This window comes from Chrysemys picta, chromosome 5, assembly GCF_011386835.1.
Source record: "Chrysemys picta bellii isolate R12L10 chromosome 5, ASM1138683v2, whole genome shotgun sequence".
NCBI classification, from domain to species: domain Eukaryota; kingdom Metazoa; phylum Chordata; order Testudines; family Emydidae; genus Chrysemys; species Chrysemys picta.
The window spans coordinates 142,616,076-142,686,522 of record NC_088795.1 but is presented as its reverse complement, the minus strand read 5'-3'; the positions used below and the strand labels follow the sequence as shown (position 1 = coordinate 142,686,522).

General features: G+C 50.0%; 3 protein-coding genes across 3 annotated transcripts in view; 2 read left to right on the top strand and 1 right to left on the bottom strand.

Moving 5' to 3' along the window:
- LOC135984038 (C-type lectin domain family 4 member F-like) overlaps positions 1-2,658 on the bottom strand; it is a 23,330-nt gene extending 20,672 nt beyond the window's left edge. The window contains exon 1 of the mRNA XM_065598413.1: positions 1,181-2,658. Coding sequence (XP_065454485.1) covers positions 1,181-1,241 — 61 coding nt within the window. The 5' untranslated portion in view covers positions 1,242-2,658. The remainder of the gene's footprint in view (positions 1-1,180) is intronic.
- An 8,424-nt stretch (positions 2,659-11,082) lies between these two features.
- On the top strand, positions 11,083-22,304 carry LOC135984040 (C-type lectin domain family 4 member F-like). Its single transcript, XM_065598414.1, has 6 exons — positions 11,083-11,485; positions 15,901-16,008; positions 17,143-17,280; positions 18,067-18,218; positions 19,950-20,068; positions 20,966-22,304. The coding sequence occupies exons 1-6, from the start codon at positions 11,341-11,343 to the stop codon at positions 21,126-21,128; spliced, it is 825 nt and encodes a 274-aa protein (XP_065454486.1). The 5' UTR covers positions 11,083-11,340; the 3' UTR covers positions 21,129-22,304.
- Positions 22,305-40,993: 18,689 nt separating this feature from the next.
- Positions 40,994-50,137, top strand: LOC135984041 (C-type lectin domain family 4 member F-like). Its single transcript, XM_065598420.1, has 6 exons — positions 40,994-41,233; positions 41,946-42,050; positions 43,354-43,488; positions 44,282-44,433; positions 46,759-46,877; positions 49,686-50,137. The coding sequence occupies exons 1-6, from the start codon at positions 41,230-41,232 to the stop codon at positions 49,846-49,848; spliced, it is 678 nt and encodes a 225-aa protein (XP_065454492.1). The 5' UTR covers positions 40,994-41,229; the 3' UTR covers positions 49,849-50,137.
- Positions 50,138-70,447: the final 20,310 nt, after the last annotated feature.

Here is a 70,447-nt window from a genome sequence, read left to right as displayed (position 1 = left end):
CTGAAACAGATTCTGGGAGGAGCTTCTCTGTCACCCAGCGCAGGCTACATTTTCCCTTGTGTTTTCCTTTCTCACTGCAGAGAGCCTAGCTGAGCTCGGTGCATAGCTGCAGCTGCCTACGACCGCACCCTCCACTACCGTCAGCCCCGTCTCCCTGCCTGTCTCCTGAACCTTCCTGGACATCTTTCATGTGCTTGAAACCAGAACAGCTGGCACACGGCATCTGGATTGCACTGAAACCAAAGGGGATAAACAACCCCCGGAGAAGGCCCTTGTTCAGCTGACAACTGCGCAACCAAACATAAGAACATAAGAACGGCCAGACTGGGTCAGACCAAAGGTCCATCCAGCCCAGTGTCCTGTCTGCCGAGAGTGGCCAGTGCCAGGTGCCCCAGAGGGAATGAACAGAACAGGGAATCATCCAGTGATCCAGCCCCTGTCGCCCATTCCCAGCTTCTGGCAAAGAAGCTAGGGACACCATACCTGTCCATCCTGGCTAACAGCCAATGATGGACCTATTGGCCATGAACTTATCTAGGTCTTTTTTGAACCTGTTATAGTCTTGGCCTTCACAACATCCTTTGACAAGGAGTTCCACAGGTTGACTGTGCATTGTTTGTTTTAAACTGGCTGTCTATTTATTTCCAATTCCAATATATCTTTTTTGGGATGGGGGGACCACATCTGCATGCAGTATTCAAGGTGTGGGTGTACCATGGATTTATATAGAGGCAATATGATATTTTCTGTCTTATTATCGGTCCCTTTCCTAACGATTCACAACATTCTTTTTTGACTGTCACTTCACATTGAGTGGATGTTTTCAGAGAACTCTCCACAATGACTCCAAGATCTCTCTCTTGAGTGGAAACAGCTAATTCAGATCCCATCATGTTATAGGTATAGTTGGGATTATGTTTTCCAAGGTGCATCACTTTGCCTTTATCAACATTGAATTTCATCTGCCATTTTGTTGCCCGGTCACCCAGGCAAAGCACTGACAGGGGCCCCTTGTGCTGGGAGCTTTAGGAAAACAGCCTGGTCCTTATCTCAGCATTTCCAGCTCCATTTGCTCCTTGTCTTTGGAGGAACAGGTTCCCTTCCCCCCACCCCGAGACCTGGGGAAAGCCAAGGAAAGGACAGCAGGAGTCCAGGGACCGGTGCAGCCTCTTGTGCTTACCTTTGGGCTGGGGAGCAGCTTCCGTCCTTGGCATGTTCTCATAGATATCCTCATCCGCCATTCTCCTGCCTTCGCGCTGAGCCGAGCCCCTGATCACTGGCCTGTGGGTCCTTTCAGCAGCCTGCTGGGTTACAGCCTCCCTCTGACAGCAGCCCTGGTGGAGGGGCAGGGAGGTGAGGGAGGAAGGATGGGGGTGGGGTGTAGGGGAGAGGCGGTCGGAGGGGGAAGGATGGGGCGGGGAAGGGAGGCAAGAGGCGGTTAGATGGGGGAAGTTGGGGGTGGGGGAGGAGCAGAGGGGAGATGTGGTTGGATGGGGGAAGGAGAGGGAGGGGATTGGGTAGGTGGGTAGATGGGGAAGAAGGGGGAGAGGGAGGGAGGGGAGTGGGGAGGCGGTCGGATGGGGAAAGAAGGGGAGGGAGTGGAGGTGAGAGATGGTTGGATGGGGGAAGGAGGCGTGAGGAAGAGGAAGACAGCGCTCTGTCGGCAGCGCCTGGCCATAGGTGCTGGATCTAGGGGTGCTGAGGCACCCCCTGGCTGGAAGCGGTTTCCATCACATGCAGGGTTACAGTTCGGTTCAGTGGCTCTCAGCACCCCACTATTCAGATTGTTCCAGCCCCCTATGCCCAGCCTTTTATGGTCCCCTCTCATGGGTGGGGCTCTGGCGAGAGCGTAAAGGCACATCCCCATGCACCGCGCGTGCGGTTGGCTGCTGGAGGTCATGCAGCGGAGGGGATGGGTCTGGGGAAGCCTGTGTCCTCTCCCCTCCTGGGCTGCCCCCAGCTCCGCCCCAGCCATGGCAGTCCTGCTCTGTGTCTTGGGCCCACTTGTGTTGTGGGGCCTCCAGCGTCATCCCGCTAAAGCACGGTGAGGGGCACGCTGGGGGCAGTATGGATCCAGGCCTGCGTCCTGCCCCTTGCCTCTTGACCACGCCCCCCAACTGTGGCACCGTGGGCAGTCACCCACATTGCTGGCCCAGAAGGCCGGCCCTATCCTATGGGCATCCACGACTGTCCAAATCTGCATCTTTTCCTGTGTGTGACCAGCCACAGGTGGGAGATCTGCTGTCCAAAGAGACAGAACCTGCTCACTGCTCCGGCGGTAACATGGGTCGAGAGGGGGCACGTGTGGAATCAAAGGTTAGTGTGTTACACAAGCACTCCTGGTGAGTATGAGCAGCACTGGTACAAGCAGCCAAGTGGGCACATGCCCAGCCATACACAAACTGGGGTGGCTGAACGCCGACATAACGTTGTAGCATAGACACGGCCTTGGTAGCCATCTCTGGGGCTGTACAGGAAGTTTCCAGGCAGGAATTGGCAGAGCAGGGAATTAAACCCAGCAGTCTGAGCCCCCAGACAAGCGCCCGAACCACTGGGCCGTCCGGTAATTCTGGTAGATGTGCAGGTGAATGAGCCCCTCATGGTGTGGCTGATCTGGTTAGGTCCTGTGATGGTGTCGCTGGTGTAGATATGTGGGCAGAGTTGGCATCGAGGTTTGTTGCATTGATTGGTTCCTGAGTAAGAGTTGAATATGCTTAAGGAGCGAAGGGAGCAACAGGGAAAGGACAGAAGAAGTTGACCACTAGGCATCCTGCTTAGGAGCGTGGGACAGATGCAGCCAGCCAAGTAAATTTGTTGGTCTCTAAGGTGCCACAAGTACTCCTGTTATTTTTACCATGTTATGTTTGATTTGTCTCCTGCTTAATATAATTACTGTGTTGAATACATTGTATGTGTTTGTGTTATTTCTTGGGAGTCTCCAAGGATCTGGCAAGTAAGTGGGGGTTACCCTGTGGTTAGAATTTTCCTCCCAAGCTGCCCTGGTGACCCTGCCAGGAAGGAGCGAGGGGGGTGGAGGCACCGCTAAATACATTCATAGGGAAACTAAGAAGATACACCCAGCTGAGTGGGTGGCAGGATCCAGAAGAACCCAGGCCTGTCTATCAAAACCTGTAAGCCAACTGGCCATGAAGAAGATAACCGGGTGGAGAGGGGGCGCTACATGGGAAGTGCTGCTGGCCAGATGGATCTTTGGACTGGTGTTTGCTGAGGAGATTCTGAGGTGCTGGGCAGGGATGGAGACGCCGCCATTCTCCTCAGGCCATGGAGAGTCCAGAGGTCACACACATATACTCTGCCTCCACCTCCCCCAGCCCATTGCATCTCTGTGCCCTGCTACAGCATCGCCACTGGTCCAGCATGGCCTGACTCCTGGCAGCGGCTTCCCCCTCACCTGCCAGGTGGGTGGTGTCAGGGGCGGGCTGGCCCTTTTAGGGGATTTGGGCTCAGCCCCATCAGTGTACAGTTATCACCCCCCCCCAAAGGTGGTGGGTTTGGGACACTGGCTGGATCAGACACACGTGATGGTAGGGGCAGGGCTGTTTGTAAAATGGAGCCTGCTGTATCACAGAGGGGAGACAGGATTCTCAGAATGACATAGGGGGCTGGTGGGTGAGGCCCAGAGCCTTGCAAGCGGCTGGTAGAGCTCCCTCGCTCAGGGAGAGCTGGTGCCTGGTGCCCTGATAGAAGGGTAAAGGGCAGAAAGAGACCTGTGGAGGATCCAGAGGGGATCCAGGGAGCACCTTCCCCCACCCCAGCTAGAGGGAAAGGCCTGGCTGGAGCTACCTGAGTGAGGGCCAGGAGCCAACCCTTAAGGCCTGGTCGTCAGTGCAGAAGAGGGATGTTAACTCATAGAATCATAGAAAAATTGAGTCAGAAGAGGCCACAAGGGTCATCTAGTCTAATCCCTGCCAAGATGCCAGGTTTTCTGTGTCTAAACCATCCCAGACAGTCGGCTAGCCTTTGAAAACCTCCAGTGAAGGAGCTTCCACGACCCCCCTAGGCATCTGTTGCATTGTCCTACTGTTCTTACACTGAGGAAGTTTGTCCTGAGATTTAATCTCAATCTGCTGTGCTGTAGTTTGACCCCATCGCCTCTCGTCCTGCCGTCTGTGGCAAAAGAGAACAACTTTTCTCCATCTTTTTTATGCCAATCTTTCAAGTGTTTGAAGACCGCTGTCATGTCCCCCCTTAGTGTTGTACTTAAAGTACTGCACAGGATCTTTTCAGGGGGAATAAGGCAGAACGCCACATTTATTAGTAATACATGTATTCATTAACACTGTATTATATGCATATAATATATTACACTTCCACTCACACACACACACAAACACACTCCGTCTTGTTGTTACCAATTAGTTGCTCCCCTTAACTTCACTGGCCAGGTGAGTTAGATGGGGGAGGGGGTGGAGCCGGGCTTCTGCCGATCCGGATCGATGCTCCCATGTTGACAAGACGAGACCCGGGGTCCTCTGCAAGACACCTCACTTTTATAGCAGCTTTCCTCTTATGCAAATCTATACCAGATTCAAACTTTGTGTCTTTGTCCATTGGTCCTTTGTGCTGCTTTCTTTTGAGTGTTGTTTCAATGCTGCAAAGAGGGTGTTTCCAAAAGAAGGTGCTTGCTTCTAACCCCCCCCCGAGGCCAACGGTATGTCTGCTTGTCTTTAATGAGCCCACTTGACACGTTTTATTGTCCTTGGGTCTGGCTCCCAGCCCCTTTCCAACAGTAGAGGCTGTCTGGAGGTGCTGCCTTCCATGTCTTGCTCATTCACACCTCATTTATTCAATAGGGCAATTGATTAAGAGTGGGGGGGGAGAGCTCTTGTTCTACTGCTAGCAAAAAGAAATTTTTCTTCTATCTTATTCTATTCTTAGGGGCTATAATATTATACCAAGGGCAATGCAAAGTTTCTAAATGAGGCTTTGATACAAAGTTCCATGAAAACAGAGGTCACACGTGGGTAGACCCACCACAAAGTTATATGAAGAGGCACAATGTAAAGTCATATGAAAATTATCACAGATTTATCTACATTAGTCTCTTCTTTTCCAAACCAAACATACCCAGTTCCTTCAGTCTTTGCTCAGACGCCTTCCAAAGCATTCCATCCCTCTGCCCATCTGTGTCCACCTCTGGATACTTTCCCATTTCTCTACATGCTTTCTATACATTGGTGACCAAAATTGGACACAGTACTCCAGCTGAGGCCTACCCAGCGTCGAAGAGAGCAGTACTGTCATCTCCTGTGACTTGCAAGCTATGCCTCTGTTAATGCAACCTAAAATTGCTTTTGTTTTTTCTGAAAAAGCATCACATTGCTGACTCATGTTGAGGTTGGGATCCACCACAACTCCCAGATCCTTCTCAGCAGTGCTGCTGCCAAGCCAGTTATCCCCCCATTCTGTATTTGTGCGTTTGGTTGTTCTTCCCTATGTGTAGCACCTTACATTTGTCTTTGTTGAATTTCATGTTGTTGTCTATAGCCCAGTTCTCCAATTTAGCAAGATCGCTCTGAATTTTAGCTTTATCCTCCAAAGTGTTGCAACCCTCCCCTCCTAGCCTTGTGTCATCTGCAAACTTGATCAGTTTGCTCTCCACACCTGCACCCAGTGTATGGGGAGATTTTGGCAAACCAGTAAAGTGCCTGAAACCACTATGGCTTATTTCTAAAAAGAACCAAGTCAGCAGGGGAGGGGGTTTGGGGGCCACAGAAAGGGCAGCTTGACCCGGTGTCCTTCCTGATAAGAATAGTGTTCAAGTTGCTGATATATGCATTTTAGAGGAGCAGGAATGTGTCTGAGAGGGTCTCAAGGCTGCAAACTCTGGGGAAAACCCACACCTGGTTAATCAATAATCAGAAGGAGAGACCAGTCCCAAAGAGTCCCACTACCTCAAACTTTTCCCCTTATTTATAATACAATGACATGTCCCTTAAAGAAAACTTGTTAAGCAAGCAGTTTGAATGGTCCAGCAAGAGGCTTCCTTTACTCACTATGAGAAGTACCTTAAGTTGCAGCTGGTCCCTTTGAAATGAATGAGGCTGCCTGTGGAGGAAGGTATAACCCAGTGTGGATTAGCATGGCAGAACCCAGCCCTACTACATCGGGAGGTTTTTGTAAGCTAGCTTCCATCCTCAGCCAATGTGAGAAACAACATTTTCAGTGGAGGAAAGGGGGTTTTCCTGTTAAAACCAAGTTCTGCCCCAGCCTAGTGTTAACCTCAAGAGAACATGCATTCAGGCTCTCTTTGTACTTGTTAGAGGAAAGGGCAGAAAGAAATATATGTGGGATAAGGAAAGAGATTCCTATACTTCCTGTTTCCTTAGATTCAATCCTCCATATCCAGCATCTGTCATCTGGTACGGTTGATCTTCCCATAGAAAGTCCTTCCCACGTGAATAACGAGGAGTCAGTCCTGATAAATTGAAAGACAAATGAAGTGTATTGTGGGATTGGTGTACAATAAATGGGGCAAAGAAAAGGAGGGAATAAACAGTAAAATTATGTAAGCCAGTGATTTTCCCCAAATAAACCCTATAAACAGGTAAGTAAACCCCTTAATAGAAACCTCCTTCTATAGATCAAGCATCGATTGTTGCCTGGGACCTCAATCCTCCGGCTAGTTGAAAGCCATTGGAGAGGAGCTCCAGGGAGTCCCTTGATGTTCCTCTGGGTCTGTAGAAGAGCAGTTGGTCCATCGGGGGACAGCAGCTGAAGGTGGATGAGGGTAAGTGGGATGTGGCTGTCTGTCCTTCTCTTCTCCTTGCAGGTGATGACAAAGTAGAAGCAGAGCTGTGGAAGGAAAACCCGAGCCCCCTCTACCACTAGGATGGGGAGGTGAGTGCAAGTCAGACCCTCACTGTCACTCAGATGGACAGCAGCTGAGCAGTGGTCAGGGCAGATTTATATAGTCTGGCCGGGGAAACCCCGTAGAAGGAGCAGAAAACCCCCTCTGGGAAACCCTGTGGAAAAGGCGGTAAAAACTAGTTCTATCTAGAAGTTGTTTACCACTCCTGAGGAGAAATAAAAGGTGGGAAAACTGTGATCAGCTGGATGACATGGGCACAAAGACCATTTTGCAAATCAATATGGGATCCTGAAATTATACCAAACATACAAAATGGATATAACCTAACAGTCCCCTCCTTGTAGGAGTTATAGCGATAAGCATAACTACTACAAACATATAAAACAGATACTGAAACTAACAATCCCAAGGCATTAATATCAAATTGTACCCTGGGTGTCCTCTTACCGTTTCCTTTTTTATACATACAGAAACCAATAATTAACATAATCAGATAGAGTCATAATCAGTTGTAACAAGTATTTTATTCTATTTACTGATTGTAAAAGACAAAAGAAAACACTTTGTGACTGCATGACGCTCAGAGATAGCCTATCTGCAGAGCATCCCACCCCTTAACTTTTCCTCTTTTATCTGTCGGTTTGATGGTTTCATCTGAAATGCTATTTGGGTCCTCGGCCTCTGTCACTTTCTCCACCAATTCTGCCCCTAGAGGTAAATGTTCCTGGGTTAAACAGAGGCACTGCAGTGCGTATCCCAATGTGATGATGATATTTAACACACTCTCGAGACACAAACTACTGCTACTGTCTTTAATTTTACAGTTTACATCTAAAGACCAGTACACCCAGTTGTGATAGCTCAGACCGGGGGCATCTATGGTGCACCCAGGACAATCTTGATTTTGTTTCTCTCTCAGGCAGTGCTTGATGATTCCGTGCACAGCCGCTCGCACAATTGCATGCATCACGGTTTTACGGTTATGAACTCGCACCGGCTTAATACCGAATTTCCCCCTCAACTTTAGATAGTACAGGCCTATAGAATAAGCATCCGCCGCTGTTTCGGCATTCTGTTGAGCATCTGGTTCTGGGTCTCGGCCAAAACAGATCAGGCCCAATCCTCTGGACCCTTCGCAGCTCTCGGTGTCCAGAACCGCTAAGTCCTCTGAGGAACCATCGCTCAGCTGCTCAAAAATGTACAGGAAGAAATACGGGTAAGGCATTTTTGTACTTTTTCATAACATGCTTTAAAAGCTTTTACATGGTGTGTCAAGAGACCCCTTCCACATACGCTTTTAAACACAACAAACAACAACAAATGCAATACGTCTCTGTGCAGGCGTGATCCAAAAGGTTCTAGCCAACCGAGCACCGGTGACTGGGTCCCTGCCAAACCATCCCTTGAACATTCTTACATACAACGTACCTGTGCCTCGTCTCCGGACAGCCCTTTGTTTGATTCGTTTGGGTTCTCCTGGCTGGGGTCCAGAGTCTCAAAGAAATCTTGGCCCAGCAGTCTGGCCTCGTGTTTCTCCACCGCGTCGTTCTTGTAGGTACAGGCATTGTTCACTACCCCTCTTTCCATGCTCCAATGACCCATCTCAAATACTTTTCAGATCCCATAGCAGCGACTGTATAATGTCTCTTCATGAGAGGATTCAGTGCCGGTGTTGGCCAGGGCCTTCTAGGTGCAGCCCTTTAATCATCAGACACGTTTAAATAAAATCTTTATCTTATCTTATCTCTGATCCACTAGCTCACAAAGGCTGTTTTCGCTAACGGGCTTTGCTGAAGAAGCACGCTGCTTCAAATTGTCCTTACTTAAAGATGACCAACATTAGTGTAAAACATAGGGGGAAACTTTTTTATCACTATGAATTACTTTCATGAACAAGTTCTCTGTGTTTTTAACCCTGGGATGTTTCTGCATGCAAAATTCTTATTGAAATGCATATGGAAAAGTGCTAAATGAAAGAATGTGTCTTCAGATAGCCTTGTCTTTTAAAGTGTTTATTCCTTTACAAAACTTAATATAACTTGCACTTGTATTTGTTAAAAATTGGGGGAAGAAGCAGCTTTCTTATCTCTGATCCACTGACTCTCAGATGCTGTTTTTGCTAACAGTGGCTTTGCTGAAAAAGCACGTGTCATGGACTGTGGGGGAGACAGGGCCTTGCACCCCTCCACTTCCTGTGATTCAACGTGACTCTCAGCCAGCCAGTAAAGCAGAAGGTTTGTTAGATGACAGGAACACAGTCCAAAACAGAGCTAGTAGGTACAGAAAACAGGACCCTTCAGTCAGCTCCATCTTGGGGGGCAGGGAGCCCAGACCCTGGTTCTGGACCTCCCTCCATTTCCCCAGCCAGCTCCAAACTGAAACCCCCTCCAGCCGTCTCACCCAGCCACCCCCTCGCCCCCCGGCTCCTCCTCCAGCTTTTGTCCAGTTTCCTGGACAGAAGGTGTCACCTGGTCCCAACCCCCTCCTGGGACTATAGGATTGGTTCAGGAAAATGCATTCTATGACCCAGCTGTAGAACAGCAACTGACTGGTCTAATCCAAAGGTGGAGATAACTAGCCTGAGGGACTGTGAACCTGGGAAGTTGCCTCTTTCCCCAGGAATAGTTGGAAGGGTAAGATCTCTCTCTCTCTGACTCAACCACATGCTGTCTATTTTTGCTTTCTTTTCCTTTTTCTTGCCCCGTTCTCTCTTTATTTTCTCTTTTATTTAACTACTTAACTCTTTATTTAAACCTTTTTAAATACTCTTTTCTTAACCTATCCTATTTCATACTTTAAATGCTTTTCTGTTAACCTCCCTTTATACTTTTTTACCATGTGCTTACTAAACGGTCTCTGCCTTAGTAAATACCCTTTTTTGCCATGTGTGTTCTTTTTAAACCTATTTTTCAATATTATTTAATGTTTTTAAATGCTCTTTTCTTAACCTACCCTTATATTTATCTAAGATTACATTTATCTAAGAATGATTATTCTTTAATAACATACCTGTCTGTAGAACTCCTTGTCAGAGTATGTTGTGAAGGCCAAAACTACAACAGAGTTCAAAAAAGACTTAGATAAGTTCAGGCCAATAGGTCCATCAGTGGCTATTAGCCAGGATGGACAGGGATGGTGTCCCTAGCTTCTTTGCCAGAAGCTGGGAATGGGTGACAGGGGCTGGATCACTTGATGATTCCCTGTTCTGTTCATTCCCTCTGGGGCACTCATTGGCCACTGTTGGCAGACAGGATAGTGGACTGGATGGACCATTGGTCTGACCCAAACTGGCCGTTCTTATGTTAGGTTGGGCAGGTGTCAGCTGAACAAGGGTCTTCTCCGGGGGTTTGTTTATCCCCTTTGGTTTCAGTGCAATCCAGATGCCGTGTGCCAGCTGTTCTGGTTTCAAGCACATGAAAGATGCCCAGGAAGGGTCAGGAGACAGGCAGGGAGACGGGGCTGATGGATGTGGAGGGTGCGGGTGAGGATGTGAGGTTCAGTAGGCAGCTGCAGCTACGCACCGAGCTCAGCTAGGTTCTCTGCAGCGACAAAGGAAAACACAAGGGAAATGTAGCCTGCGCTGGGTGACAGAGAAGCTCCTCCCAGAATCTGTTTCAGGAAAGGCTGAGAATTGTAAACTCAGTACATTAGTGAGAGGCAGCTTCACCCTTTGGTTAGCGTGAGAGAAGCCACTTCTGCAATATAAGGGGATTATCTGGGCATCTGAATGTTGTCTGCTGGTTCCAGGAACCACACGCCATGGGGGAGCGGTGCTAGCTAATGGCTGAGGCCCAGATCAGACAGGGACGGGGTGCGGCGGGCTGAGACTTTCAAGGAAAGAGAATCTGACAGTCTTGCGTCTCCAAGCAGCTGCCGTTCACCTTGAGGAGACCAAATCCAGACCACACAGAGCACACTTACTTCTGTCTACACATCGATCCTGGCTCAAATGCAGCTCTAGTCTTCTCCCTTTAACGTGCAGGGGAGACACAGTCTTCTGGCTTTGCCCTGTGAGTCGCCCCTTGGCTGCCTTGCAGTGAGGAGCCCAGCCTCCTGGGGATGGGTTATTAGACAGGGATGCTGGAGAAAGGCCCTTCTGGGCACACTGCTGCTGTCAGCCCCACTTTTCTCCTGCAAAGAATCATTTCCCCTCATTTCACTGCCTCGTTGTTTTCATATTTCATAAGTTGTTTCAGGTTCCTGTTCTCATTTAAAAATACTCCTTTGGGCACGAACTTCACAAGCCCTACACTTCCCCTCTCAAGAAATGCTTAGGCAGGGGGAAAATCCTGCTCCCAGATCTCTCTCACAGGACGCCTGCCTGGCACTAGAGTCACTCCTGATTTAGGGAGGGTCGCTTTCCACATTGGAGTTCAGGTCGGTTCTGACCTTATTTGGCCTGATTCCGCTGTTGCTGTTAACCACAGTCAGGGAATAGGAGGCTGAGCAGTTATTGGATTTGGGGGATGGAGTTTCCTCGGTCAGTGGCATTTGAGCTGTAACTTTCCATGGATACGTTTCTTCTTCTCCTTCAAGGAAATCCTCCCAAGACATCGGTTCCTTGGCGGCCCAGGGCGGGGGGCATCGTCACTGCTGTCCTTCTCCTCCTGAGTCTGGCCCTGGCCACGTCCCTCCTGTCTGTGACTCTTCTATGTAAGTTCAACTGCAGCTCCAAGCCCAACGTTTGCCAACTTCCATACAGGCCAGCTGGGTCGACTGGATGTGGGGGCTGTGGAATCCCCATCACGGGAGGTTTTTAAGGACAGGTTAGACACCCACCTGTCAGGGATGGTCTGGGTGAACTTCATCCTGCCTGAGCATCACCTCAGTGACTTCAGATCACACGTGGCAGCCCCACGTGCTCAACCTGCGCTCTGAGGGTCACGCTGGGTCCTTTCCTGACCACCTATCACCAGCGTGAGCCTCAGCCCCAGGTCTCCTCATGGCACAATGGAAATGCCCTACGGAGAGACCGGACGGCCCAGTGGTTCGGGCGCTTGTCTGGGGGCTCAGACTGCTGGGTTTAATTCCCTGCTCTGCCAAAGAGTCCCTGCCCTGGAGCCAGCAAACAGAGCTGAAAACAGGGAGTTGGAGTGGAGAGCTCTTGGAGGAGAGGGGAGACAAGCCCCTGTTCCTTAGGGGCAGTGAGTGGCACAGACGACTGGTGCCTCCCCATGCTGGGGGGCCACAATCTAAAGGGGAGGACACGTGACCGCCCCACGTGTCTCCTCTGCTCAACGACCCCCGTGCCCAGCGCAGCGCCACCATGCACTCCCAGGCCCACCAGAGTTACCTGCGGGGGGCTCTGTCCTTCTCCCGCTGCGCCTCCCCCCTCCCCCCCAGCACATTCGGCTGCTCTCCCTGGCAGCCGGGCCCGGGCGAGCAGCAGGAGGGAGCCGCGTCTTGTGTGTCTGAAGCCGGCCACTCCAGGTCACTGGTCTGTGCAGGGCAGCAGCTGCATGAGAGAGTCTGGCTGGGGGCGCGGCGCCGGGCCGCCCGCACCAGGGCCCCGCTGCTGGGGACAGGGGCCGAGTGAGTCAGAAATGTGCCGGGGGGAGAGAGGACTCCAGCTTACTCGTCCCCTGTCCCTGGTAGCCTGGCCTGGACGGGGTAGCCCCCGCCACCTCCCCAACCAGGCTCTCTCAGGCAGTCGCTGCGCTGCACAGAGCAGAGACCCTGAGCGGCCGATATGAGAAGTGGCTGGTCCTGCCCCTTCGACTCAGCGTCAGTGGGAGAAGAACAGAGCTCCTCTTTCTCCTCCCCCCCCCAGCATGCCAAGCAGAAATCGGGGGGAGGGGGCACTTCACCCTGCACACACCCACTATGCGTCACCTCTGGCGAGTGGGTTCTTGAGAGTTTGCTTGCTAGTTTGTTGTGTTCAGTTTGCAGAGGCTGGTACGGGCAGGGCGCTGAGACATGCAGAGCCTATGATCACATCAGATCGGGGAGGGGCTTCCCTGGTTAGGGGGCCTATAAAGGCAGCCAGCCAGTGGCAAAGAAGCCAGCAAACAACTGGAATAAGGGGACTTAGCGTGCGCGATTGTAAGGAGAGTTTGGGGGAGGGGCGGTGGCATTCTGTTTTTGTGTTGTGTGGGGTTTTCTTTCTCCTTAACAGGCGCTTAGGCGGGAAGGGTGTGACAGACCCAGAGGCAGCAGTGGTAGTGACCCAAGCAATGGAAGAGACAATGAAGATGACCAGATGTGGAAGCTGCAGGATGTACATGATCCTGGTGCAGGTACCTGAAAAGAGCTTGTTTGTATGAATTGCCGCCTGAGAGAGCTGATGGAAGAGAAGAGCCGAGGTTTGGAGATGCAGGTGGAAACTATGGTTGAGTTTTGAAGGGGATTTGAGCAGATGATGGAGGGAAGGCGAGAGGAGGCTGAAGGGAAAACTCAAGACTTGCAGATCCAAGCTGGACTGGAGGACTCAGAGGGGAGACTGCTGGATGAGTAAAGTGGCCACTGGAAATGTGATGATGGGAACCGGGCAGAGGAAAAGATCAGCTAGTGAAGGAGAACTAGAGCTCAGAAATTGGTTTGCTGAGTTGGAAAATGTAGAAGGCTTGCAGCAGGGAGTAGCAGAGGGTGGGAGGGCCAGGAAGAAGAGAAGAGCAGCTAGTCCTACAAGAAGAGGGGAAGAGTCAATGTACATACCCAGAGTTCGGAGCCCCAGGAGGACAGAGGATGACTTGCAGTAGATCGCAAGGGAGAACAAAAGACAAGAGGACTTGCATGCAGAAGGAACGGGAGGAAGGCCGGAGAATGGCACCAACGCCAGGAAGAAGCAGGTCTACGTGATTGGTGACTCCTTACTAAGAAGAATGGACAGGCCTGGCACCAGAGCTGATCCAGAGAACAGAAGGGTGAGCTGTCTGCCAGGAGCTAAGTTATGGGATGTGGACTTGAGGCTGAAGAGGATCCTAATATAACCAGATGTTACAGGGATAACAGAAACATGGTGGAATAGTAGCGAGGACTGGAGTACAGGGAATGAAGCATATGTGCTGTTCAGGAAAGACAGAAATGAATTTAAAGGTGGTGCAGTAGCATTGTATATTGATGTAAGCAGAGTCAGAACAGGCTCTACCCTGACATCTGGTGGTGAGCTGTGGAGAAGGACTTCAGGTGCTGATCTCCTTTGCATGGGGACACCCGCCCTACCTAGCATGATGGGACTGCTTGCCCAAATGGTCATTTTGGCTGCTGTGGGATCCCCAGTCTCTTTGTTATTGGAGCAGGAGTAATAAAGCATTGTTATCCTGCTTATGTGAATCAAGGACAGTAGAACTGTACTCAGCATTTTATGATGGAGGGACTCGCCCTCAACGAAGTACCACTCGCTAGGCAAGGGACATGGGTTCCAGCCCCTCCAGTGAATGGAAATAGGCTATAGGCAGGTACTTGTGGAGCTGCGTGACTAGCAGGACAGCTGGTGGAGAGGAGTGGACCGTGATGAAGATTGCAGTAGAACCCCACGGACAGGTGTGGCAATCAGCTGTCGACATGAGCAATGGCGCACGTAAGGTGCCCCCCCCCACCCCATGTTGACCTGAATTTAAGGGGTTAGTTTTTATGGCTCGCCACTGATCGCATCTGAACAGAAGATTTATAGGTTCTTATCCAATTCAGACTACGGAGTTCAAGAACTCAGAGAGTTCTATATCGGGAGAGGTCTCTTGGGGTGCTTGGCAAGAACGCATACACTGAGGACAATACCAAATTGATAAAATCTTTATTGCCATTAACAGAAAAATAAGGAATGCAATGAAATTTATAACTGCAAAACAATAAAATAATTCCAAAACTCCTGGTGGTAACATTTCTATTATAAGTACCTTTATCTAACATACTCACACCCTTCCTTGAGAACCCAGTAATAGGAGGTGAAGGACCAGCCTCACTCCTGGCATGCCTGATTACACAATGGTGCTGGCTTCCCCAATGGTTAGGAATGTTGAGTGGTTATACTACACTGCACAAGCTGAGCTGATAGTGTGACAGAAGATAGACTAGATACATAGAAGAAGACAAGAACTAACTCCAAAGCAGCTACAAGAAGAAAGTTTAAGAAAAGAACTAACTAAGAAGCTCCCCCAAGAACTCGCTTACAAGGTATTTTATAGGATCCTGACCTATATAATTCAGGTCCAACCTACTATACCCAAATCTTGTTTCCGTACCCTAAGAAATTTATGGGGACCCTTCTCCTATAGGTTAGTGGGTTATGACACTTACTTTCTAAATAGATTAATAAGGATTATCTCACTCCAAAACTGCAGGTGTCAATCGAAGTAGCTCCTCTGAAGTCAGATTGACACCATCTGAGCAGCTGGCCAGTAGTCCTGCAAGCCCAGATCCTCAGAGGCATTTGGGCTCCTGGTTTCCATTGGAATCACTGGGAGTTTGGGGCCTGAACACCTCTAAGGGTCTGGGGCTACAGTTAGCAGACAGGCCCCTGAGACACACCAGGAGCGGAGCTGTCAGGATTGTTAATAAGCACTTGGATGGCCACAGGGCCCAGAAGCTGCACCCAGGTCCTGCTTTGCATCGCGCTAGGGGCTGCACAAACACACAGGAAAATGAGGTCATAGAATCACAGAACCATCGGGTGAGAAGGGACCACAGGGGCATCTAGTCTAACCCCTGCCAAGATGCAGGATTTGTTGTGTCTGACCCATCCCAGACAGACGGCTCCAAACTCCTTTTGAAAACCCCCAGTGAAGGAGCTTCCACAACCCCCCGTGGCGTCTGTTCCATCGTCCTGCTGGTCTCACAGGCAGGAAGTTTGTCCTGAGATTTAATCTCAGTCTGCTCTGCTGGAGTTTGTAGCTCCCTGCTCCAAAGAGCTGACGCCCTACGTTAACACGGTGTAACATACACCAGGAGAGAACCCCGAACCGGGCCCTGGCTTTGCCTGTGTCCCTCCTCGGGAGGGAAGCTGTCCAAGATTAAAATAAAAGAAGTCATAGAGAACAGGCTCGCACTCGGAGCATATTCCTTCTCCGGGCCTGGCTGGTCTCCAGCCGCAGTTCAGTTCGGTCGCTGACCTGCAGACATGTGATTTCTAGATCTCCGGGCACAGAGCAAGCTGCAAGCGGTTGAAGAAGCGGTGCAGAAGCTCCAAGTCTCTCTGCAGCCTGACAACGCCTCGGACGCGTCAGCAAAGGGATCGGACAGTAAGTCGCAGGACGAGGGTCTTAGGCATCAGGGTCGGCTCCCCTCCCTTGGCCTGGAAGCTGAGCACTCTCCGGCCTATAGGGATGGTGGGTGCCTGGCATCCTCCTACTCCCCTCCATAGACGTCCCTGCCAGGTGGTCCCGGCACCCGTCTAATGAGCTGCTGCTCTGCCCATTCCTCTGCCAACGGAGGCTCTGCTCCCAGGACGGGCGGCTGCTCCAGGTTCCCTCCTAGCTCCCTTCCTGGCAGTGGCAGGCTGGCTGCATCCGCCCCACGCTCCTAAGCAGGGTGACTAGTGGTCACATCTTCTGTCCTTTCCCTGTTGCTCCCTTCGCTCCAGAGTTTTCACCTTGGCCCTATATTGTCAGGATTGCATTCGCGGGACAGACGGATGCAGCTCATGAGACACACAGGGGGGAGTTCAGACCCTGGTGTAAGCAGGACGTCAGTGGAGCTGCACTCGTGGGTCTCAATTCCCCCCCAGTCCCTGAGCCCCTCCTGTGCAGCTCCAATAATTCGGGTAACAGCCACAGTCCCATTGCTGGAGGCAGAGCGCCCCCTTGTGGCCACGTCTCACAACGCTCTGTCTGTCTGGCACTGGGCTGCACATACAAACCGGTCCATGGATCAGGTTATTCAGCGTCCAATCAGAGGATGGGCCTGAACTAAACCCCGGCACGGAACACGCCGGAAAGCTGGGCTGTTCAAAATCCCGGCCTGGAGCCCAGGGCCATGGCTCGGGTCCAGGGATGTTCTTGCAGCCCCAGCTCTGCCCCATGCTGCAGGTGACACACTCACAGCTCACAAGGTGGGAGTTATTGGGAAGAGGAGGCTGGGGAGATTGGGGGGACAGGGCTAGAATTCAGGAGAGCTGGGGTCACTTGCCAGCTCCACTGCAAACTTCCTGTGTGATCTTGGGCACGTCTCTCTGCACCTCAGTTCCCCAGAAGGAAAATCATCCTTTATTTCTCCCACCTAGAGTCGATTTTGACTGTGAGCTGATGAGAGCAGGGACTGTCCCCTCCTGTCCGTACAGCGCCTGGCACACAGGGGCCTGCAGGTGCTGCTCTACCACACGTGCTGATAATCAAGTGTTCTGCATCTCCACTGAAGTCGCTGTGACTTTCCTCTAGGTCTGCAGCTATTGGATGAAGCGCAGGCAGGAGTCTGGATGCTGAAAACCCAGCTGGGTAATGTCAGTGCAGCGTATGGAGAAATCCAGAACCGTCTGGACATCAGTGCAGCGCGAGGAGCAATGCAAGGTCGCTGCTGTAAGTACTAGCTGCAGTGCTGGCTGGTGCCGTTTCTCCTGGTGCTGAGGATAAACGGAGGATTTCAGGCTCCAAGGCTGACAGCGCAGCGCCTTTCACCAGCACCGAGTTCTCGTCCATTAAAAATCACCGGTGGCTGCACCTGGGCCCACACCGTGGTGATCAGTGTGGAGTTAAATTACACCCGAGGCCTCGTTAGCCTAATGGGATCACCCAGCTACCAGCTCTTCTTAGATGCTCCAAACCCATCAGGTCACAGGCAAAAAGTGATACTGGCATTTCAGCGTATGGGGCGTTACTGTCAGACTCATCACTGAGCCAGTGCCCCCTGCAGGGTGATGGGGGAGGTGCCAAAGTGCAAAAGACCCAAGACCTTCACCAATCAGGGAAAATTGTTGATACAGAACCAGGGGGATGTTCCACCTTGGGCAGCTACATTCCCCCTCCTGAATTCCCCCTGCCAGCTCAGCTGAACAGTGAGTCTCCCCTTTCCCATTACAGCCATGCTGCTCTGCACTGGGACCAGCGCCCATGCTCCAGCCCAGATGCAGCTGCATTTCAGTGAGGGGGAGTGACCCTGTGGTGTCTGCTTTCTGCAGCGCTCTTTGGGATCCATCATGTAGCCACAAAAGTGACTTACTGTGATGCTGAAGAATCAGGATTCAGAAGTTCCCTGAGCTTGGGGCAGCTGAAGGGCAGGGGAAATGCAGCACTAGAAACCCTGAGCTCCCTGTGTGTGTCCCTGTGACTTTAGCCCGGGCGTCTCACCTCAGTCTCTGCTCCTAGGTGACGTGCTGACAAAGCTCCCCGGGAGCTGGTGGTTTTACGGTGGGAACCTCTATTATTTTTCAAAAGGAAAACAGTCGTGGGACGAGGCCGAGAAATTCTGTGTGTCTTGGAACTTACACCTGATCTCTGTCTCCTCCCAGGCGGAACAGGTGAGTGCAGGAACCTCCTAGGGGTTTGGACAATGGGACAGTGCCTTGTGTCATACCAGAAGGAGGTGGAAGGGGGCAGCTGAGGTTCCAATTCTGCGATGTGCCTTGTGGCAAACTATCGGAGAGGTTGCCAAGCCTTGGAACGTGACTCAGGGGATTCACCCATAAGTTTAAAAGCAGAGATGGGCAGAGGAACAGTGCCAGGATCTGGGGTGCCGGGGGAGGGAGATTTGGGGTCAGGCTCATTTCTGATTTTCCCTACTTCCAACAGCATTTCCTGCAAACCCAATGACCTTTCCCAGGGAGGACCCGCTTTGATCCCTCTGTCACGAACGCACAGGCTGTGCCCACTCTTGGCCCCGTGCGGTCCGTGGGGGGTTCCCCTTTCAGTGACACAGCCCTTCTCAGGGGTCCTCTCTCTCTCGGGGTCAGGCCCCTCCACCTCCCGGAGCCGCACCTCTCTGAGCCTCAGCACGTCTGTCTCTGCTGTGGGACCCTTCAGGGAGTCCCCTCGCTCTGGACCCCCCAGACCTCCACCCCCGAAGGGGTTGATGCAACCCTGTTCTCTGGACCGGAGTGACTCTCAGGCAGCATGAAACAGGAGGGTTTATTGAGAGTTGAACACAGCACAGGAAACTCCCAGGGCCTCAGGCCTGGCCTCCCTCAGCCCAGCACATCCCAGTCTCTCTGCACCCAGGTGTGCTCTGCCTGCTCCCCCTCTCCAGCCCAGAGCCCCGCTGCCTCCCAGCTGCGCATCTGAGATCCCCGGCCCCAAGCCCCGCCTCTGTCCATTGTCTTCTCTCCAGGTAAACAGGGTCGTAAACCGGGGCCTCCTCTCCTCACTTCTGTCCTCTGGCTGGAACCGGCTGGTTAGGTCACTGGGTCCTCACTCTGCAGCCCATTGTCCGCCCACTGGCCAGAACTGGCTGCGTCTCCTCAGCTGGGTCTCTGGGTCGGGGCTCAGTCGCTGGGGTATCCATCCTCCAGGCCATTGGCAGGGGTCCCAAGTTCCCTCTCCGGTCCTCTGTAACAAAAAACTCCCTCTCTCCTCACCTCATTAAACCAGTAACACCTAGGGAAACTGAGTCCCATCCCCTCCGCATGCAAATCATTGGAACCCCACCGAAAACAAGAAAACAAACAAGAAAATCCCCCACTTTGTCACACCCTCTCCTCAGGCCTGAGCTCCTGATGGACAATCTAGAAGCCTGTATCTGGAGGCCTTGTGTACGAGGGGCCATGCACCTCTCAGAGAATCCTCTCTCCCACGTACCCACTTTAGCCCTCACCCCAGGCCTCTGGGGCACTTTCGGAGGAGGAAAATCCCACCCTCCGGCAGGGCTAGACTTTGCACCCAGTTCTCTGCTCCGAGCTGTGCCTCCTCCAAGGGCAGGGCGCTGGTGTGAACTCTGAGGTGCCCGTCAGTCACTGCCGCAGCCCAGCTCTGAGGGGCTGTGGGGGGAGTGTTCTGAGACAGGTCGCTGCTGGTAGCCCCAGGCAGATACAGATGCAGACACAGACACAGAGATGCTCCAGGACTCCCTCAGGGTCTCCCAGCTAGTCACTGTCAGTGTTGGGGGCAGGACACCGTGTCTCCCGCTGCCCAGTGCCCTGCTCACACCACCAGACGCCCTTTCCTCTCCCCCCAAATCTGTTCAGCCCAGGCAGCTGCGGCTGCATCCTGCAGCCTCTCTTGGGTGACCTGGACATGCTGCAAACTGTGTTGTGCAGGAGTTTCTCTCCAAGGAGACCAAGGGAGAAGCTCACTGGATTGGACTCACCGACCGGGGGACAGAAGGCAGCTGGCGCTGGGTGGATGGCACAGAATACAGAGCAGACACAAGCAGGAGGTGAGTAAAGCTTGAGAGAAATGATTATTTATTACACGTTTGGTCACAAGCTCCTTCGGGCAGCGTCTGTACAGCCCCCTGGTGTCTATGCAGCACCCGGCACAGCGGGCCCGATCCTGAGGGAGGCCCCCGGGCACTGCCACAACAGCAATGAATCCTCTCAGGAATTTCTGCTAATGCCCCTTTGCTCAGAGCAGGAGCCTAAACACGGAGTGTGTGTTCAGTGCCACTGAGACCCAGGGCCAGAGCCTCCCCTGGGGTAACTCAGCATTGACTTGAATGAACCACAGGGATTTACACCAGCTGAGGATCTGGCCCCAAGTCAACTCAGTACAGCCAGGTGAGTCTGGAGGGAGCGGCAGGTTCACGCTCTCCTTGGGATTGCACTGTGCTCTCCCCTCTGTCAGGCTGGGGAAGGGGAGGCTGTGGGGCCGGGGGCATGGCCGGAGCCAGCTGCAGTCGGTGCAGTGACCTCAGTGGGCTGTGGACGAGGCCCATAAGAAGGGCCATGAGAAGTTAATGACTGACCCCCGCTGCCCTCTCTTCCCGTTCCTGCGTTCCCATCTCGGGGGTGCCTGGGACGTGCCGTGCCACGTGCTTTGGTTCTGGGCACTGAGATCGGAGTTGCTGCTGTCAGCATTTGGAGCCACAGACTGACTTGGGCTCTTTGCTGGCCTGTCAGGCACAGGGCAGTTGCTACCCCCAGCCCTCAGAAGCCCTTCGTTACCATGGCCACAAGAGCTGTAGAGAACTCTGAGGGGTGGTCGGGGGGTGGATCGATTCACCGCGACAATGCTGGGTGTCTTGGTCTCCACTTAACAGAGTCCACAGAGCAGAACCAAGCTCAGGAATTGGCTGTGGTTCTCCACTGAGACAAAAAACCTCTTTGATCTGTAGGTTCTGGGCGCCGAATGAGCCAAACAATTACGATCCGAAGAAAGATGGTGGAGAGGACTGTGTTCATACCGATCCAAGAATTCAGAATTTGTGGAATGATGCCAACTGCACTCTGCCTTTCAGGTGGATTTGTAAGCAGGCCAAAGCACCGGCTGGGCTGTGACATGCAGGTCCCAGCACCTCAGAAAGTGCCTTAATTTCCAAGCTACAATATTTCCCGGCCACCTGCCAATGAGGAGCCCTGTGCACCGGAGGGGGCCTGTCAAGGCTGCTTCCCCACTCTGAACTTTAGGGTACAAATGTGGGGGTCTGCATGAAAACTTCTAAGCTTAACTACCAGCTTAGATCTGGTCCGCTGCCAACACTCTCGATGCTAATTCCCTTCCCTGGGTAGCCTTGAGAGACTCTTCACCAATTCCCTGGTGAATACAGATCCAAACCCCTTGGATCTTAAAACAAGGAGAAATTAACCATCCCCCCTCCTTCCTCCCACCAACTCCTGGTGGATCAAGATCCAACCCCCTTGGATCTAAAAACAAAGAAAAATCAATCAGGTTCTTAAAAAGAAAGCTTTTAATTAAAGAAAAAGGTCAAAATCATCTCTGTAAAATCAGGATGGAAAATAACTTTACAGGGTAATTAAACTTAAAGAGCCCAGAGGACCCCCCTCTAGCCTTAGGTTCAAAGTTACAGCAACAGAGGTAAGAACCCAGAGGACCCCCCCCCCCCTCTAGCCTTAGGTTCAAAGTTACAGCAACAGAGGTAAACACCCTAGTAAAAGGTACATTTACAAGTTGAGAAAACAAAGGTAAACTAACATGCCTTGCCTGGCTGTTTACTTACAAGTTGGAAATAGGAGAGACTTGTTCAGTAAGATGTGGAGAGCCTGGATTGATGTCTGGTCCCTCTCAGTCCCAAGAGCGAACAACCCCCACAACAAAGAGCACAAACAAAATCTTCCCCCCCACCCCCAAGATTTGAAAGTATCTTGTCCCCTTATTGGTCCTTTGGGTCAGGTGTCAGCCAGGTTACCTGAGCTTTTTAACCCTTTACAGGGAAAAGGATTTTGGAGTCTCTGGCCAGGAGGGATTTTATAGTAATGTACACAGGAGAGCTGTTACCCTTCCCTTTATAGTTATGACAGGGCCGCATGGGATGTGCATTGCAGGGACGCTTTGTCTTGGTGTGATATTTCTGGCTGTTAGCAGGGACAGCTGCCTTATGCCGCTCAGTGTGGCTGGCTCTGTAATTTGTATGTTTCCAGGTCTGTCACTGAATAAAGTCCTTGGCTCATGGAGTTATTGTTTCACAATCACCCAATAAATAATGATTTGCTTGACTTCTGGTAGTCAGACCAGTTCATGATGACAACAGCACCTCCTTTATCAGCCTCTTTGATTATAATGTCAGGGTTGTTTTTGAGGCTGTGGATGGCATTGCGTTCTGTACGACTGAGGTTACGAGGCAAGTGATGTTGTTTTTCCACAATTTCTGTCTGTGCATGTCGGCGGAAGCATTCTATGTATAGATCCAGACTGTCATTTTGACCCTCAGGAGTCTACCAGAAGGAGGCTGCCAGACAACTCTCCAATACCAAATTCTACAGGCCACTTTCTTCAGATCCCACTGAGGAATATACTAAGAAACTGCACCATCTACTCAGGACACTCCCTACACTAACACAGGAACAAATCAACATATCCTTAGAGCCCCGACCGGGGTTATTCTATCTACTACCCAAGATTCACAAACCTGGAAATCCTGGATGCCCCATCATCTCTGGAATTGGCACTCTCACTGAAGGAGTATCCAGATATGTGGACTCCCTACTCAGACCCTACGCCACCAGCACTCCCAGCTATCTCCGTGACACCACTGATTTCCTGAGAAAACTACAATGCATTGGTGACCTCCCAGAAAACACCATCCTAGCCACCATGGATGTAGAGGCTCTCTGCACAAACATCCCACACACAGATGGAATACAAGCTGTAAGGAACAGTATCCCTGACGATGACACAGCACAACTTGTTGCTGATCTCTGTGACTTTATCCTCACGCACAATTATTTCAAATTTGATGACAATATATACCTCCAGACCAGTGGCACCGCTATGGGTACCCGTATGGCTCCACAATATGCCAACATTTTTATGGCTGACCTGGAACAATGCTTCCTCAGCTCTCGTCCACTCATGCCCCTTCTCTACCTACGCTACATTGATGACATCATCATCTGGACCCATGAGAAGGAGACTCTGGAAGAATTCCACCACGATTTCAAGAGCTTCCACCCCACCATCAACCTCAGCCTGGACCAATCTACACGGGAGGTCAACTTCCTAGACACCACCGTACAAATAAGCGATGGCCACATTAACACCACCCAAACCGAAAACCCACCGACCGCTATGCCTACCTTCATGCCTCCAGCTTCCACCCCGGTCACACCACACGATCCATCGTCTACAGTGAAGCACTGAGGTACAATCGCATCTGCTCCAACCCCTCAGACAGAGACCAACACCTACAAGATCTTCACCAAGCATTCTCAAAACTATGACAGCCGCAGGAGGAAATAAGGAAACAAATCAACAGAGCTAGACGTGTACCCAGAAGCCTCCTGCTACAAGACAGGACCAAGAAAGAAACCAACAGAACTCCACTGGCCATCACCTACAGTCCTCAGCTTAAACCTCTCTAACGCATCATCAGTGATCTACAACCCATCCTGGACAATGATCCCTCGCTTTCACAGACCTTGGGAGGCAGGCCAGTCCTCGCCCACAGACAACCTGCCAACCTTAAGCATATTTTCACCATCAACCACACACCGCACCATAACAACTCTAACTCAGGAACCAATCCATGCAACAAACCTCGATGCCAACTCTGCCCACATATCTACACCAGCAACACCATCACTGGACCTAACCAGATCAGCTACAACATCGCCAGTTCATTCACCTGCACGTCCACCAATGTAATATATGCCATCATGTGCCAGCAATGCCCCTCTGCTATGTACATCGGCCAAACTGGACAATCCCTACATAAAAGGATAAATGGACACAAGTCAGATATTAGGAATGGCAATATACAAAAACCTGTAGGAGAACACTTCAACCTCCCTGGCCACACAATAGCAGATGTAAAGGTAACCATCTTAGGCTAGGTCTATACTACCCGCCTGAATCGGCGGGTAGAAATCGACCTCTCGGGGATCGATTTATCGGGTCCCGTCGGGACGCGACAATCGATCCCCGAATCGGCGCTCTTACTCCACCAGCGGAGGTGGTAGTAAGCGCCGCCGACAGAAAGCCGCAGAAGTCGATTTTGCCGCCGTCCTCACAACGGGGTAAGTCGGCTGCGATACGTCGAATTCAGCTACGCTATTCACGTAGCTGAATTTGCGTATCTTAAATCGACTCCCCCCTGTAGTGTAGATGTACCCTTACAGCAAAAAAACTTCAGGACCAGACTCCAAAGAGAAACTGCTGAGCTTCAGTTCATTTGCAAATTTGACACCATCAGATCAGGATTAAACAAAGACTGTGAATGGCTAGCCAACTACAAAAGCAGTTTCTCCTCCCTTGGTGTTCACACCTCAACTGCTAGAAGAGGACCTCACCCTCCCTGATTGAACTAACCTCGTTATCTCCAGACTGATTCTTGCCAGCATATTTATACCTGCCTCTGGAAATTTCAATTACATGCCTCTGACAAAGTGGATATTCACCCACGAAAGCTTATGCTCCAATATATCTGTTAGTCGTAAAGGTGCCACAGGACACTCTGTTGCTCTTTACAGATCCAGATTAACACAGCTACCCCTTCCCCCCCTTAGTTGTCTCTTTTCCAAACTGAAAAGTCCTGGTCTTATTAATCTCTCCACATATGGCAGCCATTCCATACCCCTAATCATTTTTGTTGCCCATTTCTGAACCTTTTCCAATTCCAGTAGATCTTTTTTGAGATGGGGTGACCACATCTGCACGCAGTATTCAAGGTGTGGGTGTACCATGGATTTATATAGAGGCAATATGATATTTTCTGTCTTATTATCGGTCCCTTTCTTAATTATTCCCAATATTCTGTTTGCTTTTTTGATGCCGCTACACACTGAGTGGATGTTTTCAGAGAACTCTCCACAATGACTCCAAGATCCCTCTTTTGAGTGGAAACAGCTAATTCAGATCCCATCATGTTATAGGTATAGTTGGGATTATGTTTTCCAATGTGCGTTACTTTGCCTTTATCAACATTGAATTTCATCTGCCATTTTGTTGCCCAGTCACCCAGGCAAAGCACTGAGAGGGGCCCCTTGTGCTGGGAGCTTTAGGAAAACAGCCTGGTCCTTATCTCAGCATTTCCAGCTCCATTTGCTCCTTGTCCTTGGAGGAACAGTTTCCCTCCCCCGCACCCCAAGCGCTGGGGAAAACCCTTCTCTGCTAACACAGCTAACATCTCCCTGCCCCTGCTCACGGTTAGAAGCATGTGCTCGGGCCGGGAAGGGGCAGAGGGTAAGGAAAGGAGGTGTCACTGTGAAATGGGGGGATGAGAGGGAGCTGGTCCCCAGAGATGGGGGCTGTGAGGATTCGACCCTGGTGATCTCCTGGGAGAGGCTGATGGTGGCAGTGAGCTGTGGTGGGGGAGTCTGGATGGCTTTTATGGCCAGCCCATGGCACTGCGCTGACCAGCAGGAGGCTGGGATGCTGGGCAGGGACTCCCATCTCTCCCCCCTGTGCCCTTCTCCCGTTGGGGACTGGCAGGGGAGAGAATGCACTGGGGAAGCACTGACTGAGCACCCTCGCCCACTGCCCGTGGTGCTGTCTAGCCAGCACACGGCTGAGCTCTGGGGATGTGGTCAGTGGAGCAAGCGATCGCTGCCCAGAACGCTCTGCAGAGACCGCAAAGCCAAGGAAAGGCCAGCGGGAGTCCAGGGACCGGTGCAGCCTCTTGTGCTTACCTTTGGGCTGGGGAGCAGCTTCCATCACCTCCATGTTCTCATAGATATCCTCATCCGCCATTCTCCTGCCTTCGCCCTGAGCTGAGTCCCTGATCACTGGCCTGTGGGTCCTTTCAGCAACCTGCTAGGTTACAGCCTCCCTCTGACAGCATCTCTGGGGGTGGGGCAGGGAGGTGATGGAGGAAGGAAGGGGGTGAGGTGCAGGGGGTTGGATGGGGAAGGAGGAGGGGGGGGGGAGGGGGGAGGGGAGAGACGGTTGGATGGGGGAAGGAGGGGACGGGGTGGGGGGAGAGGCGGTTTGATAGCTGTCAGCTCTGTGTTCTTGGGGAGGCAGGGCGCAGTATCCAGCCTGTCTGACTGATGATAGATACCCCCACACACACCAGCCTCTGCTTAAATCAAAACCCGTCAGAGAAAAGACTTGCAGAGAGCAGTGAAGGGCGGATGGGAGACACACCTAGACCCCTCCTGACAAGGGTGACAAGACTAACACATCTCCATTAGCATACAGAATGGAGAGCAGAGAACCACACTGAACTCTGGGACTAGAAAAGCAGGGAAGCACTGCATCATGGGGGATCTCTGCTCCAGATGCTAATGAACCTACGCCTGCCCACACCCAGCTCAGCAATTATCAGACCAATTCTAGTAATGAATCCTTGATTGATATTCAAAATATTGAAGCAGCCTAGTTGCATTGTGAGCTCCCTGGAAGAAAACACCCCCCATAGCCAAGAGTGATCAGCTCCTATTGTCTAGCCCAGAGGTAGGCAACCTATGGCATGTTTCAGGGTAGCAGCCGGGTTAGTCTGTATCCTCAAAAAGAACAGGAGTACTTGTGGCACCTTAGAGACTAACAAATTTATTAGAGCATAAGCTTTCGTGGGCTACAACCCACTTCTTCGGAGTGCCGAAGGCAGCACGCGAGCTGATTTTCAGTGGCACTCACACTGCTCGTGTCCTGGCCACCGGTCCGAGGGGCTCTGCATTTTAATTTAATTTTAAATGAAGGTTCTTAAACATTTTTAAAACCTTATTTACTGTATAATATATAACTAAACTATTGTTGCATGTAGACTTATAGAAAGAGACCTTCTAAAAACGTTCAAATGTATGACTGGCATATGAAACCTTAAATTAGAGTGAATGAATGACGACTCGGCACATCACTTCTGAAAGGATGCCAACCCCTGGGCTAGTCTAAAGAAAACCCTTGAATCATCAGTTTACCCATAAACAAATCCTGTGTTCTCCCTTGAACCATTGTATTTTCTCTATGTAACCCTTCTGCCCATCTAAGTTGGCAGGAACAAGGGCCGAGTTCTGTAGCTAGGGGTTCCGTTTCAATAACGCAATGCAAAACCGGCTCGAGCCCCCACCCAGTGACCTGGGACAATTACATACCACCCCCCCGGGCGCCTCTAGGAGGCAATACTTCCCCTCTCGCAAGCACAGAGTCTGAGTGTAGCAAAAGCCTTTTAATAAAGGAGGGAAACAATGCGGCATTATGTTGGGGAAACACCACAAACAGGATTCATAACACAAACCATAAGCAAAAGCTCCACCTCCAAGTAAGTTTGGCAGTGTCCTTTTCCCCTCAGGGTCTTAAATCCAATCACCCCAAAGTCCAACAACCCCAAAGTCTCTGTCCCTGGTCAGTGCCGCCCCACAGTTCAAAAGTTTATCTACAGAGTTTTAACACCCTCCCCCCCGCCTGGGCGGAAATGGGGGGGGCACAAAGGATGTTAAGGGGCACCTTACGTGGTCCGAGGCCGACTGCCCCACCTCTCTGTGGAGTTCTGCTGCAGCCTTTACCACGAATGGCTCCGCTCTACCAGCCGCGCCGCGCCGCTCCACTCCTCCAGCCATCCCCACAAACTGCTCCGCTCTGCCAGCTGCTCCACTCCACCAGCCGTCCCATGAACCACTCCAGCTGCCCCCGCAAATGGCTCAGCTCCGCTCCGCGCCGCGCCGCTCCGCTCACTGTTCCATGGGCCGCTCCAACCGTCCCACAAACTGCTCGGCTCTGCCAGCTGCTTAGCAATATATCTTCAGGCTCCCCCACTGGTTAACACAGCACTCAGTGATCTTACCTCAGCAATTTTAGGTGTTATAGTGATCTCAGCTTGTCATAGGGGAGTCCCAGTGCTGGTGCACCATTGGCCCAAAGTGAATTCAGTTCAGCAACTTCTAGCTAAAAGCAACAGAGGGTCCTGTGGCACCTTTGAGACTAACAGAAGTATTGGGAGCATAAGCTTTTGTGGGTAAGAACCTCACTTCTTACCCACAAAAGCTTATGCTCCCAATACTTCTGTTAGTCTCAAAGGTGCCACAGGACCCTCTGTTGCTTTTTACAGATTCAGACTAACACAGCTACCCCTCTGATACTTAACTTCTAGTTAGACTCCTAATGGAAGCAAACTTAGCTCTGCTATTCAACAGTGGAGAGAGGGGAGAATAGTGCAATTGGTGTTCCAGGCCCTCAAAATGGGCCCATACCATCAGGTACACATACCTGTCCCCAACCTCTCTCACTCTCTCACAAGCCTGGGAGCTAAATGTATTGGCTCCTCACTAGTCACCCCAGGTGCATCATAAGTTAACCGTTTTACTGGTCTTATTACCCTGTCTCGTCTATTGAGAATCTCTGCTGGCGTGGTAGGGGGGACATCTTCTCGAGCGACGGATGGAGAGGCTTCCTTTGAGGACCCCTCGGCTACTGGCATAGGCCCCTGCATTTCTAGTTCTAACAGTGGGGGATCCAAGGTGCCCAGGACATCCTCCACCTATATGTCTCCACTGTCCAATAACCTGTGTGTGTCATCACACAGGGGTCCCACCAGTGCCTCGGGGGTGTCAGGAATGGGCCTAAATACTTCTGCCATGGGGTTTAGGGTGGAAGAGGAGGAGTTCCCTTTTGATTCAGCTGATCTAGACTGAAATCTTGTCTCCATCCCAGGATACACCATGGTTGTGTCTTCCTCCTCAGACTCACTCTCGGATGTGCTGCATAGGGGTAGGTTAGCTGCAGGGGGTCGGCTGTCCACGTTGGAGAGCGGCTTTGGTCCAGCACCTTCGTTCTGCCCGGTTGCCCTGTTGTGGCCCATCTCATAAGGGGTGCCTACCAATTCCCCCATAGGGAGCAAAAGGTTTCTGTGCACTGTCTTTATCTGCCCTGGACCCTCTTCAGGTTTGATCTTGTAGACTGGCAGGTCTCCTAGCTTTTCCATCACCAAGTAAGGTATTGCCTTCCATCTGTCAGCTATCTTGTGTTTGCCAGCAATACCCAAATTTCGCAGCAGGACTCTGTCCCCTGGCTGGAGTTTTTGCAGACGTACCCTAGCATCATATTGATGTTTGTTGCGGTCTGCGTTCTTCTGAGCCGCAGATGTAGCTAAGTGATAAGCATCCCGCAGCTTTTCTCTTAGTTGGGATACATATTGCTGATGAGTTTCATAGCTATCTCCATCCTCTGATACACCAAAGCACAGGTCTATGGGTAATCTTGGTTCTCGCCCAAACATTAAGAGATATGGGGTGACTTCCGTAGCATCGTTCTTTGTGGCGTTGTAGGCGTGCACCAGAAATGTGACATGTTGGCTCCAGGTTGCCTTCTGCTCTGGTCGCAAAGTCCCCAACATATCTAATAGGGTTCGGTTGAACCTCTCTGGCTGAGGATCACCTTGTGGGTGATAAGGCGTTGTTCTAGACCTTTTAATTCCCGCTATCCTCAGCACCTCCTTCAGAAGATGACTCTCAAAGTCCCGCCCCTGATCCGAGTGTATCCGGGCTGGGAATCCATAAACTGAGAAATATTTTTCACACAGTACTCGAGCGACAGTGGTGGCCCTCTGATCACGTGTGGGATATGCCTGCGCATATCGCATATAATGGTCAGTCACTACTACAATGTTCCCAATATTCCTCCTGTCTACTTCTAAAGACAAGAAATCAATGCATACCAGCTCCAGAGGCTTGTTGCTGGTGATATTCTTCAGATATGCAGCCCTCGTGGGCAGAGTTTTTCTTTGCACACATCGAGCGCAGATCTCACATTTCCTGCGAACATCTTCAGCCATCCGGGGCCAATAGAACCTACTACGAATAAGTTCCAGGGTCCTCTCCATCCCTAAATGTCCAAAGTCATCATGCAGGGCCCTCATGGCCAGGGCTCTGTACTCTTTCGGCAGCACTAGTTGAGTCCATTGCTTTTGTAAAGGGTCTGTGGTCACTCGGTGTAGCACTCCCCAAATCAGTTTTAGTTTGGTCCATTCTCTCAATAATAGTTTACCCTCCGAGTTAGGTGGGACAACCACAGCTGGGCTTCGCTCCTCCCTTTTGGCAAGTAGTGTGTCACGAATGTCAATATCTTGCAGCTGGGCTTCCTGCCAGTCAGCCTGGCCCACACCAGCCAAAGTAACCACTATCAGTTGTTGTGGTCCCAGGCTAGGCGGGTGGGTGTGCCTATGCAAACAAGATCAGCCCCTGATGTTCTTTTCCACCCTCACCATAATTCACCACCAGATGTCAGGGTAGATCTTATCCTGACTCTGCTTACATCTACAAAGATCCCTACTCACCCTCCAGTCAGGGTTCTGATGCTTAGATCCAAGCGCTGCATCAGTTCCACCGGGACTCCATCTTCTCCTGACTGATCGTACTGGGGGCTCTGCCTGTTTCCAGCACGCAGGACCCTGAGCTAACACCATCACCTGGGACCCCCGACCAGTTCAAGCCTCATGGAGTGGGTGAGATCCCCTCTTTCTCTCTCTCTTTTCCTTTCTGCCTTAGGTATTAACCTTTAATAATGTGTGTTATGTTGGTTTAGCTCCTTGTGTAGTGATCACTGTTATTCACTAAATAACTTGTATGCTTCAGCTGGTTGCTTCTCTCTCTCTGGCAGAACTTTTCTCTTTTGTGTTTTTAGCTCCCCCCATTCACTCTACAGCAACGCTTCTTGTACCTAAGCTAAAGATCCCTGCAGCGCCCAAAATACTGTGGGGTTTGCTCATCAAGTAGGTTATTGCCAGTACAATTGTGATGGGAGAGTGGGGATAGAGACGTGCTGAATCTGGGACACATAAGGGTGGCAGCTTGAAAGTGCTATTTGACCCAGTCCGTTCAGCCCAGGGGCATATGGGGGGGGCAGATTGAAGGTGCTGCTCGATCCAGCCCATTGACCCGGTCCGCTCAGACTTGCTCTGTTAATATGTGTGTGTCTGTGTCTGTGTGAGTGCGCGCATCCGGTTCTGGGGCTGGGGGAACCCAGCCCTAGGAAACGTAAGTCCTGCAGGATAGCTCCATTGGGAGGGGACTTGCAGAAGGGAGAAGTAGAGCTCCATATGAAAACACACGAGACACAAGCAGTACATTGATAGAATTACAGAAACCCCTCCCCCCCAATAAGAATAACCCAAATAAATGAGCGTACCCCAAAGTAATGGGCAAATCTGGTAACACATTCAATGGGGGAAACAGGGGGAGGGGGAGATGCTTGGATGGGGTAGGACGGGGTGGAGGGGAGGGGAGACACGGGTGGATGGGGGAAGGAGGCGTGAGGGAAGGGAGTGGAGGGGAGAGGTGGTTGGATGGGTAGGAGGTGGAGATGTGAATGGGAGAGGCAGTTCGATGGGGGAAGGAGGCGTGAGGGAAGAGGAAGACAGCGATCTGTAGGCAGCGCCTGGCCATTCGAGCTGGATCTAGAGGGGCTGCCGCACCCCCTGGCTGGAAGCGGTTTCCATCACATGCAGGGTTACAGTTCGGTTCAGTGGCTCTCAGCACCCCACTATTCACGTTGTTCCAGCCCCCTATGCCCAGCCTTTTATGTCCCCCTCTTGCAGGTGGGGCTCTGGCGAGAGCGTAAAAGCATCATCCCCGTGCGCCACGCGTGTGGTTGGCTGCCGGAGGTCATGCAGCGGAGGGGCTGGGCCTGGGGAAGCCTGTGCCTTCTCCCCTTCTGGGCTGCCCCCAGCTCCGCCCCAGCCATGGCAGTCTGGCTCTGTGTCCGGGGCCTGCTTGTGTTGTGGGGCCTCCAGCATCATCCCGCTAAAGCACAGTGAGGGGCAGGCTGGGGGCAGTGTGGGGCCAGGCCTGTGTCCTGCTCCTTGCCTCTGGACCACGGCACCCCCCTCTCGACCGTGGCACCCTGGGCAGTCACCCACATCGCCCGCCCCGAAGGCCGGCCCTATCCTATGGGCATCCACGACTGTCCAGATCTGCATCTTTTCCTGTGTGTGACCAGCCACAGGTGGGAGATCTGCTGTCCAAAGAGACAGAACCTGCTCACTGCTCCGGCGGTAACATGGGTCGAGAGGGGGCACGTGTGGAATCAAAGGTTAGTGTGTTACACAAGCACTCCTGGTGAGTATGAGCAGCACTGGTACAAGCAGCCAAGTGGGCACATGCCCAGCGATACACAAACTGGGGTGGCTGAACGCCGACATAACGTTGTAGCGGAGACACGGCCTCGGTAGCCATCTCTGGGGCTGTACAGGAAGTTTCCAGGCAGGACAAGCAGCATTGCAGGTTCCGCACACTCACCGAGAGCCGAGCCGGTCAGAGCTCAGGGGGAAAGGTTACAAACATGGGAGCTAGAGACAGCCCTGGGGGCTTGGTGGCTGATCCATGGAGGACCAAGAGCTGTATCTGCTGTGACGGCTGCATCCCAGTTCCTGAACCCCCTTGGAAACAGGCTCCTGATTCCCCATCTCACTGAACAGCGAGGAGATGGGTGTCTGTTAGCCGTGGGATGGGAATTGCTGCTGGCCGGATGGATCTTTGGACTGGTGTTTGCTGAGGAGATTCTGAGGTGCTGGGCTGGGACAGAGACGCCGCCATTCTCCTCAGGCCCTGGAGAGTCCAGAGGGGGGACACATACATTTGGAGCACACACACAACCAGAGACTGGGAAATGATCTGTGTGAGATCAGAGGGAATGCTCTGAAGCTGGGCCCAAACTCCACAAGTGAGCATTGTGTTGTTACCTTGCACTGAAATACATGTAACAGCAACAGAACCGTGAGTCTCTGTACAGAACCCCACAGATTTACTGCCGAACCGCACTGCTGAAGGGACTGAAAAGTGTCCCGAATACTGTCTGCGAGGGGCCGTGTGTGTGTTAAACATTCGCTCACGAAGAAATTGTCTGGGACTCTCTGAGCTGACTGGCAGCTGCAGGCAGGGGCTGGTACAGTAGCTCTGAGCTTCAGTTCTGTGCAATACTTTTCCTTTTTGAAGTCCTCTGTTAATGCAACCTAAAATTGCATTTGTTTTTTCTGCAACAGCATCGCATTGCTGACTCATGTTGAGGTTGGGATCCACCACAACTCCCAGATCCTTCTCAGCAGTGCTGCTGCCAAACCAGTTTCCCCCCATTCTTTATTTGTGTATTTGGTTGTTCTTCCCTATGTGTAGCACCTTACATTTGTCTTTCTTGAATTTCATGTTGTTGTCTGTAGCCCAGTTCTCCAATTTAGCAAGATCCCTCTGAATTTTAGCTTTATCCTCCAAAGTGTTGCAAGCCTCCCCTCCGAGCCTTGTGTCATCTGCAAACTTGATCAGTTTGCTCTCCATACCTGCACCCAGGTCATTACTGAAAATGTTAAAGAACACTGGAGATGGAACTTGAGTTAACGAACTTGAGGTAAAATCCTAGTGAAGACAAGGCCGTGTGTAGTTCTCACATGAGTTGTTAGCAGGTCAAGATAAAGCTTGTGGAGGAGCCTAACAACTCGTGAAAAATATGACCTGCCTTGTCTCCATGAGGTTTTAGCTTGAGTTAAGGGCAAACCTTTCTCCCCATCCAGACGAGGCCATCCGGAGCTCAGGAGCGCTGCAGGGGACTGCTTAGCATGGAGAGAAAGACTTTTAATGAAAATTAGAATGTTTTGGTTAAACCCAAATAACAAAACATGCAACCGAGAGAGTAGGAGACAACTGGGGGATGATAAATCTGAAACTGATCTGCCTGAAATGTAGCCTGCTGATAAGAAAATCCAATTTTCTGATCCCACTATGCCCCTGAATAACTCAGAAATCTCCTAGTACACAGAGTACAAAGAGAGCCCGAATGCATGTTCTCTTGAGGTTAACTCTAGGCTGGGGCGGAACTTGTTTTTAACAGGAAACCCCCCTTACCTCCTCTGAAAATGTTGTTTCTCATGTCGGCTGAAGATGGAAGCTAGCTTACAAAAACCTCCCGATGCAGTAGGGCTTGAATACTATGTGCAGATGTAGTCACCCCATCTCAGAAAGTATCAGGGGGTAGCCGTGTTAGTCTGTATCTACAAAAACAACAAGGAGTCTGGTGGCACCTTAAGATCTTTTCCATCTCAGAAAAGATATATTGGAATTGCAAAAAGTTCTTATCTTCTTATGCTGAGTTCTGCCATGCTAATCCACACTGGGTTATACCTTCCTCCACAAGCAACCTCATTCATTTCAAGGAGACCAGCAGCAAATTAAAGTATTTCTCATATTGAGTAAAAGTGGCAGAATCTCACCCTCTGGCTTGGTCTACACTGCAGCGTTAGGTCGACGTGGTCCCATTGATGTAAGTGCCATACTACACTGAGATAATAACTCCATCTCCACGAGAGGCGTAGGGCTCATGTCGGTATAATCAGGGCAATGCAGTGTCTGTGTAGACACTGTGGGTTACTTACATCGGCTGCTGGCTGTCATTCATGTCAATTTCACAGACAAGAAAGCCGGGAGTGGTGGGGAGCTCTAGCTAGAGCCCGGCTGCACCCTGGGCTCCTGGATCCTGGCTCCCAGCTGGGCTGTGTCTGACCAGCTCCCCACTCCCTGCTCGGAGCGGGGCTGCCCCGTCGGTCCTGACTCCCTGCTCCCAGCCTGTTTGCTTCCCACGCTCTCCGCGAGCTGGGCTGTGCCCGCCTGGCTCCCCGCTTCCCACTGGGAGCCCGGATGTACCAAGGCTCCCAGCTCCCTGATCCCCACAGGGAGCCTGGCAGCCACCTGGACTCTGGGCATGGAGCTCCCTGTCAGGAGCTGGGTGGTTGCCGCACTCCTGGTGGGGAGCGGGGAGCTAAGAGCTCAGGGGTCAGCAAGGCTCCCAGTGGAGAGTAGAAGCCAGGAGCCCAAGGGCAGCTGCTTGGGGAGCTGAGCGCCCAGACTTTCAGCCCCCCACAAAAACTTTTCATTTTTGTCAAAAAGCCACTTCACTGGAAAAATGTTGCAATAGCAAAAATTTAACCAGCTCTTGCAGAGATTCTAACAAATGAATTTACTGAGAGAAGTGTAGATAGAGAGAAAAACATTTATACAAATGATAGAAGACATTGACCAAAATAGAATATCAAATGGATACACACAAATATTTGCCCCAGAGTTCTGATTCTAAGAGTTTCATTCATTCCGAGAACAGAAGGATACCATGTGACATATTTATCCACTCAAACCTGAGCGACTGTAATTGAACTTTAAAGATGGAACATTCACAACCATCTGCAAGTGAACAATCTGCAGACAAAGAAATTATTCAGCAAATCGTTTTGAATAAAGAGTATCGTTATTACTGGATCAGGGCCCCATTCTGGAGCCCAGTTCAGGAAAACATGCGCGACCAGGACAGCACTTAAGCATGAGCTTAACATTAAGTTTGCATGCTTAAGTGCTGTCCTGAACTGGGATTAATTTAAACTTGTGCTTAAGTGCTTTCCTAAATCAGGGCCTTTATTGGGTACTTGTGACGCAGGCAGCCCAGGTGCCAGCTCAAGCCAAAGTCCCCATGTCTGAGTGGAACACTGACAAATCCATGGCTGGGATCAATGTGGCTCACCCGAGTGGCAGTAGTGTTACCATAACTATTAGGTGAGTGCGAATGTGTTTAGTATTTAGACTTTACTGAATACTTGTGAGTTGCTGCCTGCGTTAATCTGACATAACATCTGTATCTCGTATTGTAAGGTGCTATTTGAGCAGTTGTCTTGTGAGCCTCTGTGTCCGTGTAAACCACCAGACAGGAGAGGGACATAAACCGGTGGGAAGTGTGGGTCTCCAGCAGAAGGTTTTGCATCATTCCCCACAGAAAAGGTCCAGCGACACCAGACAGACTATTGTCGGATGTGAAAGAGGACAAAAGACATTGCCCTTTCCCCCCGAAGACGAGTCGTGCAAGCGGATTCCTTCCATCAGCTGAGTTTGCAGCTCAGAGCACGAGGGAAGAGGTGGATAAAAACCCCTAACAAGAAGGAACTGGATCTCTGCACTGATTGGACTCTGGGGGACAAGGTTTCTAGGCATAAGCAGGAGATTCCCCAATGCTTAGCATGGGTTAGCCCTAAAGGTCATCTACCGCTTGCTTATTATAACAGCTTCTATTCTTTTTTGAAACTTCAGATTTTAACTTATTTCTGTTTATACGTGTTTACCTGCTTTATCCTTGTAAATCTCTCTCTTGTTTCCTTTCCCTAGTTAATACATCTCTATTTAGTTTATTACAGGATTGGCTACAAGTGTGGTCTTTGGTGTGAGATCTAAGGTGATTCTCCTGACCCTGGGGTAAGTGACTGGTCCTTTGGCACTGGGAGTACCCTGAATCTTGCTGTGATTCTTTGGGACCATCTATCACAGAGGCGGCTCACCTGGGTGGCAAGACAGGTCGGAGCACCCAAGGGACTGGCTGTGACTCCATGTTGAGGCTGTTATGGTGCCTGAGGAGTTTGCCCTTGATCATTGGTTGGTGAAATCTACGTCTAGACCTCACAGCCCGTTTGGGGTTTGTGCCCGGCTCTCTGACAGCCCGCCCTGAGATTGGTACCATGCTCCTGAGTCAGCGCAGGGAGCTTTGCAGAACCACCACCTGGAACGACCCCAGGCCCGGCCCAAAGAGCAACAAGATGTCATGGATTGCATTCCTTGAAAATGTATTCAATGATCTGTTGGTTATTAAATGTTGATTTATTTACTTGATTTAATTACTGATTTCATTCATTATCACACTGTATAATAGACTAGAAGAGGCCCCAAATCAGGAATCCGTTGTGCCTGACACACCAAGTGGACACAACAGATGGCAGAACGGATGGGGAATGGAAGGACCACGGCAATGAAGACAGGTTCTATGTCATAAGAACATAGGAACATAAGAACGGCCGTACCGGGTCAGACCAAAGGTCCATCTAGCCCAGTATCCTGTCTACCGACAGTGGCCAATGCCAGGTGCCCCAGAGGGAATGGACCAAGAGGCAATGATCAAGTGATCTCTCTCCTGACATCCATCTCCATCCTCTGACAAACAGAGGCTAGGGACACCATTCATTACCCATCCCGGCTAATAGCCATTAATGGACTTAACCATCTGAAAGATTAGCAGTAAAGAGAGAGAGAATAAACCCCACTCTTCTGACTGCACCACAGAGCACTTGAGAAAGCCACGAGCTGTTTGCAAACACCCCGTAAATAGAACGGAGACGAGATTTGTTAGATAAATTGTCTGGTGTCAATTATACTTTTGCCAAGAGTCACAACATATTTGCTCCTGTTACTGACACAAATGTGGTGTTTGCGGCGGGGACCAATGAAGCTGTGGGAGAGTACAGCGGATTCTCTACTGACTACAGGTGGTCAACATCTTCTGATCAACACTTTTTTTTCCCAATGAAAATAGGCTTTTCTGTCAAGACAGATTTCCGCAGGGATAGTTTGATTTTTTGACCAAATCAACTTGGGTTTTCATTGAAAAAAATCGGAAAACAAAACCAAACCAAAAATATTCAGTTGCCATCCCCTAAAAATATTTCAGTTTTTAGGGATTTTGTAAAAAAAAATGAGGAAAAATGTAGACAAAGATATTTCTCTCAGGAAAAATTTTAATGGGAACAAAAAAAACATTTCACAACTTGGTTTACTACTGACTAATGCAGTGTTAGCAGAATTGCCAGCTAAATTCTGATTGCAGAACCGGTATTGCTGGTCATGGAGACACAGTGATAAAGAATTCAGCTGATTTTCGGATTCCCAAGTGCAGTTTGTAGCACTGCCACTTAGAAAAGGAATCAGCTTTTTACTTGCAAAAGGGACCAGCTCATATTGTGAGTGTGTTGCAGGAGCATCTAGAGGTCACCAATCAAGACTCAGAGCCCCATTGTGCTAGGCGCTGTACGAACAGAACAATGATCCTTTCCCCAAATAGCTGACAATGTAAGTGTAGGACAGGAGGCAACAAACACGTGGATAAAACTAATACCACAAAGTCACAGGGAGACAGTTATGAGCAATGTCACAAGCACCAGCAACAGGACACCAACTGCCTAACCACTGTAAAGTTCTGAAACACATACGAGAGAGAACGAATATGACACCCACTGAGCACCATCGCATTTGTACAGTCAGTGCTTTTATTGCACAGCCCGACTGCAAGCTCTCTCAGATTCGGATGAGAAATACAGCACCAAAGTTTTAACAAGGGAAAGTGCCCATTAGAACATCTTACCTAGAGACGTGGTGGGTTCTCCAGCACTTGGAGTCTTAAATCCAGAGCGAATGGCTCCTTCTCACAGATCTGCTGTAGTTGAACTAGATGTCCTGGGCTGGATGGAGGAATCGCGTGGGGAAGATCTCTGGCCTGCGCTGTGCAGGAAATCAGACAGGGTGATCAGAACAGTTCTTTCCGGCCTTAAAAATCTATGAAACCTGGGAAGAAAACAACAGGCTGAAGTTCTTTTGTGGAAAATTAAATTAGTCCATTTGGGGAATAATAATCCACGCTACAGTCCACGGGCTGCAGGAACCCGCTAGGCAGTGAATCCAAAGAGCCAAGGAAGGTAGCAAGTTAGACATGAGTTAGCAATGTGCCATGGTGTCAAGAAAAAAAGAGCCAGTGGAAATTTGGGCTGCAAACACAAAGGTGTCCCATTATAGAGCAGAGAGACACAGACAACAACCCTACTCCCTGCCAATGTTCCCAACCAACCTATAGGGCAAAGAGACAGTAACGGCCAGTGGAGAGCGTTGACTTTCCATGGGAACTGCCAACAAGGTGACAAATAATATTAATTGTAGTGATAGTTTCATTGTGATGTGGACACCTGTCCCCTAGAAATGGGACTGAGAGCCACCAACTCTATATACGTAGGACACTACGGAGCTCTCACATGGGAACAATGTTTGGTCATTGTTGACATGGGACGGATCCGTGATCTAGAAGGGAAATGTCCCGTTTTGATAAGTTTATTAATATTAAAGTGAATATGGGCTCATGGTATTTGCCTAGCACTCAGCATGGCTTATCTCTCTTGTATTTAATTCAAAAGCTGTATGTAAGCCCAGCCTTAAACTCTGTGGCCTGAGGCTTTCCACCCTCCCAATTACAGACCTTGCAGTCCATTTCCATTTCTGGGCATATTCTAACGTGTTAACCAGCCATTGTGATAAGGCTGCTTAAAGGAAACCATTTCGCAAGCGTTCAGCTCACAGGGAAGGACAGAGAATGGAGGATGAAAATATTTATATGAATGAGAATATTGGAAAACCACCTCTCCAGCCTCCAGGTAAGGACAACACATGCTGAATCCATTATGCCAACTTGCTTTGTTTTCTTGGACTCCCCATTCTTGGCACTGGCTGGCCTGGGAGAACAGACCCACAGCTCAGCCCGGCTCTTGGAAAACTTAAGCCCTGGATGCAGCAGCAGCACGTGCAGTGGACAGGAGGGGTTTGGTCTGGTCTTGATCTTTCCTTCCTCCCAGGAGGAGTGTGGAAGCTGTGCTCCCATCTCGCACTGAAACCCGAACCCCACCAGCTTCTCCAAACAAACCAAGGGAACTTTTCAAGAGCTGAGTCAGTTTGGGGGAGACTTGGGGTCAGTTCTCAGTTCATTGGAAGTGATTCTGTCCAATATCTTCATCAATGATTTAGATAATGGCATAGAGAGGACACTTATAAAGTTTGCTGACGATACCAAGCTGGGAGGGGTTACAAGTGCTTTGGAGGATAGGATTAAAATTCAAAATGATCTGGACGAACTGGAGAAATGGTCTGAAGTAAATAGGATGAAATTCAATAAGGACGAATGCAAAGTACTCCAAATGCAAAATGACTGCCTAGGAAGGAGTACTGCAGAAAGGGATCTGAGGGTCATAGTGGATCACAAGCTAAATCCGAGTCAACAGTGTAACGCTGTTGCAAAAAAAGCAAACATCATTCTGGGATGTATTAGCAGAAGTTTTGTAAGCAAGACACAAGAAGTAATTCTTCCGCTCTACTCCACTTCGATACGGCCTCAACTGGAGTAGTGTGTCCAGTTCTGGGCACCACATTTTAGGAAGGATGTGGACAAATTGGAAAAAGTCCAGAGAAGAGCAACACAAATGATTAAAAGTCTAGAAAACATGACCTATGAGGGAAGATTGAAAAAATTGGGCTTGTTTAGTCTGGAGAAGAGAAGACTGAGAGGGGACATGATAATAGTTTTCAAGTCCATAAAAGATTGTTACAAGGAGGAGGGAGAAAAATTGTTCTTCTTAACCTCTGAGGATAGGACAAGGAGCAATGGAGTTAAATTGCAGCAAGGGAGGTTTAGGTTGGACATTAGGAAAAACTTCCCAATTGTCAGGGTGGTGAAGCACTGGAATAAATTGCCCAGGGAGGCTGTGGAATCTCCATCATTGGGGATGTTTAAGAGCAGGTTGGATAAACCCCTGTCAGGGATGGTCTAGATAATACTTAGTCCTGCCACGAGTGCAGGGGACTGGACTAGGTGACCTCTCGAGGTCCCTTCCAGTCCTATGATTCTGCTCTCCCAGATTTACAGGAATTGCCTTACCAGGGCAGGTCCATGGTCCTTCCAGCCCAGTGAGCTGCCTCTGATGGTGGCCAGTTCCAGATGCTTCAGAGAAAAGTGAAAGAAACCCCATATTGGGGCCGTTATGGGAAAAAGTTGCCCTGAGGGGACATTTCTGCCTAAGCCCAGACAGGTAATGGTTGGGTGATGCCCTCGAAGGGTTTTTAATTCCTTATATTTAACTGTTAATATCCATCTAACCGCAAACCTTCTTCAAATTGTATAGTGCTCCTGGCCTCAATAATAACTACGTAAGTGCAATGTGGTTCTGACTTTCTATCGACTGGGATGTCTCCTCACTAGTGAGGGTGAGACCTGGCAGTGCAGAGCTTAGATGGGCTTCAGCTCCCATGGAAATATTCCTCTTTTCCCCCACAAGCGAAACCTCCTGAGACACCAGCTGCGCCATCTCGCAAGTCCTCAGACATCCTCTGCGCCGTGCTCGTTGTTCTGAGCGTGGCTCTGGGCACCTCCCTCCTTGCAGTGACCGTCATGTGTAAGTTCCACCCAAGCGCAATGTTTAATTCCAGGTTCTTGTTTCTAAACACAAGCAAAATGGATGTAACGTTTCTATTAATGGAAGGGGCAGGGGGGTGGGGATCCAGGCTCTCCGCAGCATCCATTCAGTAGGTGGTTCCCCGCCAGGTCAGACAACAACATCCACCTTGCTGAGCCGGGGAGATGTGAAGGTTCTTGGAGTGTTTCTATAGATACTTAGGGGCAGATTATGTCTGTCCCTAACATGGGTTTGCAGCCGGCCCAGGGAGGGGAAATCATGCAAGGGCCAGTGTTCGGGGAGCACACGGCTGCTCTCTTGAAGTGTGTCTGCGGCTGCAGTTACCCCACAGGGGGTGGAGAGGGATAGCGAAATCGTGAGCCACCGGCTCTGCCACACCTCTCTGCATGGCCCATGGACCTGGCTGGGCGTGCCAAGGAAGTGAGCTGTACCCCCCAAAGGAACAGTGTCATGTGCACTCGCAGGGTGGGGGTGCCAGGGAATATTCTGGGGTTCCCCCTTCCCAATGCGGACATGAGGCTAAATGTCAGTGAGGCTCATGGGGAGGAATTTTCCCGATTCTGGTGTTCGTGTTGCACAGACAGTAAAAATCTCTTAAAGAATAGAGAGCAAATCATTCCACGCACGCCGAGAGTCTGTTCCCTTTCTCTGCTAATGAAGCGCTCTGATCCCATGAACATGCGATTCCTAGATTTCCAGGGACAGAAAACACTACGAGACGTAGAAGAAGCGGTTCACAAAATCAGAGCCTCTCTGCAGCCCAACACCACCTTGGACACCTCAAAGGAGCTGGACAGTAAGTGGGGGAGCTAGGTGTGAGCTTTCTGCCTTCTCTAGCACGGGGACTTCTCCGGTCCCCATCACCGCAGTCTCTGAGCCCCTGGCACTCTCTGATGTAGTTATCCTCACAACACCCCTGGGAGACGGAGCCCATTGTACAGATGGGAACTGAGGCACAGAGAGGCTAAGGGTGTGTTTACACTGCAGCTGGCGCCGGGCCTAACAGCCCAGGTAGTCAGATATGGGAGCTCTGCTGGAGCCACTGCACTAAGACTAGCAGCACGGACAGTGCAGGATCGGCACCAAGCAGGCCATGGGACTAGCTGGATAGAAATGAGCAAAACCAGCTTAGTGCGAGTCCGTCAGCTCTCAGCAGGACTTGGAGCGTGGCCAGTTTGTATTTGAACCACACTCTTCATACAGGAACTTTAAACTCACGCAGGTTATTGGCTTTTGTTTCGTCAGACATCACGGGTGATACTGGAAATGAGCTAAAGGCAAACCCAGTTCTGTTGGTGTGAATAGTGATGATCTGTGTTTAATACAGCAGCCGCCAGGGTGTGCCGAGTGCTGCACAGACCCGTAGGCAAACCCAGTCCCTGCGGGAAGAGATCACAATCTGGGACTTGAACTTTCACGTTCTGGGGCTCTGGGCGTATCTCCCACAACTCGAATCGTACTGATGGGATCAGAGCGCCCTCCAGCCGTCCAGCTGGCACTGGGCCGAGTAAATATTATTAACCCTCTGGCAGTGACGGAGTGTAAAAGCCGATCTATGGATGAGATTTTTATGTGGCACAAGAACAGGAGATGGGCCTGAACCAACACCCTGGTACTGACCAGGCCTGAACGCTGGCGGGTTCCAAATCCCGGCCTGGATCCCAGTGCCATGGCTCAGGGCCAGGGACATTCCTGTAGCCCCAGTTTGTCCGCAGGCTGCAGGTGAACCACCCGGAGTTCCAGAGGCAGGAGGGAGTGGGGAAGAGGCGGCACTGCTCATCTCCTTGTGCCCTGGGTTGGCTGGGGGCTGTGGTTTAAGGCTAAGGATGGCTGTATGGATAGGGTGCTGGGTTGGGATTCAGGTAACTTGGTTTCAAGTTCTTGGCACGTCACACTGCACCTCAGTTCCCCATCGGGAAAATTATCCTTTATTTCTCCCACCTAGAGTCGATTTTGAGTGTGAGCTGTTGAGAGCAGGGACTGTCCCCTCCTGTCCGTACAGCGCCTGGCACACAGGGGCCTGCAGGTGCTGATCTACTAGACGTGCTGCTAATCCAGTGTTCTGCATCTCCACTGAAGTCGCTGTGACTTTCTTCTAGGTCTGCAGCTATTGGATGAAGCGCAGGCAGGAGTCCGGATGCTGAAAGCCCAGCTGGGTAATGTCAGTGCAGCGTATGGAGAAATCCAGATCCGTTCGGACGGTGCAGCGCGAGGAGCAGTGCAAGATGGCTGCAGTAAGTACTAGCTGCAGCGCTGGCTGGTGCCGTTTCTCCTGGTGCTGAGGATAAACGGAGGATTTCAGGCTCCAGGGCTGACAGCGCAGCGCCTTTCACCAGAACCGAGTTCTCTTCCATTAAAAATCACCGGTGGCTGCAGCTGGGCCCACACCGTGGTGATCAGTGCGGAGTTAAATTACACCCTGGGCCTTGTTAGCCTAGTGGGAGCACCCAGCTACCAGCTCTTCTTAGACGCTCCAAACCCGTCAGGTCACAGGCAAAAAGTGATACTGGCATTTCAGCGTATGGGGCGTTACTTTCAGACCCATCACTGAGCCAGCGCCCCCGGCAGGGTGTTGGAGGGGGACGCTGATGTGCAAATGACCCGAGACCTCAATTTCTCATTATCATTGAAAATATTTGATGCAGAACCAGGGGATGTTCCACCTTGGGCAGCTACATTCCCTCTCCTGAATTCCCCCTGCCAGCTCAGCTGAACAGTGAGTCCCCCCTTTCCCATTACAGCCGTGCTGCTCTGCACTGGGACCAGCGCCCATGCTCCAGCCCAGATGCAGCTGCATTTCAGTGCTGGGGGAGTGACCCTGTGGTGTCTGCTTTCTGCAGCGCTCTTTGGGATCCATCATGTGGCCACAAAAGTTACTTATTGTGATGCTGGAGAATCAGGATTCAGAAGTTCCCTGAGCTTCGGGCAGCTGAAGGACAGGGGAAATGCAGCACTAGAAACCCTGAGCTCCCTGCGTGTGTCCCTGTGACTTTAGCCCGGGTGTCTCACCTCAGTCTCTGCTCCTAGGTGACGTGCTGACAAAGCTCTTCAGGGGCTGGAGGTTTTTTGGTGGGAACCTCTATTACTTTTCACAAGAAAGGAAGTGGTGGGACGATGCCGAGCAGTTCTGTGTGTCTCAGGACTCGCACCTGACCTCTGTCTCCTCCCAGGCAGAACAGGTGAGTGGAGGAAGCTCCTAGGGGCTTGGACAATGGGTCAGTGCCTTGTCTCATACCAGAAGGAGGTGGAAGGTGGCAGCTGAGGTTGGAAACCATCGGAGAGGATGCCAAGCCTTGGAACGTGACTCGGGGGATTCACCCATCAGTTTAAAAGCAGAGATGGGCAGAGGAACAGTCCCAGGATCTGGACTTCCCAGAGTCTGGGGTGCCGGGGGAGGGGTGTTTGGGGTCAGGCTCATTTCTGATTTTCCCTACTTCCAATGTAGCATTTCCTGCAAACCCAATGACCTTTCCCAGGGACGACCCACTTTGATCCCTCTCCCCAGTCCGAGGGCTCAGACAGTGGTGGATTGTCCAACAGGCCGACAGGGCCTGTGCCCCGGGATCCCAGAAAAATGGGTGCCCCACTCCCAGCAGAAATCCACCATGGGAGGGCGGAAGCCCATAGCCCCGGCAGAAGTACCGGGCAGGTAGGTGGGGCGGGAGAAGCCCCAGCGTCCCGACCCCGCTTCCCAGCAGGAGCACCAGGCAGCAGGGGAAACCACCCCCCACCCCAGCCCCCATGCTGCAGCCCCGGGACTGGAGAAGCACACGCTCCCTGTGAGGCCTCAGGGCTGGGGGAGCTCATACTCCCCGCTGCAGCCCCAGGGCCATGGTGAAGGTACAGAGCTTCTCCGGTCTTGGGGCCGCCGTGCGGGGTTGGACAGAAAGGAGCAAACGGTTGCCGGGCCACAGTTAGGGTTGAAGGGTGTCTGGTTTCCGACCAGAATACCCAGTTGCAAAGGGACCCTGGTGGCTCTGGTCAGCACCACTGACTGGGCCGTTAAAAGTCCGGTTGGCGCAGAGCTGGCAGACTCCCTACCTGACTCCACACGGTTCCCGGGAAGCGGCCGCCATGTCCCTCCGGCTCCTAGGCATAGGGGAAGCCACGGGGATTGCATGTGCTGCCCTCACCCTGAGCGCCGGCTCTGCGGCAACCATTGGCTGGGAACGACGGCCAATGGGAGCAGGGGTGCTGGAACAGTTTGAATAGTGGGGGTGCTGACAGCCATTGAACCAAACTTTAAACCCTGTACATAATGGAAGCCACTTGAAGTCAGGGGGTGCTGCAGCACCCCCCACCTCTACTTCCAGCACCTATGAATGGGAGCTTTAAGGGGGGTGTCTGCGGGGTGGGGGCAGCATGTATAGCCCCCTAGCCGCATCTCTGCCTAGGAGTCAGAGGTCATGCCGGCCACTTCCTGGGAGCCACCTCAGGTAAGCGCCACAGAAAGCCTGCTCCCCGCATCCCCTCCCGTACTCCAACCCTCTGCCCCAGCCCTGAGCCCACTTCCCCCATCCGAACTCCTGTCTGGAGCCCACCCCCCACCCCTTCCCACCCTCCAGTCCCCTGCCTCAGCCCTGAATCCCCTCCCACACTCCGAACAACTCGGCCCCAGCCCGGAGTCTGCTCCTGCACCTCAAAACCCTCATCCCCGGCCCCAGCAGGAGCCCTCACCCCCTCCCTCACCCCAGCCCCTACCCCAGCTTTCAGCCCTTCCTGCACCATGAACCCCTCATTCCCAGCCTCACCCAAGAGCCCGCAGTCCCAGCCGGAGCACTCACACCCTCCCGCACACTCCACCGCAACCTCCTACCTCAGCCCGGAGCCCCCTCCTGCACCTGAATCCCTCATTTCTGGCCCTAAATCCTTCATTTCCGACACGTCTCTCTGGCCCCCCACTGGCTCTAGCCCAGGGCCTCAGCAAACCTTAATCCTCCTCTGGGCTCGGGCCTGAGCTGCTGCTGGACAATCTAGAAGCCTGTATCTGGAAGGCTTGTGTACAAGGGGCCATGCACCTCTCAGAGAATCCTCTCTCCCCACCTGCCCACTGTAGCCCTCATCCCAGGCCTCTGTGGCACTTTCGGAGGAGGAACATCCCACCCTCCGGCAGGGCTAGACTTTGCACCCAGTTCTCTGCTCCGAGCTTTGCCTCCTCCAAGGGCAGGGCGCTGGTGTGAACTCTGAGGTGCCGTCAGTCACTGCCGCAGCCCAGCTCTGAGGGGCTGTGGGGGGAGTGTTCTGAGACAGGTGGCTGCTGGTAGCCCCAGGCAGATACAGATGCAGACACAGACACAGAGATGCTCCAGGACTCCCTCGGGGTCTCCCAGCTAGTCACTGTCAGCGTTGGGGGCAGGACACCATGTCTCCCGCTGCCCAGTGCCCTGCTCACATCACCAGACGCCCTTTCCTCTCCCCCCAAATCTGTTCAGCCCAGGCAGCTGCGGCTGCATCCTGCAGCCTCTCTTGGGTGACCTGGACATGCTGCAAACTGTGTTGTGCAGGAGTTTCTCTCCAACGAGACCAAGGGAGAAGATCACTGGATTGGACTCACTGACCTGGGGACAGAAGGCAGCTGGCGCTGGGTGGATGGCACAGAATACAGAGCAGACACAAGCAGGGGGTGAGTAAAGCTTGAGAGAAGTGATTATTTATTACACGTTTGCTCACAAGCTCTTTTGGGCAGCGTCTGTTCGGCCCCTTGTGTCTATGCAGCACCCGGCACAGCGGGCCCAATCCTGAGGGAGGCCCCCGGGAGCTGCCACAACAGCAATAAATCCTCTCAGGAATTTCTGCTAATGCCCCTTTGCTTAGAGCAGGAGCCTAAACACGGAGTGTGTGTTCAGTGCCACTGAGACCCAGGGCCAGAGCCTCCCCTGGGGTAACTCGGCATTGACTTGAATGAACCACAGGGATTTACACCAGCTGAGGATCTGGCCCCAAATCAACTCAGTACAGCCAGGTGAGTCTGGAGTGAGCGGCAGGTTCACGCTCTCCTTGGGATTGCACTGCGCTCTCCCAGGGGCGGCTCTAGGCACCAGCAAAGCAAGCACGTGCTTGGGGCAGCCCATTTGCAGGGGCGGCAGCCAGGGGATCCAGCCTGGGAGCTGAGAACCAACAGGGGCCCTGGGAGCTGTAGTTCCTTGGTTCACTCCCTGCCTATAGAGCCAGCCCTGGAGCAGGGAAAGAACTACATTTCCCAGCATTCCCTTGGCCACTATCAACAGGAAAGAGGGGGGGGGAGTGAGGAAGCTGAGACCTCATGCTGCAGCCTGCTGTGAATGGAGAGCTGCGCTGGGAAGAGCAGGGAGACCATATTTTAACATTCAAAAAATAGGTCACTCCACGGGGAGGGAGGGTAGCCCCACCCTGCCCCCATCCACTCCCTCCGACTGCCCCCCACAGAAACCCCAACCCATCCAACCCCCCTGCTCCCTGTCCCCTGATCACCCCCTCCCGGGACCCCTGCCCCAACTGCCCCCCAGGACCCCACCCCCTATCTAAGTCCCGCTGGTCCTTGTCCCCCGATTGCCCCCTCCCGGGACCCAACCCCCTATCTAAGCCTCCCTTCTCCTTGTCCCCAACTGCCCCCTCCTGAGACCCCCCCAACTTCCCCCCTAGGACACCACCCCCACCTGTCCCCTGACAAACCCCTGGGACTCCCATGCCTATCCAACTGCTGCCTGTCCCCTGACTGCCCCCCTGAACCCCTGACCCATCTAACCCCCCTTTCTCCCTGCCCCTGACTCCCCCCTGAACCTCCGCTCCATCCAACCCCCCCCCTGCTGCCTGTCCCTTGACTGCCCCCCCGAACCTCTGACCCATCTAACCCCCCCTTCTCCCTGCCCCTGACTGCCCCCCGGAACCTCCGCTCCATCCAACCCCCCCTGATGCCTGTCCCTTGACTGCCCCCCCAGAACCACCTACCCCTCTAACCGCCCCTTCTCCCTGCCCCTGACTGCCCCCCGGAACCTCCACCCCATCCAACCCCCCCCTGCTGCCTGTCCCTTGACTGTCCCCCTGCAACCCCTTACCCCTTCTCCAACCCCTCAGCCCTTTACCGTGCCACTCAGACCAGCGTGTCTGGCTTCGTGCAGCGCCAGACACGCTGCTGCATACATGCTGCCGTGCTCCCCTGCGGAGCCACCGCCCTTCCCCCTCCCCCCCGAACCTGCCTTCCAGATTTGAACACCTCAAAATTCAGGAGTGCTCAAGCTCAGTTTGGGCGGCTGTTACTTCATTTCTCCCAAATCAAATATACTGCTCCACTGTAACCTGCTGTAGGAAAAGTAGGATAAAATTGAGCAAGAAATGCTTCCTAGGGGTTATTAGGACTGGAATTGTTATTTTCAACAGCCATTGCCTTTTTGTTTGTTTGTTTGTTTGTTTGTTTAAAAGGAAGACAGTGATATTGCATTGGCAAATTCCCCATAGAAAGAAAGAATGGAACAAAAGAATAATAAAGGCACCTTAACTTTTCCTCATTTATGTAGGACAGACTTATAATATGCATCCAGACATCCTCCGATCACACAAGCTGAAAATTGTTCCACTTCACTGCAGTTCTGTAACCATATGGGAACCAATCCTGTGTGTGTTCTGTGCACATCTAAAATTCCTGCTGAATGAGCCGCCCTGGGAGCGAGTTACCAGTGACCCAGGGCTGTAGTGGAAGGAGGGTGCAGGTGGAGGGGGGGAGAGCCCCGGGCTGGGGCGGCAGGAGGTGTGTGTGTGGGGGGGGGGAGAGCCCAGGGCTGGGGAGGCAGGGGGGTGCAGGTGGGGGGGTGAGAGCCCAGGGCTGGGGCGGCAGGGGGGTGCGGGTCGTGGGGGAGAACCCAGGGCTGGGGCAGTAGGGGGGTGCGGCGAGGAGCCCAGGGCTGGGACGGGGGGCAGCCAAAATTTTTTTTGCTTGGGGTGGCAAAAAACCTAGAGCCGGCCCTGCGCTTTCCCCTCTGTCAGGCTGGGGAAGGGGAGGCTGTGGGGCCGGGGGCATGGCCGGAGCCAGCTGCAGTCGGTGCAGTGATCTCAGTGGGCTGTGGACGGAGCCCATAAGCAGGGCCATGAGAAGTTAATGACTGACCCCCGCTGCCCTCTCTTCCCGTTCCTGCGTTCCCATCTCGGGGGTGCCTGGGACGTGCTGTGCCACGTGCTTTGGTTCTGGGCACTGAGATCGGAGTTGCTGCTGTCAGCATTTGGAGCCACAGACTGACTTGGGCTCTTTGCTGGCCTGTCAGGCGCAGGGCAGTTGCTACCCCCAGCCGTCAGAAGCCCTTCGTTACCATGGCCACAAGAGCTGTAGAGAACTCTGAGGGGTGGCCGGGGGGTGGATCGCTTCACCGCGTCATTGCTGGGTGTCTTGGTCCACAGAGCAGAACTGAGCTCAGGAATTGGCTGTGGTTCTCCCCTGAGACATTAACACTCTGATCCGTAGGTTCTGGGAGGAGAATCAGCCAGACAACTGGCATCAGGGGACAGGAGGCAGAGAAGACTGTGTTGAGATCCGCCCAAGGAAGCTGAATACATGGAATGATGCCAACTGCACTCAGCTTTCTAGGTGGATTTGTAAGCAGGCCCATGGACTGGCTGGGCTGTGACTTGCAGGTCCCAGCCCCTCAGAAAGCGCCTTAATTTCCAAGCTATGGAGCATGTTTTCCAGACACCTGCCGATGAGGAGCCCTGTGCACTGGAGGGGGCCGCATGGGATGTGCATCGCAGGGACGCTTTGTCTTGGTGTGATATTTCTGGCTGTAGCAGAGACAGCTGCCCTTACACTGCTCAGTTTGGCTGGCTCTGTAATTTGTATTTTTCCAGGTCTGTCACTGAATAAAGTCCTTGGATCATGGAGTTATTGTTTCATAATCACCCAATAAATAATGATTTGCTTGATTTGAATTCCTAATTTTTGCACCTTTGGATCAGAAGTTATGATGATGTCAGAACCATCTATATATACAGTTAAAATGTCCAATTGTATCTGGTAAGCAAGGTATGTTGCAAAATGTGTTTGCGCCACCGAGGAGATAAATTCAGGCTCAGCTGGGAGACCAGATTCAACAGCTGTTCGAATTCTCCTATCCCTGCGTCACTGTGCCACATATCAAAACGTGTCTGTCCCTTCCAACCCAACAGGAGCAGTCCCTCCCCAATCTGGTGTTTTTCTGAATCTCAGGCTGCTCTTCCTTCAAAGACATGTAATATTTATTTCCAAGGGCATTTAGTACTGGGAGAAAGATGACAGCCCTGAGGATTGATGTCTACAGTAAGTATCTCTGCGGATGGACCTCTACCAACACCCCTCCCCTCACTGGAGATGGAGTAGCTCCATCTCTGAGACCCACACAGTTCTTAACCAATAAGCTACCAATAACGGTGGTTTGGGGGCACCTCTCTACTGGGACCATGAGATTCTTTCCACAGAAGATGATGAACAGCAACCACCTGGCAACAACCTTCAGCCATTACCAGCCAGTTACCACTTGCCCAAGTCAGCCTGGCCCTCGGTTAGTAACCCTGCTATTGGTAATGCGTGTTATATATATTCCAAGGCTAGAAGGGACCATTGTGATCATCTAGTCTGTCCACCTGTATAACACCGGCCAGAGACTGTCACCCAGTGACCCATCCATAGAGCCCATAGCTTGTGGTTGAGCTACAGCACGGATTGTAAAGAGCCATCCAATCTTGATTTAAAGATGTCAAGAGATGGAGAATCCACCACATTGCTCAGTAAGTTGTTCCAATGGTTAATTGTTTCTCCATATTCAGCATTAACTAAGCTCTGAGATGACAGAACCGGAGTCAGAGTTCTTTAAAATACTCACATATTTTTGCTATTGTGTCCATATGAAAGGAAAACAGAACAGCGAGTGAAGTAGACTGCACAGGTATCAAAAACTGCCCAATAAACAAAGAATTGCCCATTTCAGACACGTTTGAAAGGAGAAAAGTTATTCTAAATCGAGCTGACCCTTATCCCAGCTACGCCCAACCAGCCCAGAACCTGCCCCAATAGCCAGAAGGCCATTAAAAGCATCCCCACGATTTTTGGATGGGACAATGTCATGACACACTCCTTAAGGCTGCAACCCTCAGGCCAGGCTGCAATTAGATGGGGAAAAGAATCCTGAGCTGGGTTTATACGCTGGGGGTCGGATTCTGGTCTCTCAGACACAGCAGTAACTCATGACAATAGAATGAGACTGGTGTGAGAATAGAACCCGGCCCTTGCTTTTCAAAGTAATAGCCCAGTGCCAAAGCCAGCACGACTGTGTCTTGACAGCAGAGTGAGTCTTCAGCATCCCTTGGAAATTCTTCCTTGAGGATGTGCTGAGAGCTGAAGCAGTAACTGCTTTCCTTCCGGACATGGGAGGGGCTAGTTTTCTTAAAGGGCCGGGAATTAGATTGGAAATTGGTTGTATTTGGAGTCGGGTGACGATATTTCCCGGATAAAAGAATGTTATTGTCTCAGTGGAGAATCAAAGCCACTTTCTGAGCTGGGTTCTGCTGCGCAGACTCTGTTGTGAGCAGGGAACCAAGATCCGCAGACACAATGTGGCAAAACCTTCTGCCCATTTATCTGCCCATTGCAGAGCTCGCTGGGATGAAATTCAATAGTGCACATGCAAGGTCATGCACTTAGGGACTAACAACAACACTAATCCCCATCTTCTCCAATTTGATCAATAATTCCCCATGTGGAACTGTATCAAATGCCACTGAAATCCAGATAGATGAGATCTGCTGCATTGCCTTTGTCTGAAAAATCAGTTATCGTCTCAAAGAAAGAGATCAGGTTGGTTTGGCACGATCTACCTTTTGTAAAACGGTGTTTTATTTTATCTCAATTACTGTTTACCTCTATGTGCCTAACTACTTTCTCCTTCCAATTTTGTTCCAAGTCCATGGATACAATTGAGGTCAGACTAACAGGCCTGTAGTTTCCTGGGTCACTTTTTTCCCTTTCTTAAAATAGGTACGATGTTAACAATTCTCCAGTCACAGGGCACAACCCCCGCATTTATGGATTCAATAAAAATCCTTGCTATTGGGCTTGCAATTGGAAGTTCCTTTAATAGTCTTGGATGGGGATTATTTGGAACCCCCGATTAGGTCCCATTAAGCTGTTTGAGTTTGACTTACGCCTCAAAGGTGGTAATTTCTAGTTCCAGATCCCCATTTCCATTAGCCACCCTGCCACTCCCCCGAAACGCATTTCCCTTTTTAAAATCTGACTCAAAGTATTTCTTTAGGTGTTGGGCCATGCCTAGATTATCTTTAATCTCCACCTCATCCTCCGTGTTTGGCAGTCCCACTCCTTCCTTCCTTGTTTCCTTTTTGTTTATATGGATATAGAACCGTTTACTGTTGCTTTTAATTCCGTTTCCAAGGTCCAACTGTGCTTGGCTATTGACAGTTCACTTTATCCCTGCACTTTCTGATCTCCAACAGGTAGCTTTCCTTGGTGATCCATCCCATCTTTCATTCCTTGTAGGATTTCTGCTTTCTCTTAATCACCTATGTGAGACGCTTGTTCATCCAGCCTGGTCTGCAACCCTTCTCTAGGAAGTTTTTCCCCTTGCTTGGGATGCAGGCTTCAGAGAGCTTCTGCAACTTTGACTGAAAGTAATTCCGAGCCTCCCCAACTTTCAGATCCTTGAGTTCTTTAGCCCAGTCCATTCTCCTAGTTAATTGCCTTAATAATTTAAAATATCCCGTTTTGAAATGAAGGTTCCTAGTTGCAGACTTAGTTTTGTTTATCCTTCCATTTAGTTGAAACTGATTAGCTCATGATCACGCAAACCAAGATTGTCCCCTACAACCAGTTCTTCTCTGGAGGGCTTCCCTACTCACCAACACAATCTAAAATGGCATCACCTCTTGTTGGTTTGGTGACTATTTGGTGAAGAAATCTGTCAGCACTCACAGTCAGGAAAGTGTGGGACCTACCATTATAATTAGCACTTGTCCTCGGATCTATATCCGGGAAATTAAAGTCTCCCATAATCACACAGCTCCCAGGAATATATATATCATTAAAGTTATTCCGGAGGTCTCTATCCATATCCACATAGGATCCTGGGGGTATGTAGCAGACCCCAAGCACTATTTCAGGGGAGCCTCTGGTAGCTTTCTTCCCCAAAGTGATTTTGACCCAAATAGTCTCTCAATTATTAGCCGTGGGACGGGTGTAACCCCCAAGGAGATGACCTAGATTCCTGGGGCTCTGTCTGCTGGCAGCTCAGGGGGAGCCAAGGCAAACTCAGAGTCTGCCCGGCAACCACTAGGGAGTGACATGCCCCTCCCAGGGAGCTCAGGAGAGGGGAGAAGCCATTTTGAGTCAGTCTGGAGCCAGCCAGGGCAAGGGCAGGACTGGCTGTGGGGGGCTGGGGAGTCCAAGGCTTGCAGGGAGGGTTCCCCCTGAGAACTGGCCTCTAGGGACCTGACAATAAGATCCCTCAGCTGGGCTTTTCCTTCCCAGTTTGTAGTGTTTTGCTGGGAAACTTCCCCAGCCAGGCTGAGTTTGCCCTCCAGCCCCCTAGGGAGACCAGTCCCCACATGGCTGCTAGTCCAGGGCTGCTGCCTGCTGGGAGTGTGTCTGGACGCTGGGCTAGGAGACAACAGTTTGGATGTTAGTGTAGTTGTATAACCTGCACCTTGAGCCCGGCACCCCTTTGTGGTGAGGGGAAATCCTGGGACTGACGCAGCCTGACTCCTGCCTGAGGAGGATCCCGGCCAGCAGAGCTCAGCCCCTCTGCAGTGACTGAGGGGTCCAGAGTCAGTTCTGAATGTGAGGATCATTCATGGAGTTTGTGAGTGCACCATCTTTTAGTTAGTCAGTCAGGGAACTTGTTTTGGGGACCCCCTGAACTGTGTCCTCGAGCCAAGGAGTGAGGGTTTGGGGATTTTATAACCTGCTGTGTATTAAACCTGTGGAGGGACTTACCACCTCAACCCACTTGTGAGTCCTTTGGGCTATACTGATCCCAGTCAGCCACACTGCTAAACCACTGCAGAGAAGATCTCGTGGTCAAAGATCATCAAGGGCCCCAACAAAGTACACGAACCAACGGGACACTGATCTTATATTTGCTACATCAGGTCCCATGACTGGGGAAAGTCACGGGTATTAGTAGCGTGGGCACCGGTGACCCTAAGAGTAGTGTTAGATGATCCCTCACTCTCACAGATCTTGAGAGACAGACCTGTCCTCACTTATAGACAGCCCCCCAACCTGAAGCAAATACTCACCAGCAACCACACACCAAACAACAAAACCACTAACCCAGGAACCTATCCTTGCAACAAAGCCCGATGCCAACTTGTTCACATATCTATTCAAGTGACACCATCATAGGACCTAATCACAACAGCCATACCATCAGGAGCTCATTCACCTGCACATCTACCAATGTGATATACGCCATCATATGCCTACAATGCCCCTCTGCTATGTACATCGGCCAAACTGGACAGTCCCTACGTAAAAGGATAAATGGACACAAATCAGATATCAGGAATGGCAATATACAAAAACCTGTAGGAGAACACTTCAATCTCCCTAGCCACACAGTAGCAGATGTAAAGGTAGCCATCTTACAGCAAAAAAACTTCAGGACCAGACTTCAAAGAGAAACCGCTGAGCTTCAGTTCATTTGCAAATTTGACACCATCAGATCAGGATTAAACAAAGACTGTGAATGGCTATCCAACTACAGAAGCAGTTTCTCCTCCCTTGGTGTTCACACCTCAATTGCTAGCAGAGCACCTCACCCTCCCTGATTGAACTAACCTCGTTATCTCCATACTGATTCTTGCCTGCATATTTATACCTGCCTCTGGAAATTTCCATTACATGCATCAGACGAAGTGGGTATTCACCCACGAAAGCTTATGCTGCAATACATCTGTTAGTCTTAAAGGTGCCACAGGACCCTCTGTTGCTTTTTACAGATTCAGACTAACACGACTACCCCTCTGATACTTGACACCATGCATGGCATTGCATTTAGCCGTATGGAATGGAAATCTATCAGCCTCATGAAGAAACTTGCACAAGTACAAGATCTTCAGCAAGCATTCTCCAAACTACGATACCCGCATGAGGAAATAAGGAAACAAATCAACAGAGCTAGACGTGTACCCAGAAGCCTCCTGCTACAAGACAGGACCAAGAAAGAAACCAACAGAACTCCACTGGCCATCACCTACAGTCCTCAGCTTAAACCTCTCTAACGCATCATCAATGATCTACTACCCATCCTGGACAATGATCCCTCACTTTCACAGACCTTGGGAGGCAGGCCAGTCCTCGCCCACAGACAACCCGCCAACCTTAAGCATATTTTCACCATCAACCACACACCGCACCATAACAACTCTAACTCAGGAACCAATCCATGCAACAAACCTCGATGCCAAATCTGCCCACATATCTACATCAGCGGCACCATAATAGGACCTAACCAGATCAGTTACAACATCGCCAGTTCATTCACCTGCACGTCCACCAATGTTATATACGCCATCCTGTGCCAGCAATGCCCCTCTGCTATGTACATCAGCCAAACTGGACAGTCACTATGCAATAGGATAAATGGACACAAGTCAGATATCAGGAATGGCAATATACGAAAACCTGTAGGAGAACACTTCAACCTCCCTGGCCACACAATAGCAGATGTGAAGGTAGCCATCTTACAGCAAAAAAACTTCAGGACCAGACTTCAAAGAGAAACTGCTGAGCTCCAGTTCATTTGCAAATTTGACACCATCAGATCAGGATTAAACAAAGACTGTGAATGGCTATCCAACTACAAAAGCAGTTTCTCCTCCCTTGGTGTTCACACCTCAACTGCTAGAATAGGACTTCACCCTCCCTGATTGAACTAATCTCATTATCTCCAGACTGATTCTTGCCTGCATATTTATACCTGCTTCTGGAAATTACATGCATCTGACGAAGCGGGTATTCACCCACGAAAGCTTATGCTCCAATACATCTGTTAGTCTTTAAGGTGCCACAGGACTCTTTGTTGCTTTTTACAGATTGAGATTAAATCTCAGGACAAACTTCCTCACTGTAAGAACAGTAGGACAATGAAACTGATGCCTGGGGGCCTGTGGCAGCTCCTTCACTGGAGGGTTTCAAAAGCTAGTCGACTTTCTGGGATGGTTTAGACACAGCAAACCCGGCATCTTGGCAGGGGTTAGACTAGATGATCTTTGGGGCCCCTTCTAACTCGATGGTTCTATGATTCTATGCGTTAACATCCCTCTTCTGCACTGACGACCAGACCTTAAGGGTTGGCTCCTGGCCCTCACTCAGGTAGCTCCAGCCAGGCCTTTCCCTCTGGCTGGTGTGGGGGAAGGTGCTCCTGATGCCTCCCTGACCCTGGATCCCTTCTGGATCCTCCACAGGTCTCTCTCTGCCCCTTACCATTCTATCAGGGCACCAGGTACCAGCTTTCCCTGAGCGAGGGAGCTCTACCAGCCACTTGCAAGACTCTGGGCTGCACACTGATGGGGCTGAGCCCAAATCCTCTAAAAGGGCCAGCCCGCCCTGTGACACCACCCACCTGGCAGGTGAGGGGGAAGCCGCTGCCAGGAGTCAGGCCGTGCTGGACCAGTGGCGATGCTGGAGCAGGGCACAGAGATGCAATGGGCTGGGGGAGGAGGAGGCAGAATTATGTGTAACTGTGACATCCCCCTTCCCTGCCCATCAGCGCAACTCCCTGCTGAAGCGCAGGCCTGAGCTCTGTCTTTTCAGGACTTCAAAAAAGAAAAGTATTGCACAGAATTGAAGCTCAGAGCTACGGTACCAGCCCCTGCCTGTAGCTGCCAGTCAGCTCAGAGAGTCCCAGACAATTTCTTAGTGAGCAAATGTTTAACACACACACACGGCCCCTTGCAGACAGCAGTCAGGACACTTTTCAGTCCCTTCAGCAGTGCGGTTCGGCAGTAAATCTGTGGGGTTCCGTACAGAGACTCCCGGTGCTGTTGCTGTTAATGTACTTCAGTGCAAGGCTACAACACAACACTCACTTGTGGAATATGGGCCCACCTTCAGAGCATTCACCTCTGATCTCACTCAAATCATTTCCCAGCCTCTGGGGGGGAAGCTCCAAAAGTATGTGTCCCCCCTCTGGACTCTCTGTGGCCTGAGGAGAATGGCGGCCTGTCCGTCCCCGCCCAGCACCTCAGAATCTCCTCAGCAAACACCAGTCCAAAGCTCCTTCCGGCCAGCAGAAATTCCCTTGTATCACCCCGTCTCCACCTGGTTACCTTCTTAATGCCAGTTGGCTTACAGGTTTTGATGGACAGGCCTGGGTTCTTCTGGATCCTGCCACCCACTCAGCTGGGTGTATCTTCTTTAGTTTCCCCTATGAATTTATTTGGTGGTGCCTCCATCCCGCTCGCTCCTTCCTGGCAGGGTCACCAGGGCAGCTTGGGAGGAAGATTCTAACCACAGGGTAATGCCCCCTTACTTGCCAGATAGTTGGAGACTCCCAAGAAATAACACAAACACATACAATGTATTCAACACAGTAATTATATTAAACAGGAGACAAATATAACATAACAGGGTAAAAGGAACAGGAGTACTTGTGGCACCTTAGAGACTAACAAATTTATTTGAGCATAAGCTTTCATGGGCTACAGCCCACTTCATCGGATGCATAGAATGGAACATATAGTGAGGAGATATATATACATACAGAGAACATGAAAAGGTGGGAATTGCCCAACCAACTCTAAGAGGCTAATTAATTAAAATGACCTGTTGTCAGCAGGAGAAAAAAAACTTTTGTAGTGATAATCAAGGTGGCCCATTTAAGACAGTTTGATAAGAAGCTGTGAGGATACTTAACATGGGGAAATAGATTCAATGTGTGTAATGGCTCAGCCATTCCCAGTCTCTATTTAAGCCTAAATTGATTGAATCTAGTTTGCATAACAATTGAAGTTCAGCAGTTTCTCATTGGAGTCCATTTTTGAAGCTTTTCTGTTGCAAAATTGCCACCTTTAAATCTGTTACTGAATGGCCAGAGAGGTTGAAGTGTTCTCCTACTGGTTTTTGAATGTTATGATTCCTGATATCAGATTTGTGTCCATTTATTCCTTTGCGTAGAGACTGTCCGGTTTGGCCAATGTACATGGCAGAGGGGCATTGCTGGCACATGATGGCATACATCACATTGATAGATGTGCAGGTGAATGAGCCCCTGATGGTGTCGCTGATCTGGTTAGGTCCTGTGATGGTGTCGCTGGTGTAGATATGTGGGCAGAGTTGTCATTGAGGTTTGTTGCACTGATTGGTTCCTGAGTAAGAGTTGTTATGGTGCGGTGTGTGGTTGCTGGTGAAAATATGCTTAAGGAGCAAAGGAAGCAACAGGGAAAGGACAGAAGATGTGACCACTAGTCACCCTGCTTAGGAGCGTGGGGCGGATGCAGCTAGCCTGCCACTGCCAGGCAGGGAGCTAGGAGGAAACCTGGAGCAGCCGCCCGTCCCTGGGAACAGAGCCTCCGTTGGCAGAGGATGTGCAGAGAAGCAGCTCATTAGACGGGGGACGGGACCACCTGGCAGGGATGTCTATGGAGGGGAGTAGGAGGATGCCAGGCACCCACCATCCCTATAGGCCGGAGAGTGCTCAGCTTCCAGGCCAAGGGAGGGGAGCCGACCCTGATGCCTAAGACCCTCGTCCTGCGACTTACTGTCCGATCCCTTTGCTGACGCGTCCGAGGCGTTGTCAGGCTGCAGAGAGACTTGGAGTTTCTGCACCGCTTCTTCAACCACTTGCAGCTTGCTCTGTCCTCGGAGATCTAGAAATCATATGTCTGCAGGTCCGTGACCAAACGGAACTGCGGCTGGCCATTAGTCTTGCAAGCGTAGATCCTCAGAGGAATTTGGGTCTCTGGTTTCCATTGAAATCACTGGGAGTTTGGGGCCTGAACACCTCTAAGGGTCTGGGCCTGAGACATTAACACTCTGATCTGTAGGTTCTGGGCGCACAATGAGCCAGACAACTGGGATCAGGGGACAGGAGGCAGAGAAGACTATACTGAGACCTGCTCAAGAGACCTGTATTTGTGGAATGATGCCAACTGCACTCTGCCTTTCAGGTGGATTTGTAAGCAGGCCCATGGACAGGCTGGACTCTGAGTAGTATATACCTCGATAGTATTCATCACCATATATTTTTGACAGGTTTCCATGGTCCATTTAGGGCTTATGTCCTGCCCTCCATTCTCATTTCTGTTGGTGTCAAGGTTTGGTGCTGTTGGCCATTTTGAAAAAAAAAAGTTGAGTATTTTTTGTTTGGATGGGGGAATGGTGTGTGCTTGTGCTTTGAAACATTTCATTGATTGTTTAGAGAAAAAGGTTGAAAGAATAGAGTGAGAGAGCTTAAAGATTAAAGAAAGAAAGATTTGGTAAAGGTTAGAGGGGAAAAAAGGAAAGAAAGATTGTTCGATTAGGTTTAGTAAGAAGAGATGATCTTAAAGGTGTAGACTGACATATTATTAAAGAATAGAAAGATAACTTAAAGAAGAATAAAGATTTTTGTTTTTAAAGGGTTTGTTTGAAAGTATAGAGGCAAGTTATTAAAGAAAAGAGATTTTTGGTGAGGTTGAGAAGGAGAGTTCTTTTTAAAGGACTCTGGTATGTTTTTAAAGAATAAAAATATTTGAGATAAATGTAAAAGGTGTATTAAATATAAGGGTAGGTTAGGAAAAGAGCATTTAAAAACATGAAATAATATTGAAAAATAGGTTAAAAAGAACACATGGCAAAATGGCATTTACTAAGGTAGAGACTATTTAGTAAGCACATGGTAAAAATATAAAGGTTGGTTAAGAAAGATTCATTTAAACTATTAAATACAAGGATAGGTTAAGAAAAGAGCATTTAAAAAGTCTTAAATAAAAGAGAAACATAAAGATTGGTTAAAAGAGAGAACAGGGCAAGAAAAGCCCCTTTGCAAAGGGAAAGATAGACAGCATGTGGTTGAGTCAGAGAGAGAGAGAGAGAGATCTTACCCTTGCGGCTGTTCCTGGGGAAAGAGGCAACTTCCCAGGTTCACAGCCCCTCAGGATACTTATCTCCACCTTTGGATCGGACCAATCAGATGCTGTTCCACAGCTGGGTCATAGATTACATTTTCCTGAACCAATCCTATAGTCCCAAGGTTTTTAAAAAGGAGCCATCTCCCACTCCCACCCCCTTTAACTGCCTTATTCTTATCTAAAAAAGCAGACCCCAAGCATCTTTCCCACCATGTTGTCCTCTTATATAGGGACTTTAATAAAGGTTAAAACCATAGGCCCTTAGTAACAAACAATTTTTAAAAGTTTTCCATTATGTTTTAGACTAACATTGGTTATTTTTTAGTGAGGACAATTTGAAGCTGCAACAAAGCGGCTGTTAGCAAAAATAGCATCTGGTGAGTCAGTGGATCAGCGATAAGAAGGCTGCTTCTTCCCCCACTTTTTAACAAAAGCAAGTAAACGTTATATTAAGTTTTGTAAAGGAATAATCACTTGAAAGGACAAGCCTATATGAAGAGACAGCCCTTTATTTAGCACTTTTGCATGTGTTTTAATAAAAAATGAGCATGCAGAAACACCCCAGGGTTAAACCCACAAACCCTTATTAACAAAAAGTTTTTTAAAGCTTTTCCCTTTGCTTTTAGTGAGGACAATTTGAAGCAGCAGCAAAAACAGCGTCTGTGAGCCAGTGGATCAGAGAGAAGAAGATTGCTTCTTCCCTCACCTTTTTTAACAAATAAAGGTGAAAGTTATATTAAGTCTTGTAAAGGGATAAACACTTTAAAAGACAAGCCTATATGAAGAGACATCCCTTTATTTAGCACCTGACTGAAGGGTCCTGTTTTCTGTACCTACACACTCTGTTTTGGACTGTTTTCCTGTCGTCTAATAAACCTTCTGTTTTATTGATTGGCTGAGAGTCACGGTGAATCGCAGGAAGTGGGGGGTGCAGGGCCCTGTCTCCTGCACAGTCCGTGACACGTGCTTTTTCAGCAAAGCCACTGTCAGCAAAAACAGCATCTGAGAGTCAGTGGATTAGAGATAAGAAGGCTGCTTCTTCCCCACTTTTTAACAAATAAAGGTGAACGTTATATTAAGTTTTGTAAAGGAATAAACACTTTAAAAGAGAAGCCTATCAGAAGACACATTCCTTCATTTAGCACTTTTGCATATGCATTTCAATAAGAAGTGTGCATGCAGAAACATCCCAGGGTTAAAAACACAGAGAACCTGTTTATGAAAGCAATTTATAGTGATACAAAAGTTTTCCCCTATGTTTTAGACTAACATTGGTCATTTTTTAGTTAGGACAATTTGAAGCAGCGTGCTTCTTCCGCAAAGCCCATTAGCAAAAACAGCCTTTGTGAGCCAGTGGATCAGAGATAAGATAAGATAAGATAAGATAAGATAAGATAAGATAAGATAAGATAAGATAAGATAAGATAAGATAAGGAGGAGCTTCTATTTAAACAGGTCTGATGATTAAAGATGGCTGCACCTCGAAAGCCCTGGCCAACACTGGCAGTCAAGCCTCTCTGAAGAGACGTATCTGTGGGACCTGAAGAGTGTTTGAGACAGGTCACGGGAGCGGGGAGACAGGGATAGTGAACAATGCCTGTACCCACAAGAATGACGTGGTGGAGAAATACGAGGCCAGACCGCTGGGCAAAGATTTCTTTGAGACTCCGGACCCCGGCCGGGAGAACCCAAACGAATCAAATAAAGGGCTGTACGGAGATGAGGCACAGGTACGTTGTATATAAGAACATTCAAGGGATGGTTTGGCAGGGACCCAGTCACCGGTGCTCGGTTGGCTAGAGCCTTTTGGATCAAGCCTGCACAGAGACATATTGCATTTGTTGTTGTTTGTTGTTTTTAAAAGCTGCATGCGGAAGAGGTCTCTTGACACACCATGTAAAAGTTTTAAAAGCATGTTATGAAAAAGTACAGAGACACTTTACACATATTTCTTCCTGTACATTTTTGAGCAGCTGAGCGATGGTTCTTCAGAGGACTTGGCGGTTCCGGACACCGAGAGCTCCGAAGGGTCCAGAGGATTGGGCCTGATCTGTTTTGGCCCAGACCCAGAACCAGACGCTCAACAGAATGCCGAAACAGCGGCGGATGCTTATTCTATAGGCCTGTACTATCTAATGTTGAGGGAGAAATTCGCTATTAAGCCTGTACGAGTTCATAACCGTAAAACCGTGATGCATGAAATTGTGCGAGCAGCTGTGCACGGAATCATCAAGCACTGCCTGAGAGAGAAACAAAATGAAGATTGTCCTGAGTGCACCATAGATGTCCCCGGTCAGAGGCATCACGACTGCGTGTACTGGTCTTTAGATGTAAACTGTAAAATTAAAGAAATTAGCAGTAGTTTGTGTCTGGAGAGTGTGTTAAATATCAGCATCATGTTGGGATATGCGTTGCAGTGCCTCTGTTTAACCCAGGAACATTTAGCTCTAGGGGCAGAATTGGTGGAGAAAGTGACAGAGGCCGAGGACACAAATAGCATTTTATATGAAATCATCAAGCGGACAGATAAAGGGGGAAAAGTTAAGGGGTGGGATGTTCTTCACATAGGCTATCTCTGAGCTTCATGCAGTCACAAAGTGTTTTCTTTTGTCTTTTACAATCAGTAAATAGAATAAAATACTTGTTACAACTGATTGTGACTCTATCTGATTATGTTAATTATTGGCTTCTGTATGTATAAAAAAGGAAACGGTAAGAGGACACCCAGGGTACAATTTGATATTAATGCCTTGGGATTGTTAGTTTCAGTATCTGTTTTATATGTTTGTAGTAGTTATGCTTATCGCTATAACTCCTACAAGGAGGAGATTGTTAGGTAATGTCCCTTTTGTATGTTTGGTATAATTTCAGGATCCCATATTGATTTGCAAAATGGAGTTTGTGCCCATGTCATCCAGCTGATCACAGTTTTCCCACCTTTTATTTCTCATCAGAAGTGGGAAACAACTTCTAGATAGACCTGGTTTTTACCGCCTTTTCCACAGGGTTTCCCAGAAGGGGGTTTCGTTTTCTGCTGCTTCTACGGGGTTTCCCGGGCCAGATTATATAAATCTGCCCCGAGCACTGCTCAGTTGCTGTCCATCTGAGTGACAGTGAGGGTCTGACTTGCACTCACCTCCCCATCCTAGTGGTAGAGGGGGCTCGGGTTTTCCTTCCACAGCTCTGCTTCTACTTTGTCATCACCTGCAAGGAGAAGAGAAGGACAGACAGCCATATCCCACTTACCATCATCCACCTTCAGCTGCTGTCCCCCGATAGACCATCTGCTCTTCTACAGACCCGGAGGAACATCAAGGGACTCCCTGGAGCTCCTCTCCAATGGCTTTCAACTAGCCGGAGGATTGAGGTCCCAGGCAACAATCAATACTTGATCTATAGAAGGAGGTTTCTATTAAGGGGTTTACTTATCTGTTTATAGGGTTTATTTGGGGAAAATCACTGTCTTACATAATTTTACTGTTTACTCCCTCCTTTTCTTTGCCCCATTCATTGTGCACCAATCCCGCAATACACTTCATTTGTCTTTCACCTTATCACGACTGATTCCTTGTTATTCACCGTCGGAGGGACCCTTTATGGGAAGATCAACCCTACCAGATGACAGATGCTGGATATGGAGGCTCGAATCTAAGGAAACAGGAAGCATAGGGATCTCTTGCCTTATCCCACATATATTTCTTTCCCTTTCTGCCCTTTCCTCTAACAAGTACAAAGAGAGCCCGAATACATGTTCTCTTGAGGTTAACGCTAGGCTGGGGCAGAACTTGGTTTTAACAGGAAATCCCCCTTTCCTCCTCTGAAAATGTTGTTTCTCACTTTGGCTGAGGATTGAAGTTAGCTTACAAAAAGCTCCTGATGTAGTAGGGCTGGGTTCTGCTATGCTAATCCACACTGGTTTATACCTTCCCCCACAAGCAGCCTCATTCATTTCAAAGGGACCAGCTGCAACTTAAGGTGCTTCTCACAGTGAGTAAAGGAAACCTCTTGCTGGACCATTCAAACTGCTTGCTTAACAAGTTTTCTTTAAGGGACATGTCATTGTATTATAAATAAGGGGAAAAGTTTGAGGCAGTGGGACTCTTTGGGACTGGTCTCTCCTTCTGATTATTGATTAACCAGGTGTGGGTTTTCCCCAGAGTTTGCAGCCTTGAGACCCTGTCAGACACATTCCTGCTCCTCTAAAATGCATATAGATTCATAGATTCATAGATTCTAGGACTGGAAGGGACCTCGAGAGGTCATCGAGTCCAGTCCCGTGCCCGCATGGCAGGACCAAATACTGTCTAGAGCACATATCAGCAACTTCAACACTATTCTTATCAGGAAGGACGTGGGGTCAAGCTGCCCTTTCTGTGGCCCCCAAACCCCCTCCCCTGCTGATTGGGTTGCTTTTAGCAATAAGTCATAGTGGTTTCAGGCACTTTACTGGTTTGCCAAAATCTCCCCGTACACTGGGTGTCGGTATGGAGAGCATACTGATCAAGTTTGCAGATGACACAAGGCTAGGAGAGGAGGGTTGCAACACTTTGGAGGATAAAGCTAAAATTCAGAGGGTTCTTGATAAATTGGAGAACTGGGCTATAGACAACAACCTGAAATTCAAGAAAGACAAATGCAAGGTGCTACACATAGGGAAGAACAGCCAAACACACAAATACAGAACGGGGGGAAACTGGCTTGACAGCAGCACTGCCGAGAAGGATCTGGGAGTTGTGGTGGATCCCAACCTCAACATGAGTCAGCAATGTGATGCTGTTGCAGAAAAAGCAAATGCAATTTAGGATGCATTAACAGAGGTATAGCATGCAAGTCACAGGAGGTGACAGTACCGCTCTACTCGGCACTGGGTAGGCCTCAGCTGGAGTACTGTGTCCAATTTTGGTCACTAATGTATAGAAAGGATGGAGAGAAACTGGAGAGTATCCAGAGGTGGACACAGATGATCAGAGGGATGGAATGCCATGCAAGGTGTCTGAGCAAAACCTGAAGGAACTGGGTATTTTGGTTTGCAGAAGAGGAGGCTAACGGGGGACATGACAGCGGTCTTCAAACACTTGAAAGATTGACATAAAAAGATGGAGAAAAGTTGTTCTCTTTTGCTACTGACGGCAGGACGAGAGGCGATGGGGTCAAACTACAGCACAGCAGATTGAGATTAAATCTCAGGACAAACTTCCTCACTGTCAGAACAGTAGGACAATGGAACAGATGCCTAGGGGGGTCGTGGAAGCTCCTTCACTGGAGGGTTTCAAAGGTTAGCCAACTGTCTGGGATGGTTTAGACACAGCAAACCTGGCATCTTGGGAGGGATTAGACTAGATGATCCTTGTGGACCCTTCTGACTCAATTTTTCTATGATTCTATGAGTTAACGTCCCTCTTCTGCACTGACGACTAGGTCTTAAGGGTTGGCTCCTGGCCCTCACTCAGGTAGCTCCAGCCAGGCCTTTCCCTTTAGCTGGGGTGGGGGAAGGTGCTCCCTGGATCCCCTCTGGATCCTCCACAGGTCTCTTTCTGCCCTTTACCCTTCTATCAGGGCACCAGGCACCAGCTCTCTCTAAGGGCGGGAGCTCTACCAGCCCCTTGCAAGACTCTAGGCCTCACCCACCAGCCCCCTATGTCTTTCTGTGCCCCTTGTCTCCCCTCTGTGATACAAGCAGCCCTGCACCTACCATCACGTGTGTCTGATCCAGCCAGTGTCCCAAACCCATCACCTGGGGGGGGGGGGCGGGTGATAACTGTACACTGATGGGGCTGAGCCCAAATCCCCTAAAAGGGCCAGCCCGCCCCTGACACCACCCACCTGGCAGGTGAGGGGGAAGCCGCTGCCAGGAGTCAGGCCGTGCTGGACCAGTGGCGATGCTGCAGCAGGGCACAGAGATGCAATGGGCTGGGGGAGGTGGAGACAGAATATATGTGTGTGACCTCTGGACTCTCCACGGCCTGAGGAGAATGGCGGCCTGTCCGTCCCCACCCAGCACCTCAGAATCTCCTCAGCAAACACCAGTCCAAAGATCCATCCGGCCAGCAGCACTTCCCATGTAGCGCCCCCTCTACACCAAGTTACCTTCTTCATTGCCAGTTGGCTTACAGGTTTTGATGGACAGGCCTGGGTTCTTCTGGATCCCGCCACCCACTCAGCTGGGTGTATCTTCTTTAGTTTCCCTATGAATGTATTTAGCGGTGCCTCCACCCCCCTCGCTCCTTCCTGGCAGGGTCACCAGGGCAGCTTGGGAGGAAAATTCTAACCACAGGGTAACCCCCACTTACTTGCCAGATCGTTGGAGACTCCCAAGAAATAACACAAACACATACAATGTAGTCAACACAATAATTATATTAAACAGCAGACAAATATCCATAACAGGGTAAAACACTACTCTTAGGGTCACTGGTGCCCACGCTGATAACACTGGTCTACAATTTTTGGGAAGTCGTCTGCTTCAGAGATAAAATGTGCTGTTTATTATGTATTTTGATGTGCTGAATTCAAATATGACAATTAAAACAACTGATTGGCTACTGTTTCTAAGATATTTAAATTTTTACATTTTATGTCGATGTATATTGTGTAGATAGTAGAGTTTTAATCATAAATTGTAAACCTAGGTCTTTTCATGTGTTTATGGTTGCTTTACATGATAACATTTCACCTGTCCTGTTTATGTAACCCTTTAAAAATCAGCAAAAGGGTTATATAAATAAAATTTATTACTAAAAAAAGGCAAAAAACTATTATGTACATAATTTAGTCCTATTCAGTGTCTACTCGGCGCTTCTTGGCTTGTCTCTTGTATTCATTAAATGGAGCATCTCTTGTCACTGTCCAGCAATAGTCTGCAAGCATTGATGGGCTCCATTTGCCCTGATAGCATTTCTCCATTGTTGCAATCTCCTGGTGAAATCGCTCGCCGTGCTCATCGCTCACGGCTCCGCAGTTCGGTGGGAAAAAATCTAGATGAGAGTGCAAAAAATGTATCTTTAGTGACATGTTGCAACCAAGGCTTTTGTATGCCTTGAGAAGGTTTTCCACCAACAACCTGTAGTTGTCTGCCTTGTTGTTTCCGAGAAAATGTATTGCCACTAACTGGAAGGCTTTCCATGCCGTCTTTTCCTTGCCACGCAGTGAACATAACATAAGAACATAAGAAAGGCCGTACCGGGTCAGACCAAAGGTCCATCTAGCCCAGTATCTTGTCTACCGACAGTGGCCAATGCCAGGTGCCCCAGAGGGAGTGAACCTAACAGGCAATGATCAAGTGATCTCTCTCCTGCCATCCATCTCCATCCTCTGACAGACAGAGGCTAGGGACACCATTCCTTACCCGTCCTGGCTAATAGCCATTCATGGTGGTCAAATGCATGGTCAAATGCATCATCTCGAAGAAGTTCACGAATCTGAGGACCAACAAAGACACCTTCCTTTATCTTAGTTTCACTTAACCTTGGAAATTTTCCATGGAGGTACTTGAAAGCTGCTGGTGTTTTGTCAATGGCCTTGACAAAGTTCTTCATCAGACTCAGCTTGATGTGTAAGGGTGGTAACAAAATCTTCCTTGATTCAACAAGTGGTGAATCCTCCCAGGCTCCAATGACTGTCAGAGTGGCCAATCTTTCTTGATGTAGTGAGAATCTCTTGCATGACTATCCCATTCGCAGAGAAAACAGCAGTAATTTGTGTATCCAGTCTGCAGACCGAGCAAGAGAGCAACAACCTTCAAATCGCCACAAAGCTGCCACTGATGTTGGTCATAGTTTATGCACCTCAAAAGTTGTTTCATGTTGTCATAGGTTTCCTTCATATGGACTGCATGACCAACTGGAATTGATGGCAAAACATTGCCATTATGCAGTAAAACAGATTTAAGACTCGTCTTCGATGAATCAATGAACAGTCTCCACTCATCTGGATCGTGAACGATGTTGAGGGCTGCCATCACACCATCGATGTTGTTGCAGGCTACAAGATCACCTTCCATGAAGAAGAATGAGACAAAATCTTTTTGACGGTCACGGAACATGGAAACCCTGACATCACCTGCCAGGAGATTCCACTGCTGTAGTCTGGAGCCCAACAGCTCTGTCTTACTCTTGGGTAGTTCCAAATCCCTGACAAGGTAATTCAGTTCACCTTGTGTTATGAGGTGTGGTTCAGAGGAGGAGGATGGAAGAAAATGTGGGTCCTGTGACATTGATGGTTCAGGACCAGAAGTTTCATCCTCTTCCTCGTCTGACTCAAGTGAGAATGATTCTGGTGCATCAGGAACCGGCAGTCCTTCGGGGTACTGGGCGTATAGCTGATGGAATGTTTGGATAATGCACAGTCCATTTTTTCTTCTTTGACACACCTTTCCCAACTGGAGGCACCATGCAGAAGTAACAATTGCTGGTATGATCTGTTGGCTCTCTCCAAATCCTTGGCACTGCAAAAGGCATAGATTTCCTTTTCCTGTTCAACCACTGGCGAAGATTTGTTGCACAAGTGTTGCAGCGTATGTGTGGGGCCCATCTCTTGTCCTGATCTCCAATTTTGCAGCCAAAATAAAGGTGATAGGCTTTCTTAACCATAGTGATCATACTGCACTTTTGTGATGCAAAAGTCACTTCACCACAAACATAGCAGAAGTTATCTGCACTGTTCACACAAGTACGAGGCATCTCTGCTCACTTTGGCTAAACAGAAATGTGTCCCTTTGCAAAATCAAACACTGACAAATAAGAGAGCACGACACTGTATGATTTCTAGAGCTGATATAGGGCAATTTGTTCAGCAGAGTGATGTAAGCTTCGTTATGATTGCATCATCCATGACTTCTAGGAATAACATGATGCAATTCATAGCATGTATGACGCAATACCAGCTTCAGATTGCATCATTCATTGTTTTGCCTAAAAAGCAAGTACTGTCCAAACCCAGTCATAGATTTATTCATAAATCCAGTCAAAGATGTATTTTAGTCATTTCTGGTTTAAATTGAGATCCCTTCTCTTTATAACTCACTTATCCTCCGCCATTCCCAAGTCAAGGGTCGTATATTGTGGGGATGTATCATCCCTACACCAACCTAATGAAAAGTTCCATAAGGAGGTAAGGGTCACGATGGGACACTTGCCAGGTAAACAAATCATGGCCTTATGTAAGGCCCCCTGGTGGTCTAGGATTATATAAGATAATTATGGCCTTATGTAAGACCCCCTGGTGGTCTAGGATTATAAAAGATGATCATGGCCTTATGTAAGACCCCATGGTGGTCTAGGATTATATAAGATGATCATGGCTTTATGTAAGGCCCCCTGGTGGTCTAGGATTATATAAGATGAGGTAAACAAGGTAATAAATCATGGCCTTATGTAAGAAGCGGTTGAACCAATTGGTGTGGGGCTATACATGTGATAAACACATGATTCTCCTTCTTGTCCAATCCGTAGATGTGTTATTATAGCCTAATTGTGTTATGTAATGTTAAGAAAAAACTATAAAAGAAAGCTTGCAATAAACAGAATTCGGATTCAGCCTGCAACCACAGTGGTCGTGTGCTTTATCTGCTCCGCATGGAACCCCACAAATGGTGACCCCGACGTGATTCGGCTTGGACATCAAGGCAGCCAGGACTTTGCCCAGAGTGAGCTAGCAGAGATCATACTAGACACAGCCGCCAGTGGAGCAGGGATCAATGTTCTCAGACAGTAGACCCAACAGATGCTGTCTCAGAAGCTGAGCAAAGAAAAAGCAGATCCAACCCAAAAAAGGATCTGAGTGGTCAGACTCTATGTCATCTCTCATGAAGAAACTGGAACAATTGAATTTAGATATTGAAGAGGCTCTCAGTGCTGGCTCTTCTCCTTCCAGCACTCCTTCTACCAAAAAGCGCAAACAGCCATGCCCTGTTAAGGTGGAGACAGGCCTTCTTCACAGAGATCATCAGAGAAAGGGAATCTGTGGGAATAAGAGGGCAGGCTACCAAGATTTAGATGGTTTGCCAAGCTCAGTGTCAACTGGAGCACGACCAAAAACTGAACATGGTTTAAGAAAATGCGGAGGTGGCAGCCGCGGCAGGAGGTACCGGAGAATACCGGCTCCTGGTCGTCCGAGAGAGACGTTCGTGAGCTC

What these genes read in the sequence shown, in the direction of transcription:
- LOC135984040 (XM_065598414.1), top strand. Translation starts at nt 11,341, where the DNA reads ATGGATACGTTTCTTCTTCTCCTTCAAGGAAATCCTCCCAAGACATCG. An exon ending in CCTGTCTGTGACTCTTCTAT is followed by an intron (nt 11,486 to 15,900) that starts GTAAGTTCAACT and finishes TGTGATTTCTAG; the next exon opens with ATCTCCGGGCACAGAGCAAG. An exon ending in GTCAGCAAAGGGATCGGACA is followed by an intron (nt 16,009 to 17,142) that starts GTAAGTCGCAGG and finishes ACTTTCCTCTAG; the next exon opens with GTCTGCAGCTATTGGATGAA.
- LOC135984041 (XM_065598420.1), top strand. An exon ending in CACCTCAAAGGAGCTGGACA is followed by an intron (nt 42,051 to 43,353) that starts GTAAGTGGGGGA and finishes ACTTTCTTCTAG; the next exon opens with GTCTGCAGCTATTGGATGAA. An exon ending in AGAGCAGACACAAGCAGGGG is followed by an intron (nt 46,878 to 49,685) that starts GTGAGTAAAGCT and finishes TCTGATCCGTAG; the next exon opens with GTTCTGGGAGGAGAATCAGC.